General features: G+C 48.1%; 1 protein-coding gene across 1 annotated transcript; it reads left to right on the top strand.

The window, feature by feature from the left end:
* Positions 1-29,940: 29,940 nt before the first annotated feature.
* On the top strand, positions 29,941-42,170 carry LOC109778846 (SWI/SNF complex subunit SWI3C homolog). Its single transcript, XM_020337430.4, has 9 exons — positions 29,941-30,198; positions 30,301-30,837; positions 30,939-31,504; positions 33,923-34,277; positions 34,385-34,458; positions 36,126-36,214; positions 40,405-40,457; positions 40,544-40,686; positions 41,366-42,170. The coding sequence occupies exons 1-9, from the start codon at positions 30,171-30,173 to the stop codon at positions 41,882-41,884; spliced, it is 2,364 nt and encodes a 787-aa protein (XP_020193019.1). The 5' UTR covers positions 29,941-30,170; the 3' UTR covers positions 41,885-42,170.
* Positions 42,171-72,089: the final 29,919 nt, after the last annotated feature.

Below are 72,089 nucleotides of genomic sequence, written 5' to 3'. Positions count from 1 at the left end.
ATCGTTTCGTCCCCAAAGGTGGGACGTTCCCTACCGAAAACCATCATGCTTGTTGTGAGAAGCTCCGGTTTGTGAGAAGCATATATCCAAACCTGCCCCAAATGGGACAAAATTTGTACCACGGCAAGTTGATGCCGCTCCATGATAGCAAGCCAAGTTTCATGAATTTCAGACGAGTTTTGGATTTACTAGAATTTAAAAACCAGGCATCTCAATGTTTTGCCGGCAATCAACTGTGCCCTGGTGTTTGAAATTCATTCCCATTTCTTGCATGGGACCTAAGCATGCACCCAAGGACATGGATTTGATTTTTCGACCAATTTATATGCACTGGAGCATGTGCATGTAGTTCAAATTTGAATTATGCACATAAATGCATTGAAACCTCAGTTAATGCATAAAAATGTCCAAACGAAGCCCGAAAAATCACAAAAATTCACACAACACTCCTGTTGTTCTATGTTGACACGAGAAAATATTTGAAAGCAATAAGAGGCAATGTATATCGTTTCATCCCCAAAGGTGGGACGTTCCCTAACGAAAACCATCATGCTTGTTGTGAGAAGCTCCAGTTTGTGAGAAGCATATACCCAAACCTGCCCCATATGGGACAAAAATTTTACCATGGCATGTTGATGCCGCTCCATGATAGCATGCCAAGTTTCATGAATTTCAGACGAGTTTTGGACTTACTATAATTTAAAAACCAGGCATCTCAATGTTTTGCCGGCAATCAACGGTGCCCTTGTGTTTGAAATTCATTCCCATTTCTTGCATGGGACCTAAGCATGCACCCAAGGACACAGATTTGATTTTTCAACCATTTATATGCACTGGAGCATGTGCATGCAGTTAAAATTTGAATTATGCACATAAATGCATTGAAACTCAGTTAATGCATAAAAATGTCCAAACGAACCCCAAAAATCACAAAAATTCACACAACACTCCTGTTGTTCTATGTTGACACGAGAGAAAAAATTGAAAGCAATAAGAGGCAATGGATATCATTTCATCTCCAAAGGTGGGACGTTCCCTACCGAAAACCATCATGCTTGTTGTGAGAAGCTCCGGTTTGTGAGAAGCATATACCCAAACCTGCCCCAAATGGGACAAAAAAAATTACCACGGCATGTTGATGCCGCTCCATGATAGCATGCCAAGTTTCATGAATTTCAGACGAGTTTTTGATTTACTAGAATTTAAAAACCAGGCATCTCAATGTTTTGCCGGCAATCAACGGTGCCCTGGTGTTTGAAATTCATTCCCATTTCTTGCATGGGACCTAAGCATGCACCCAAGGACACAGATTTGATTTTTCAACCAATTTATATACACTGGAGCATGTGCATGTAGTTCAAATTTGAATTGTTTACCTGAAATGGCTAGAAAACCAATTTAATGTATAAAATGTTCAAACGAACCCTGAATAATTCCAATTCTTTTACGACACACATATAGTTGCATGTTCACTCCAGATAAAAGGTCTAGCAATCCAAACACCGTCCATTGCCGCTGTGACCCCATTATGTAATTCAAATCAAGATGAAAAATCAAGTAGATCGCACACAGTTTATTATCAGCAACCGTGTGAGATGCAACACAAAATATCCTGGAGCACCGTCGGTGTATAGTACGCCCATGGCTTACACGAGAAGGTGCATCGGCTACAGTTCACAGCCGGCGTCTAAAGCACACTAGCTTGCTCCCCAAATATCATTTCACTGTTCAATCGTCGCCGGTGAAAGATGGGCACGTGGACCCGCGTCATGAGGGCAACTTCGGTGGCCCACTCCGGCGAGAGCGCGGCCGCAGCCGCCATGCGCGTGCTAACAAGGTGCATGAGCGCGGCCGCAATCTGCTACCGGGTGGCAAAGGCAGCCCAAATGGCCGATGTTGCTTCTCAGGTGGCGGCAGCAACATCTGCCTCGGGGATAGCAACTGGCGAGAGCGGCACATCAGCTGTCCATTTCGCAGCGGCGGCCTTAGTCCTGATGGAGGCCAACCACGACCATGTCGAGGCCGCCCACGCCTAGCTCCTGGCGGTCACCGCACAAATCAAACGAAGCTTCTCCGACAATGGTCGGCAACCCACGGTCGAAGAGCTGGCAATCGCCGAGCGCGTTCGAGCAGCCGTTCGTTCCTCGGCCGCATACCTTGCAACGACGGAGCCCGTCCAAGCCCAGATCACGTCTGCCCACTCCCAGCTTGTGGCGTCCTTTTCCAAAGAGATGGCGGACGCGGATGGTGAGATGCTTGCTGAGTATGGTGCGATGGATGCCATGGAGCCCCTTGCCCAGGAGATCGTCGGGCACGAGCTGGACATGGAGGCGGCGGCGGAGATCGACAAGAACGAGCCGTAGTAGTACTCTTTGTTTTGTTTAATTAAGAGCGCCGGTCTTTAATTTGTTAGAGTAATGTTTAGGTCAGCTAGCTCTGTTTAATTGCTGAACTTGCTCGATTAAGAAGTGTGGGTGTGCAGTAGTCTCCTTTGTGTACCCAAATTATGCAATGACGTGGATGACCACTGTAACCATGGAAATTTGAACCAAAACTTTTGACGTTCAAACTCATCACACATGGGTTAAGCTATCTAAATCGTTTGTGATGTCCGCATATCGTACACAGTTCTGAATTAGGGACCGTGTCTGATGACACTTTGCGCGCCAGTTTTTTCGCTGAAGCGATTCCAAATTTTCAGCTTCCGCGGAAATATCTACCTCCCCGCCCCCTCCCCCTTACCAAAAGCCACATTTCCCCTCTTTCTGGCTTCCTTTCCAAGTTGAAACCTTCACTCCTTGCTTGCAGCGCCGCCTCCTCGTCGGCGACCCTCCTTCACGCTGCTCGGCCTCCTCTATCCAGGCAGGTAATCCACACCCGACCCCCATCCTCCACCTCCTTCCACATTCCACATGCCCCGACCGCCGGCGCGAACGCGACACCTTCCACCCAAATCACCGACCCCTCCACCAAATAAGCGTCGGCCTAAGCCATGGTGCACGCAGTATAGCCAGGACCTCATGGAGCATTTGGTGGCGGAGAAGAAAATCGAGGCCGCACGCGCGGATGAGGTCGCGATGGCTGACATTCATGCCGACCCCTAGATCTTGAAGGAGCACCTTGCCATTTGCTAGCTACACCGGTTAAGCATGCTTGGTTTACCCGTTGCGTGTGCTGCTCCTGCCTTTCCTTCACAAGTTCTAGTGAATTGTGCTATCTAATTTTACCATGCAATCTGTTGCTCTAGTGTATATGTTCTATATGTCGTGCAGTGTGGTGCTCACTTATTAACTGTTTTGTTAATTAGTTTTCGTCTTCAGTTAACTGTTTGGTTCAATTCTGCAAATGTGATGTTCAATTCTTCAGGCTGCAATTTTGTATTGTCTTCCATGTGATAAATAAATCGAATTTATCTTTACAAAATTGTGGGTGCATTCTATTATTGTATACCATGTGAGGAATAAATTGAATTTGGCTGTAGTAAATACATGAGAAACAAATACAATTGCTACAATTTGCTGTAGTTAACTGTTTGGTTAACTGTGTGATCTTCTATTAGGAGTATGTTATATTGTGCAATGTGGTGCTCAGTTAATGTTTGGTTCATTTGTTGTGGTGTTTAGTTAACTACTTGGTTCAATTCTGCAATGCAATGTCCAATTATCGTGGGTAGAATTTTGTATTGTTGTGCATGTGAGGAATAAATCGAATTTGGTTGCACTTAATACATGAGAAACATATACAAGTACTATATTTCCTAGTTCTTAATCATGCTTGGTTTGGGTAAATGGGTTTTCCGTGTGGCTTGAATTAATCTGATGAACCTGCAATGTGCTTATTTTTCATCAACATATTTTACTGATAGCATGCGAACCCTTACTTAACCTGATGACTAACTACCTTATATGTGTTGCACGGAAACAATGGGAAGCACTGAGGTTTACAATCGAGGTTAGCACGTGCATGGTTTGTTGTCTAATAGTACATTATTGTGCAATTGCAGGAACCATTCTAATATTTTGGTTTTTAACAATTTGGTCTTGCACATGTAGGTCCTTCTGTTAGAGGTTTTGACCCACTGTTCGACCCTTTTTGCATATGGGGAAATGAGTTGTCCATGAATATCAATCAAATCAAGAAACTCAGAAAGATTGTTAGGATAAAGAAATTAGCGACAAAAAACAACAAGATCTTTATCTGCACAATGAAGAAGACATCAGTTCACTACAAGATGGTACTAACTATTATACCTTGCCTTTTTTTATTCCTTTGCCCCATTTCCAATATATAGAAGATATTTATGCACATCCTTGTTTTCAGGCCTTTCCAAAGCAGTTCACTGATGATTACCTCTCAAACCACCTCTATGATCAAGAGGCGAGGAAGGTTTTCATACAACACCCACAGTTCAATATTGAAGTGTTCCTGAAGAGGACGAAGGACGGACAGTCAATCATCCACAGGCACTGGCCTAAAGTTGCAAAGACCTTCAACATGAATGAAGGCTCAATATTCACCTTCCACTTCAGCAGTTTTCCACATGAGATGCATATGTCTATATACCGTCTATGATGCTAATTTTGAAAGGTTCTACATGTTGCATGTGGAACTTGCTGCTGGTGCAGTTGTGTAATGGGGTAGCTGAGTGCTGAAGCTATATCATGTTGTACTCTGATGTATTTTAATTATGAAATTCTGCTTCCTTAATATGGAAATGAAATATATTGTGTACTTAATATGAAATGTCAATTAGATTAATAAATGGATTATGAATAATCGGATAATTAGCCTGCTAATGGCGAATTTGCCTGCTAATTGGGTTTTGCTATTACAAACGGTTGTTGAAAAAATACCGTGGGCGATGGCCTCAGGCAACGCACACAGTTTCTAGGAATAAACCGTGTTGGATCAATGAACAATCACACATGACTTTCTCTTGAAAACTGTTTGCGTTAGGCCACCTTGCGCAAACGTTTACCACATAAAATCTGTGTGTGATGGACTACCTTTGCCACACAGTTTCTTCTACGGACTATGTGTGATACATTCAATAACGCAAACGATTTAACGGGAAAAATTGTGTGTGATGTACCTATGAACGAAAACGTTTTCCTTGGAGCGACTATGTGGGATGTGCATACGAACGGAAACCTTTAGCGGGGACTGACTGTGTGGGATGTACTTGCGACCGGAAACAATTTCGCCGTATAATTGTATTTTTAGCTCTACTGTACGTATTTCCGTATTTGAGTGCTCGTCGGTCGCACACGACCTCATTTTGCCGAACGTGTGTGCCGGGAGGGAGGGCATATCCCCGACGGTTTCTGGGTCGTGTGGGAGGACCCCCCTATCGCCCACACTCACTTGGCGACGGTTCCAAATGCCGTCGCGGAAAGGGGTTAAAAACCATTTGTTTAGGACCGACCCGTACCAGTGTAGATTCGTGCCTTGTTGGTCAACCGCTCTTCTACCTCGTCGTCCTACTCAAGATGGAGCCACTCGAGTCGACACTCCGATGACACCATCTTCGGCTCAAGTACTCCGACATCTAACACTCTTCGACGAGCCGCACGCCAAGACTGGCAAGCAAACCGCAATCCTCTTCGCGGCATCGATCCTCAAGAGCAACGTCTAGCGCACGAACATCGACATCGCCAAAACCAAGCGACCTTTGCAGAAGCACAAGAAAGGCAATGCCAATGCCAACAAGAGGTAGAGCGGGGGTGCCAACACCAAGAGGAGCAATACGCCGAAGCACTTCGACAACTACAACTACGGCGTGAAGCTCAAGCTCAAGCGACTCAAGAAGCACTCCGAGAGTCCACTCGAGCCGTTGCCGAATGCAGTCGTCAAGTATGTGAACAAGAGGAAGCTCTTCGTCGGGAAATACAAGAAGAAGCTACTCATCGCGAAGAACAACAAGAAAGGCGAAACCATGAACACATGCCTCACCCTCCACTACGCCAAGAGCGCAACCACGTCAACGATCTTCCTCCTCGCCAAGAACAACACCAAGCGAAGCAAGTGCGTGAAGACCCTCCTCCTCGCCAAGAGCGACATCAACATCGTCCCTGTGATGAAGAACTCCTCTACGGCAAGCTCAAGTTCACCATTCCCAAGTTCACCGGAAGCAATGACCCCGAGGAGTACTTATCATGGGCATTGAAAGTCGACAAGATATTCCGTCTTCACAACTATGACGAGGAAAAGAAGATCGCCATGGCATCCCTCGAGTTCCAAGACTATGTCCTCATTTGGTGGGAACAAGTGATCGAGCAACGTTGTGAGAAGGACGAGCCACCCATCATGACTTGGACACACATGAAGGACGTCATGCGAGCACGCTTCGTGCCTACACACTACACACGAGATCTCTTCAAGAAGTTGCAACTCCTCAAGCAAGGCACGAAGACGGTGGAAGAATACTATCAAGAAATGGAGATTGCCATGATTCGAGCCAATGTCAAAGAAGATGATGAGCAAACAATGGCACGCTTCTTGAACGGCCTCAACCACCCAATATGGAAGATTGTCGATTTCCAACCTTACTCCAACCTTCTCGAGCTAGTTCATCAAGCGACCAAGGCGGAACGACAAGTACAAGAAGACTTCAAGTACACCAAGTACTCATCCAAGACCTACGACTCATACACTCAAGCTAATCCTACTTCGACTTCGACACCTCCTACCTCGACTAGAGCATCAACAAGTACCAGCGACAAGTCAAGTTTCAAGCAAGCGACACCTTCCTCGACTCGTCCTCCGGCAAGCAACTACAAGAACAAGACTTCTCCTTCGGCACCACCGGACGATCCCGTCAAAACAAGTTCTATCAAGTGTTTCACATGTGGTGGCCGTGGACACAAGTCTTTCCAATGCATCAACAAACGAACCATGATCGCCAATGATGATGGCACATACGACTCCATGAGTGAAGACAATATGGAAGCTCTCGAGCACGTTGATACGTCCATTTTGCATCATGTTTTATTACTGTTATTTATGATGTTTTTATCCATAATAATGCTTTTTGGAGTAATTCTAATGCCTTTTCTCTCATAATATGCAAGGTATACACAAAGAGGGAGAAATCAGGCAGCTGGAAATCTGGACCTAGAAAAGCTACGTTAAGCCACCTATTCTGCACAACTCCAAACAAGTTGAAACTTCACAGAGGGTTTTTATCAAATATTTGAGAAATACTAGAGCAAATAACTACCAGAGGGGGCCCACCAGGTGGGCACAACCCACCTGGGCCCGCCAGGGAGCCCAGGCGTGCCCTGGTGGGTTGTGCTCACCCAGGCCCACCTCTGGTGCCCATCTTCTGGTCTATAGGTCGTTTTGACCTAGAAAAAAATAAGGGGAGGACTTTCGGGACGGAGCGCCGCCGTCTCTAGGCAGAACTTGGGCAGGAGCACTTTTGCCCTCCGGCGGAGCGATTCCGCCGGGGGAACTTCCCTCCCGGAGGGGGAAATCATCGTCATCATCATCACCAACAACTCTCCCCTCTTGGGGAGGGCAATCTCCATCAACATCTTCAACAACACCATCTCATCTCAAACCCTAGTTCATCTCTTGTGTTCAATCTTGTTACCGGAACTATAGATTGGTGCTTGTAGGGGACTAGTAGTGTTGATTACATCTTGTAGTTGATTACTATATGATTTACTTGGTGGAAGATTACATGTTCAGATCCAATATGCTATTTAATACCCCTCTGATCTTGAGCATGATTATCATTTGTGAGTAGTTACTTTTGTTCCTGAGGTCACGGGAGAAATCATGTGAATTTGATATGTGTTCGATATTTTGATACTATGTATGTTGTCATTCCCTTAGTGGTGTCATGTGAATGTCGACTTAATGACACTTCACAATATTTTGGCCTAATGGGATGCATTGTGGAGTAGCAATTAGATGATGGGTTGCGAGAGTGACAGAAGCTTAACCCCCAGTTTATGCGCTATTACGTAAGGGATCGATTGGATCCAAAAGTTTAATGCTATGGTTAGAATTTATTCTTAATACTTTTCTCGTAGTTGCGGATGCTTGAGGGAGGGTTAATCATATGTAGGAGGTTTGTTTAAGTAAGAACAGCACCGGTCCACCCACATATCAAATAATCAAAGTACCGAACACGAATTAAACCAACATGATGAAAGTGACTAGATGAAAATCCCGTGCATCCTCAAGAACGCTTTGCTTATTATAAGAGACCGTTTTGGCTTGTCCTTTGCCTCAAAAGGATTGGGCTACCTTGCTGCACTTTTGTTACTACTATCGTTACTTGCTCGTTACATATTACCTTGCTATCAAACTACTCTGTTACTTATAGTTTCAGGTATGCTGAAAACCACTTGTCATTTCCTTCTGCTCCTCGTTGGGTTCGATACTCTTACTTATCGAAAAGAGCTACAATTGATCCCCTATACCTGTGGGTCATCAAGGCTATTTTCTGGCGCCGTTGCCGGGGAGTGAAGTGCCTTTGGTAAGTGGAATTTGGTAATGAAACATTTATATAGTGTGCTGAAATTTACTGTCACTTGTTACTATGGAAAACAATCCTTTGAGGGGTTTGTTCGGGGTATCTTCACCTCGACCGGAACCAAAATTAGCTACCCCTCAACCTACTGCACCTACTGAAAATATTGAATATGAAATTCCTTCGGGTATGATAGTACAAGTGCTAGCTAATCCTTATGCAGGAGACGAAACCGAACATCCTGATATGCACCTGATATATGTAGAACAAATTTGTGGATTGTTCAAGCTTGCAGGTTTACCCGGAGATGAAGTTATGAAAAAGGTTTTCCCTTTATCTTTGAAGGGAAAAGCATTGACATGGTATAGGATATGCGATGATATTGGATCTTGGAATTGGAATCGTTTGAAATTGGAGTTCCGCCAAAATAATTATCCTATGCATCTAGTTCATCGTGATCGGAATTACATTTATAATTTTTGGCCTCGCGAAGGAGAAAGTATCGCTCTAGCTTGGGGGACGCTTAAGTCAATGTTATATTCATGCCCTAATCATGATCTCTCAAGACAAATTATTATCCAGAACTTTTATGCTCGGCTTTCTCATAATGATCAAACCATGCTTGATACTACTTGTGCTGGTTATTTTATGAAGAAGACTATTGAAATCTGGTGGGATCTTTTGGAAAGAATTAAATGCAACTCTGAAGATTGGGAACTCGACAAAGGTAAAGAGTCAGGTATTAAACTTAAGTATGATTGTGTTAAATCTTTTATGGACCGATGCTTTTCAAAAGTTTAGCACTAAATATGGACTTCACTCTGAGATAGTAGCCTCCTTTTGTGAATCATTTGCTACTCATGTTGATCTCCCTAAATAGAAGTGGTTTAAATATCACCCACCTATTAAATAAGAAATTAAAGAACCGGTTCTGGTTAAAGAAGAGACCGTACTTTACAATGTTGATCCAGTTGCTCCTTCTGCTTATATTGCGAAACCACCTTTCCCTGTTAGGGTAAAGGAGCATGCTAAAGTTTCAACTGTGGTCAACAAAAGCTATATTATAACACCTAAACCTGATGAACAAATTAAAGTAGAACCTAGTATTTCTATGGTTAAAGATCTCCTGGAAGAAGATATGGATGGGCATGTTATTTACTTCTGTGAAGAAGCTGCTAGAATTGCCAAACCTGGTAAAAAAGATAAACATTGACCTGTTGTTGGCATGCCCGCCATCACAGTTAAAATAGGAGATCATTGTTATCATGGTTTATGTGACATAGGTGCTAGTGTGAGTGCTATTCCTTACACCTTATATCAAGAAATTATGAATGACATAGCAGCAGAGATAGAAGACATAGATGTTACTATTAAACTTGCTAATAGAGACACTATATCACCAATTGGGATTGTTAGAGATGTTGAAGTCTTATGTGGGAAAATAAAATACCCTACTGGTTTTCTTGTTCCTGGTTCCCCACAAGATGACTTTTGTCCCATTATATTTGGTAGACCTTTCTTGAACACCGTTAATGCTAAAATAGACTGTGAGAAACAAACTGTCGGTGTTAGTTTTGGTGATGAGTCTCATGAGTTTAATTTTTCCAAGTTTAGTAGAAAGCTTCATGAAAAAGAATTGCCTAGTAAGGATGAATTAATTGGTCTTGCTTCTATAGCTGCACCACCTACTGATCCTTTGGAACAATATTTGCTGGACCATGAAAATGATTTTCATATGCATGAAAGAAATGAAATAGATAAGATTTTCTTTGAACAACGTCCTCTGCTTAAACACAATATTCCTATTGAAACTCTAGGAGGTCCTCCTCCACCTAAAGGTGATCCTGTGTTTGAATTAAAACAATTGCCAGACACGTTGAAATATGCTTATCTTGATGAAAAGGAGATATATCCTGTTATTATTAGTGCTAACCTTTCGGAACATGAAGAAGAAAGATTATTGAAAGTTCTAAGGAAGCACCGAGCTGCTATTGGATATACTCTGGATGATTTAAAGGGCATTAGTCCCACTCTATGTCAGCACAAAATTAATATGGAACCTGATGCTAAACCCGTTGTTGATCACCAACGTTGGTTAAATCCGAAGATGAAAGAAGTGGTAAGAACGGAAATATTAGAACTTCTAGAAGTAGATATAATCTATCCTATAGCTGATAGTAGATGGGTGAGTCTGTTCATTGTGTCCCTAAGAAAGGAGGTATAACTGTTGTTCCTAATGATAAGAATGAACTTATTCCACAAAGAATTATTACAGGTTATAGAATGGTAATTGATTTTAGAAAATTAAACAAAGCAACTAGAAAAGATCATTACCCTCTGCCTTTTATTGATCAAATGCTTGAAAGATTATTTAAGCACACACATTTTTGCTTCCTTGATGGATATTCTATTTTTTCACAAATACCTGTTTCTCAACCTGATCAAGAAAAGACCACTTTTACTTGTCCCTTTGGAACCTATGCTTATAGATGTATGCCTTTCGGTTTATGTAATGCACCTACTACCTTTCAAAGATGTATGACTGCTATATTCTCTGACTTTTGTGAAAAGATTGTTGAGGTTTTCATGGATGACTTCTCTGTTTATGGGAAGTCTTTTGATGATTGTTTAAGCAATCTTGATCGAGTTTTGCAGAGATGTGAACAAACAAATCTTGTCTTGAATTGGAAGAAGTGCCACTTTATGGTTAATGAAGACATTGTCTTGGGTCATAAAATTTCTGAAAGAGGTATTGAAGTGGACAAAGCTAAGGTTGATGCAATTGAGAAAATGCCATGTCCTAAAGATATAAAAGGTATTCATAGTTTCTTAGGTCATGCTGGTTTCTATAGGAGATTTATCAAAGATTTTTCTAAAATTTCTAGGCCTCTTACGAGTCTTTTGCAAAAGGATATTCCTTTTGTTTTTGATGATGATTGTTTAGAAGCCTTTGAAACACTCAAGAAAAGACTTAATTTCTGCACCTATTGTTCAACCACCTGATTGGAACTTGCCTTTTGAAATTATGTGTGATGCTAGTGATTATGCTATTGGTGTTGTTCTAGGACAAAGAGTTGATAAGAAACTGAATGTTATTCATTATGCTAGTAAAACTCTAGACAATGCTCAACGAAACTATGCTACTACTGAAAAAGAATTCTTAGCAGTGGTGTTTGCTTGTGATAAATTTAGACCTTATATTGTTGATTCAAAAGTAACTGTTCACACCGATCATGCTGCTATTAAATATCTCATGGAAAAGAAAGATGCCAAACCTAGACTTATTCGATGGGTTCTCTTGTTACAAGAATTTGATTTACATATCATTGATAGAAAAGGAGTTGAGAACCCAATAGCTGATAATTTATCTAGGCTTGAAAATTTGCCTGATGACCCACTACCTATTGATGATAGTTTTCCTGATGAGCAGTTAGCTGCAATAAATGTTGCTCATAATACTCCTTAGTATGCTGACTATGCTAATTACATTGTTGCTAAATATTTACCACCTAGCTTTACATACCAACAAAAGAGAAAATTCTTCTATGATTTAAGACATTACTTTTGGGATGACCCACATCTTTATAAAGAAGGAGTAGATGGTATTATTAGATGTTGTGTACCTCAGCATGAACAGGGACAAATCCTACGGAAATGTCACTCCGAAGCTTATGGAGGGCATCATGCTGGAGATAGAACTGCTCACAAGGTATTGCAATCTGGATTTTATTAGCCTACTCTCTTCAAGGATGCCCGTAAGTTCGTCTTATCTTGTGATGAATGTCAAAGAATAGGTAATAACGATAAGCGTTAAGAAATGCCTATGAATTATTCACTTGATGTCGAACCATTTAATGTTTGGGGATTTGATTATATGGGACCTTTTCCTTCCTCTAATGGGTATACACATATTTTGGTTGTTGCTGATTATGTTACTAAGTGGGTAGAAGCTATTCCAACCAGTAGTGCTGATCACAACACCTCTATTAAACGCTTAAGGAAGTTATTTTCCCAAGGTTTGGAGTCCCTAGATATTTAATGACTGATGGTGGTTCACACTTTATTCATGGTGCTTTTTGTAAAATGCTTGACAAGTATGATGTTAACCATAGAATTGCATCACCTTATCATCCTCGGTCTAGTGGTCAAGTTGAACTTAGCAATAGAGAAATAAAATTAATTTTGCAAAAGACTGTCAATAGGTCCAGGAAGAATTGGTCTAAGAAATTAGATGATGCACTTTGGGCACATAGAACTGCATATTAAAATCCTATGGGTATGTCTCCTTATAAAATGGTTTATGGAAAAGCTTGTCATTTGCCTCTTGAGTTAGAACATAAAGCATATTGGGCAATAAAAGAACTCAATTATGATTTCAAACTTGCTGGGGAAAAGAGGTTATTTGATATTAGCTCATTAGATGAATGGAGAACCCAAGTTTATGAAAATGAAAATTATTCAAAGAAAAAGTTAAAAGATGGCATGACAAAAGAATCCAAAAGCATGAGTTTAAAGTCGGAGAATATGTTCTTTTGTACAACTCTCGTTTCGGATTCTTTGCAGGAAAAATCCTCTCAAAATGGGAAGGCCCCTATGTTATCGAGGAGGTTTATCGGTCTGGAGCCATCAAAATAAATAATTTCGAAGGTACTAACCCGAAGGTTGTCAATGGGCAATGAATAAAACATTATATCTCAGGTACGCCCGTTAATGTTGAAAGTAATGTTATCCAAACTTTGACACCAGAAGAACACATAAAAGAGTCCTTCTAGAACACTCTAGAATCGTGAAAATAAGGAGGTACATGATACGATAAGTAAACGGACTCCGAAAAATCCCCAAAACATTTTTTATCAGTTTTGGAATATTTAGAAAATTAGGAAAATAAGAAACTTTCAGGAAGCGTACCCTGGTGGGCACAAGACACCAGGGCGCGCCAGGCAAGGTTGTGCCCACCCGGGACACCTTCCGGACTTCGTTTTTCTACAACTTGCTTGTCCCCCAAGATAAAAAAATCTATATATACTTGATGTCGCTTGAAACTACGTCGGTATTTCCCCAAAGAGGAAGGGATGATGCAGCACAGCGGCAGTAGGTATTTCCCTCAGAAATGAAACCAAGGTTATCGAACTAGTAGGAGAACCAAGCAACACAACGTAAACAACCCTTGCACACAAATAGCAACACCTCGGAACCCGACGTGTTAAAGGGGTTGTCAATCCCTTTCGGGTAATGGCGCCAGAAATGGTGCGCAGACGGGAGTAAATTATAATAGATCGCAAATAAAATAAAGTGCAGCAAAGTATTTTTGGATTTTTGGTTTAATAGATCTGGAAATAAATGCAAGGAAAAAGTAGATCACAAAGGCAAATATATGAAAATAAGACCCGTGGCCGTAGGTTTCACTAGTGGCTTCTCTCGAGAAAAATAGGAAACGGTGGGTGAACAAATTACTGTTTGGCAATTGATAGAACTTCAAATAATTATGACGATATCCAGGCAATGATCATTATATAAGCATCACGTCCAAGATTAGTAGACCGACTCCTGCCTGCATCTACTACTATTACTCCACACATCGACCGCTATCCAGCATGCATCTAGTGTATTAAGTTCACGGAGAAACGGAGTAATGCAATAAGAACGATGACATGATGTAGACAAGATCTATCTATGTAGAGATAAACCCCATCGTTTTATCCTTAGTAGCAATGATACATACGTGTCGGTTCCCTTTCTATCACTGGGATCAAGCACCGTAAGATCGAACCCACTACCGGGCACCACTTCCCATTGCAAGATAAATAGATCAAGTTGGCCAAACAAAACCCAAATATCGGAGAAGAAATACGAGGCTACAAACAATCATGCATATAAGAGATCAAAGAAACTCAAATAACTTTCATGGATATAAAAAGATATGACTGATCATAAACTCAAAGTTCATCAGATCCCAACAAACACACCGCAAAAAGAGTTACATCATATGGATCTCCAAGAGACCATTGTATTGAGAATTCAGCGAAGAGAGAAAGCCATATAGCTACTAACTACGGACCCGAAGGTCTACAAAGAACTACTCACGCATCATCGGAGAGGCACCAATGGAGGTGGTGAACCCCATCCGAGATGGTGTCTAGATTGGATCTGGTGGTTCTGGACTCTGCGGTGGCTGGATGAATATTTCGTCGACTCCCCTAGGGTTTCTGGAATATTGGGGTATTTATAGATCAAAGAGGTGGTCCGGGGGGCACCCGAGGTGGGCACAACCCACCAGGGCGCGCCTGGGCCTCCTGGCGCGCCGTGGTGGGTTGTCCCCTCCTCGGGACTCCCCCAGGTGCAACCAGGGCCCAATATCTTCCTTCTGGTCCATAAAAAATCTCCGTGGAGTTTCGTGGCATTTGGACTTCGTCTGATATTGATTTCCTGTGATGTAAAAAACATGGGAAAAAACAGCAACTGGCACTTGGCACTATGTCAATAGGTTAGTATCAAAAATGATATAAAATGATTATAAAAGATCCAAGATTGATAATATAACAGCATGGAACAATCAAAAATTATAGATACGTTGGAGACATATCAATACTTCCCGAACCTGTTAACCACCATATCGCGGAGAAATCCTCTGTTCTCTTTTCTTGTTGTTTTCTGCGCAGTTCTGAAAATATGTCGTCCCAAGACTCCGACGGAGAGAGCTATGTCTCACATCTCATTGCTAACCCAAAGACCTATGGGGACCTATCCCCTTATGGTCAAACTACAGATGACGAGGAGGATGCTCACTTGATGAGGATTGATGATTCAAGCTCGGAGGAGGAGGATGTTCCTCTACCTCAACCTGGGGATATTCACGTGGAATTCAAGAAGTCAAGTCTCCCTAAGAGAGCTAACCGGTCTAAAAACCAATCTATTCCTTTTCATTTTAGGCAGAAAAGCAAAGGGGATTTATGTGACAAGATCTTGAAGCTGGAGTTGGAAGTCGATGATTTAAAGGAGGAAATTGCTCTCCTCAACTACAATATGAAAAAGTTGAAGGCACAATTGTCATCACCACCATCATCTTCTTCACCACCAAAAGTGAACTGAGTATCGGGTATGGGCACTCCCCTTGGCTTCCGCCAAGCTTGGGGGAGGTGCCCCGGTATCGTATCATCCCACTATCTTTTTGCCTTTATTTATTTTAGTTCGATCTTTTGCTTCAGATGAATAAAAGTTAGTTCGATCCTTTCTTATTTGAGAGTTTTCTTAGTGATCTATCCTTGTAATCATGTGCAAGTCTATACCAATATAAAAAGACCCAAAGGAGCAGATCCAATTAATCACGGCCATCAATCCACGCTAATCTAACAGCCCACGTCATTTCAATGGTGAGCACCTCAACACGTTTAGTGCTCTAATCATAGCCCTTAATCTCTAACTACTAATGAACAAGATTATTTCAATGACGTAGAAACGACCAGCGGTCGGCCCATGATCCCGCAGCCTCTCCAATTCTGCCCGTGAGACATCACGATCGCAAAATCATCGTCAAACTGCTACAGACACCAGCGCCGCCTCACCTCATCTCCGACATGGGCAGCGACGCACCTCGCCGGGAGCATCCAGGCCAGCGCCCTTCACGGCATCTGCCAATCCCCCCACTCCTACGCTGTGAGCCGCCTCGCCGGCCGGATCCATCGCCTGGACACGGCCACGGCCTTAACGCCATCGCCGTCCTGGTTGATCTAATCCTCATGTGGACGCCACGATCTCAATGTTGTCATGCTTCTCGACGCTCACCAGGGCCGGCACGAGCGGCAGCCGCCCGGGGACCCCCCTACCAGGTATATGAATGAACACTCCTTCCCTAAATCCAAGCCATTGGAGCCGCCATTAGAGCTCCAAAGGTTGTTCTGTGTCTCAAGGAAGAAGGTAGGCCATGCGTTATTTTTTTAGGGGCACACGATGCGTTATTTGCGTTTAGGTTTTAGCGGAATGGGCCTTGGGCCGATCTTTTTGTAGGATCAATCAATTCGAATGGTCAAGTGGTGGTGAACTGACTGGGCAAGGAAGCGCACCTTTTCAGCAGTAATTAGCGTCTTTCCCTTAAAAAATGTAATTACCGTCATCTTTTTGGAACAAATTGATGCAGTACATGCACTTGCCTCTCACACCCTGGTGATAGGACGCGACATGGTTGGTAGATTTCGTTTTCACTGCTTTGTGTCAGGTACTAATCCGTCTTTTTCATGATTAAGTAATGATAACTGACTATTTTATGACCATCACATATTTGGCATCCTATTTTAGTCTCAATATTTTCATATAAGCTTATTATAGTTGTTTGGCTTATTATAACCTAAATATATGACTGCTAACTGGAATAATAAAAAAACCAAGATTACACGTGCGTTGCACGTGCGTATTTACTAGTTATATAATAAAGTTTAGTTTGAGTTGCTTTCTTTACTTTCATGTTGCAAATAAAAGAAAAAATAAGAAAGAAAAAGAGAAAGGAAATAAATAAAAGAAAGGAAATAAATGAAGAAACGATAATATACTAATCTTATGGTAGGTGATGACACCACATAAGGAAAATTATAAGTAGAAAATTCTATTAGAGATTGACAAACATAGCATTAGTCGATGATGCAACTCATGAAAGAATTAATAAGGGAAGAGAAGATTCACATATAAATATACTATCCTAGAAATCTTTTGTGATTGTGAGCCCTCATCAAAATATTATATGCCAAAATTGTTGACGTTGGACAAGGAAGACAACTTAATGGTTTATGTTTGTTTATATTCACATAGAAGTCATGTTGTCATAGATCCTTTAACATGTGATGCTTGCCCCTATCTTTGCTAGCCAAAAATTCCGCACTAAGTAGAGATACTACTTGTGCATCCAAAACCCTTAAACCAAAATCTTATTTTCAAGAGTCCACCGTACCTACCTAGGGATTGAGCAAGATCCCTCAAGTAAGTTGTCATCGGTGCAAAAAGGCAATAAAAATTGCTTCTAAAAGTGTAAGATCATTTAGTGTAAGAGAAAATTGAGCGTTGCACGAACTTGTGATGGTGAAGAATAAAAGCGACAAACTACATAATAAAGGTCGCTATCACAAGGGCAATGCAACGTGACGTTCTTTTGCACTAAGGGGTTGAGCATACAAACAAATAAGCGCATGGAAACCTCTGCTTCCCTCTGCGAAGGCCCTATCTTTTACTTTTATGTATTTACTTTTATGCAAAGAGTCAAAGTTTTCCCTTTATTCCTTTTTATTTTTCTCCTTTGGCAAGCATCATGTGGTGAGGAAAGATCTTGGCACATATGTCCAGTTGAATATAGATAGCATGAATTATTATTGTTGACATCACCCTTGAGGTGAATATGTTGGGAGACGAAACTATAAGCCCCTATCTTTCTATGTGTCTGGTTGAAACGTTTTTCTCATGTGTACGCGGTGAGTGTCAACAATCATAGAAGACTATATGATGGTTGAGTATGTGGACTTACCTAAAGGCTCTGATACGTGACCCTTCCTGAAAAGATGATGAATTGTAGTTGCAAAGTCGACTGAGAACATAATTTGTTGGTTTTTAATAGAGTTTTTGTTTTATACTTCAATTGTGTGATGAATTGTTACTTATTCATGAGAAGTATATGATAAAAGTTCTATGATAAAAGTCTTATGTTTAAGTTTGTTGTTGTTATAATAATCTACATGATGCTTCTATGTCCGTATTTTGTTTTTATCGACACCTCTCTCTCTAAGCATGTGGACATGTTTTTCGATTTCGGTTTTCGCTTGAGGACAAGCGAGGTCTAAGCTTGGGGGAGTTGATACGTCCATTTTGCATCATGTTTTCTTACTATTATTTATGATATTTTATCCATAGTAATGCTTTTTGGAGTAATTCTAATGCCTTTTCTCTCATAATATGCAAGGTATACACAAAGAGGGAGAATTCCGGCAGCTGGAAATCTGGACCGGGAAAAGCTACGTCAAGCCACCTATTCTGCATAACTCCAAACAAGCTGAAACTTCACGGAGATTTTTTATCAAATATTTGAGTAATACTGGAGCAAATAACTACCAGAGGGGGCCCACCAGGTGGGCACAACCCACCTGGGCGCGCCAGGGAGCCCAGGCGCGCCCTGGTGGGTTGTGCTCACCCAAGCCCACCTCTATTGCCCATCTTCTAGTATATATGTCATTTTGACCTAGAAAAAATAAAGGGAGGACTTTCGGGACAGAGCACCGCCGTCTCGAGGTGGAACTTGGGCAGGAGCACTTTTGCCATCCCGCGGAGCGATTCCGCCGGGGGAACTTCCCTCCCGTAGGGGGAAATCATCGTCATCATCATCATCAACAACTCTCCCATCTTGGGGAGGGCAATCTCCATCAACATCTTCAACAGCTGTGACGCCCCCGATTCAATCGTACACTAATCATGCACGCAAACATGTACGATCAAGATCAGGGACTCACGGGAAGATATCACAACACAACTCTAAACATAAATAAGTCATACAAGCATCATAATACAAGCCAGGGGCCTCGAGGGATCGAACACAAGTGCTTGATCATAGACGAGTCAGCAGAAGCAACAATATCTGAGTACAGACATAAGTTAAACAAGTTTGCCTTAAGAAGGCTAGCACAAACTGGGATACAGATCGAAAGAGGCGCAGGCCTCCTGCCTGGGATCCTCCTAACTACTCCTGGTCGTCGTCAGCGGGCTGCACATAATAGTAGGCACCTCCGGTGTAGCAGGAGTCGTCATCGACGGTGGCGTCTGGCTCCTGGGCTCCAGCATCTGGTTGCGATAACCAGGTAGAAAGGAAAGGGGGAAAGAGGGAGAAAAGCAACCGTGAGTACTCATCCAAAGTACTCGCAAGCAAGGAGCTACACTACATATGCATGGGTATATGTGTAAAGGGCCATATCGGTGGACTGAACTGCAGAATGCCAGAATAAGAGGGGGATAGCTAATCCTGTCGAAGACTACGCTTCTGGCCACCTCCATCTTGCAGCATGTAGAAGAGAGTAGATGGTAAGTTCACCAAGTAGCATCGCATAGCATAATCCTACCCGGCGATCCCCTCCTCGTCGCCCTGTTAGAGAGCGATCACCGGGTTGTATCTGGCACTTGGAAGGGTGTGTTTTATTAAGTATCTGGTTCTAGTTGTCATAAGTTCAAGGTACAACTCCGGGTCGTCCTTTTACCGAGGCACACGGCTATTCGAATAGATAAACTTCCCTACAGGGGTGCACCACATAACCCAACACTCTTGATCGCATTTGGCCGGACACACTTTCCTGGGTCATGCCCGGCCTCGGAAGATCAAACATCGCAGCCCTACCTAGGCACAACAGAGAGGTCAGCACGCCGGTCTAAATCCTATGGCGCAGGGGTCTGGGCCCATCGCCCATTGCACACCTGCATGTTGTGAGGGCGGCCGGAAGCAGACCTAGCAACCTCCATTACAAAGGAAGTCACGTTACGTGGTCCAATCTGGCGCGCGCCGCCCAGTCGCTGACGTCACGAAGGCTTCGGCTGATACCACGACGTCGAGTGCCCATATCTTTCCCACGTAGTTGGTTAGTGCGTATAGACCAAATGGCCAGACTCAGATCAAATACCAAGAACTCGTTAAGCGTGTTATTATGAAGTAACCACGGACGCTGACCAGGGCCAGGCCCACCTCTCTCCTAGGTGGTCTCAACCTGCCCTATCACTCTGCCACAAAGTAACAGTCGAGGGCCGTCGGGAACCCAGGCCCACCTCTACCGGGATGGAGCCACCTGCCCCTTCAGCCCCCATCTCTGAACAGTATCATAAGTAATGTAACAGTATAAAGTATATAGCATATGCCCGTGATCACCTCCCGAAGTGATCACGGCCCAGTAGTATAGCATGGCAAACGGACAAGAGTGTAGAGCCACTGATGGAACACTAGCATCCTATACTAAGCATTAGGATAGCAGGTAAGGGTAACAACTGTAGCAACAATGACAGGCTATGCATCAGAATAGGATTAACCGAAAGTAGTAACATGCTACACTACTCTAATGCGAGCAGTATAGAGAAGAATAAGCGATATCTGGTGATCAAGGGGGGGCTTGCCTGGTTGCTCTGGCAAGAAGGGTTCGTTGTCGATGTAGTCGATCACAGGGGTACCGGCAGCGGTCTCAGGGCCTACCGGAAAGAATTAACGGAGGGGGAACACAATAAATAACAGAGCAATCAAAGCATCACAAAGCATAACATGGCAATACGCGGTGCTAGAGGTGACCTAACGCAGTACTAGGTGATACCGGCGAAGGGGGAAACATCCGGGAAAATATCCCCGGGGGTTTGCGTTTTCGGACAAGTGAACTGGAGGGGGAAAGTTGCGTGTTCGCTATGCTAGGGATGCGTGGCGGACGAACGGGCTATGTATCCATATTCGTCTCGTCGTTCTGAGCAACTTTCATGTAGAAAACATTTTCATCTGAGCTACCGTTTATTTTCTATTAATTTTCAAAGTTTTAAATCATTTTTAGGATTTATTTAAATTCGAAATTTTAATGTTAAATTGCTAGATGTACCCAACACAGTGTACACAAAATGTACACTGGCTGACATGTGGGACCAGGGGGACCCAGTTGACCGGTCAAACTTTGACTAGTCAACAGGGGGTGGGGCCCCCTGTCACTGACTGCCTAGTTAACTAACAAGATTAGTTAGACTAATTAAGTAGTTAATAGGTTAATTAACATGATTAATTAGGTTAATTAATTCACTTAATTAATTAATCTAATTATTATTTACTTTACTTTTTTTCGTTCTCAGGGGCTGGGGCCCACTCATCATTGGCAGGAGGGTCTTCAGCGAGCGCATGGGCGCGCGGGTTAACGGGCGTGGTTGCTGGGGCAGAGCCCCGTGAGCGTGCGGGCGCGTGGGCGCCGACGGGGCTAGTCCCGGGCAAGGCCAGCAGGCGCACGAGCGGCCGGTGGAGGCCGCGTGGCACGCGCGGCCAACGGCCAGTGGCGACGCCAGGAGAGGGGCGAGGCCATGGCCGAGGTGGCCGGAGCAAGGGACGGTGGTGCAAGGCGAAGCGGTTGCCGAAGTCAGGCACGGGTGGATGTGGCCGCAGACGGCAGTTGGCGAGCCGCGGCGAGCAGGCCGTGGCGGGGCATCGAACACATAGGCGGGGCGGCTAGGCAGTGAATAGGGGCGGGGCGTGCAGGTGCGAGTCCGGGCACGAAGATGCCCGGGCAAGCAGGGCGCAGCGTAGGGGAGGCGCTCGGGGCGCGGTGAGTTTGGCCTGGCGCGGTGGACGGCCAACGGGCGCGCACGCGTCGGGGTGACCGTGGGCGCGGGCGCGTGACAGCTACGGTGGGGCGGTGAGCATGCGTGCGCGGCGAAGAGAGGAGGGAGTGGAGGCCGAAGGTGGCCTCACCGGCGTTTGAAGAGAAGACGGCGGCGAGGCTCGGTGGAGCCTTTGGGGAGGGGTTGGGGATGCGAGATCCGGCGAAGGGGCGGTGGTCGGCGACGAGCGTCGGCGGAGCGGCTCCGGGCGGCGTCGGCGGCAGGGGCATGTGGCAGTGATGAAGCTGCAGCCAGCACGGGGCCGTTGGCGGCGGCGGCGCGGTGCGGCAGCCTGTTGGTGGTCGCCGGTGACGGCGGGAGTCGGGGCACCGATGTGGGCGAGGGGATCGGGCGCGGGGAGCTCCTCTCCCTAGCACAAGGTGTGCGTGTGTGTGTGTTGTGTGGTGGCGGCGGGTGAGGGAGTCGAGGGGGGGGGAAAGGGGATCGGGTTAGGGTTTGGGAGAGGGGGGGTGCGGGGTGGTCGCCCATATAGGCCAAGGAAGTGGGTGGGCCGGCCAGCTGAGGAAGTGGCCGACTGGGCCGACCTGTTGGGTCGGTTGGCCCAGCGCGGGGGGGGGGGGGTCTTTTCCTTTTCTTTATTTTTGTAATGTTTTTTTTCTTTTCTGTTTCAGCTTAGTTTCATTTTAAATCTAGTTTTATAAAAAACTACAACTAGCACCTAAATTAGTATTAATAGATATGCTACTGCCCCATTAATTTTTGGTAACTAAATAAAGTTGTTCAATATCTCATTAATTGTAAAAAGGCATTTAATTAAATGTTTTTACTATTATTTCATTTACCTTAGAGCATTTAGCATTTTATAAAAGAGTGGTTTCTCCACCATCATTACTTATGAATTATTTGACACATTTAGAACATTTTAGATTAGATATTTGAAAACTTTTATTGTTTGACCTTATTTTGAATTTGAATTCGAACGAGATTTGAATCATCGTGAAACTAACAATAGTAATCGTGGTGACATGGCTTCATTAGCAGAGGTTTACTGTAGCTTAACTATCCGGGCGTCACAACAGCACCATCTCATCTCAAACCCTAGTTCATCTCTTGTGTCCAATCTTGTTACCGGAACTATAGATTGGTGCTTGTGGGTGATTGGTAGTGTTGATTACATCTTGTAGTTGATTACTATATGGTTTACTTGGTGGAAGATTATATGTTCAGGTCCAATATGCTATTTAATACCCCTCTGATCTTGATCATGATTATCATTTGTGAGTAGTTACTTTTGTTCTTGAGGTCACGGGAGAAATCATGTTGCAAGTAATCATGTGAATTTGATATGTGTTCGATATTTTGATAGTATGTATGTTGTGATTCCCTTAGTGGTGTCATGTGAATGTCGACTACACGAAACTTCACCATATTTGGGCCTAAGGGGATGCATTGTGGAGTAGCAATTAGATGATGGGTTGCGAGAGTGACAGAAGCTTAAACCTAAGTTTATGCGCTATTCCGTAAGGGACAGATTGGATCTAAAAGTTTAATGCTATGGTTAGAATTTATTCTCAATACTTTTCTCGTAGTTGCGGATGCTTGCAGGATGGTTAATCATAAGTAGGAGGTTTGTTCAAGTAAGAACAGCACCGGTCCACCCACATATCAAATTATCAAAGTACCGAACACGAATTAAACCAACATGATGAAAGTGATTAGATGAAAATCCCGTGCATCCTCAAGAACGCTTTGCTTATTATAAGAGACCGTTTTGGCCTGTCCTTTGCCTCAAAAGGATTGGGATACCTTGTTGCACTTTTGTTACTACTATCGTTACTTGCTCGTTACAAATTACCTTGCTATCAAACTACTCTGTTACTTATAGTTCAACACTTGTAGACATTTCCTTGCTGAAAACCACTTGTCATTTCCTTCTGCTCCTTATTCGGTTCGACACTCTTACGTATCGAAAATAGCTACAATTGATCCCCTATACTTGTGGGTCATCACACGTTGCCATGCACCGCCAAGTGAATGAAGAAGAATATGCTCATGTCTATTGTGACAATGATTCAAGTCCTGCTCTCGTGGTCTCCAAGGTCTCGACGCTTCAACACCAACAAGACAAAGATCAAAGGTGTCACATCTTCCACACCAAGGCCGGCATCAATGGGCGCTCCGTGAAAGTCATCATCGATGGAGGAAGTTGCCATAACTTGGCAAGTGAACAACTATGTTGCAAGCTGCAATTGGTCAAGAAGAAGCACCCTCGCCCCTACAAGGTTTAATGGCTAAGCGACTCTGGCGGAATTCAAGTGGAGCACAACGTGCATGTTTCTTTCAAGATCGGCACCTACGAGGACACCATTGAGTGTGACGTGGTTCCTATGTCTATGTGCCATCTTCTTTTGGGAAGACCTTGGCAATTTGACCGCGGCGTCATCCACAACGGGAGAACAAACCACTATAGCTTCAAGTTGAAGGGAACGGAGTACGTGCTACGACCTATGTCTCGAAGCAAGTGATCGCCGACAAGCAAGCAACCACACATCGAGGAGAGCCTAGTGAGAGAGTGAATCACCAAAAAGAAAGTGAGCGCCACAAGCCAAAATTGAGCGACTCTTCGCCAACAGAGAAAAACTTAATCCTCCTAGCCACAAAAAGAGAGATGAGAGAAGTGTGTGAGAACCCATCGGGTGTCATCCACTATGTCCTATTATGCAAAGATGAGGTGAAAAAGACTAACCATCCTAATCCTCTTCCTATAGTGTTGTCTAATTTGTTGCAAGAATTCGCGGATGTCTTTCCTGATGAGCTACCTCCTGGTCTTCCTCCTCTACGTGGCATCGAACATCGGATCGACCTCATCCCTGGCGCACCCCTTCCTAACAAGGCACCATACCACGTCAACCCCGAAGAAACCAAAGAAGTACAAAGGCAAGTACACCATCTCATAGACCATGGACGTGTATGTGAAAGTTTGAGTCCTTGTGCCGTACCGGTCATCCTTGTGCCAAAAAGAGACGGTAGTTTTTGCATGTGTTCGGATTGTAGACCCATCAATGCTATCACCGTTAGATATAGGCATCCCATTCCACGCCTTGATGATATGCTAGATGAGCTTAGCGGTGCCACTATTTTCTCAAAAATTGATCTTAAAAGTGGTTACTATCAAATCCGCATACAAGAGGGTTGATGAATGGAAAACCGTTTTTAAAACAAAGTTTGGTTTGTATGAGTGGTTAGTTATGCCTATGGGTTTATCAGAAGCACCCGGTACTTTCATGCGTCTAATGCATTATGTGCTTCACCCTTACATTGGTGTGTTTGTTGTGGTCTACTTTGACGACACTCTTGTGTTTAGCAAATCCCTCAAAGAGCATGTGAATCATATTAGAGCCATTTTGCAAACTCTTCGAAAAGAGCGTCTCTATGCAAATATGGAGAAATGCACTTTTCGTGTTGACAAGATCGTTTTCTTGGGCTTTGTTGTGTCTTCCAAGGGAGTTCATGTAGATGAGTCTAAAATTGAAGCAATTAAAAATTGGCCCCAACCGACGAATTTGTAACAAGTCCGTAGTTTTCTTGGTCTAGCGGGTTTTTAGCGTCGCTTTATGAAAGACTTTAGCACTATTGCCGCACCGTTGCATGCTTTGAGTAAGAAAAATGCACCTTTTGTTTGGGGACGATCTCAATCTACCGCATTTGATGAGCTCAAATCTTTGCTTACTCATGCCTCAATTCTTGCATTACCCGATTTCACCAAAACTTTTGAGGTTCATTGTGATGCTAGCGGGAATGGGATTGGTGGAGTTTTGATGCAAGAAAAGCGAGTCGTTGCATATTTTAGTGAAAAACTTTCCGGTGCTCAACTTAACTATCCTACATATGACAAAGAATTGTATGCTTTAGGGCGAGTATTGCATGTTTGGGAACATTATCTTCGCCCACATGAATTTGTCATACATACCGATCATGGGACTCTAAAGTACCTTAAGGGTCAAACTAAGTTGAATAAACGACATGCTAAATGGAGTGAATTTGTTGAGTCTTTTCCTTATGTGATCAAGTACATTAAGGGCAAAGAAAATGTTGTGGCGGATGCTCTTTCCCGCATATGCATGCTTGTTACCCAACTAGAGTTGAATGTTATTGGTTTTCAGCATATTAAAGATCTTTATGCGAATGATCCTTCCTTTGCACTTCCTTATGCAAAATGTATTACTCATACTTGTTGGGAGAACTTTTATCTCAAAGATAGCTACCTTATGCGTGCTAACAAACTTTGTATACCCGACTCTTCTCTTCGTTTTTTACTTTTGCAAGAGGCTCACGGAGGTGGACTCATGGGACATTTTGGACGCGACAAGACCTTCGCCACACTCTCCTTCAAGTACTTTTGGCCAAAGATGTTCCGCGACATGGCACGCTTCACCAACAAATGCTCTACATGTCGCAAAGCTAAGTCCAAAGCCCAATCTCATGGTTTACATATGCCACTTCCAATTCCATATCAACCATGGGAAGATATTAGTATGGATTTCGTGCTTGGTTTGCCTAGAACTCGAAATGGAAAGGATTCCGTCTTTGTTGTTGTGGATCGATTCTAAAAAATGGCACATTTCGTACCATGCAACAAGATAAACGATGCTTCACATGTTGCTAATATTTTTGTAGGGAAATCTTGAGGTTGCATGGAGTGCCAAGGACCATTGTGCCGGACCGGGACGTCAAGTTCTTAAGCTACTTTTGGAAGACCATTTGCGCCAAGCTCGGCATCAAGCTTCTATTCTCAACGGCCTATCATCCTCGAACCGATGGCCAAACGAAAGTCACCAACCGGACGCTATCGACTCTCCTACGCGTGTTGATCAAGAAGAACATCAATTACCAACATGCAACATGCAATTATGATCCAACATGCAATTATTATGAGAGAGGAATATATGATTGTAGAAATTTTCATGCTACTAAATTACCTCTCGTTATGTTGAGATTGCTATTGTTTCTTTCTTCTTCCTTGCATATGCTAGTTTTTGCTTGCCTTAATAATTTGTTTGCTTATAAGATGCCTATGCCTATGCATAGGAAGTATGTTAGATTTAGATGTGTTTTTCACATGCTACATGATGCTTTCTTTGTGTTTCAATTGCTATCTTTCATGTGAGCATCATCGAAATTATCAATGCCTAGCTAAAAGGCTCTAAAGAAAAGCGCTTGTTGGGAGACAACCCAATACTTTGCTGTTTTTCAATAAATAATTCATCTAGCCTCTAGTTAGATGTGGTTTTGTGTTTTAATTAGTGTTTGTGCCAAGTAAGACCTTTGGGGTGGCTCATGGTGATAGTTGATTTGATCTTGCTGAAAAACAGAAACTTTTGCATCGAGTCCCAGAATTTTTAAAAATCACGTAAGCGTGATAAAATTCTGATTTTTTACACAAGATTGATATACAAATTTCCCATGTTGTCCAATTTTTTCAGATTTTTTGGAGTTACAGAAGTATTCGAACTATCCAGATTACTACAAACTATTCTGTTTTTGACGAATTCTGTTTTCTATGTGTTATTTGCTTATTTTGATGAATCTATGGGTAGTATCGGGGGGGGGGGGGTATGAACCATGAAAAAGTTGGAATACAATAGATATTACACCAATATAATAAAGAATGAGTTCACAACAATGCCAAAAGTGGTGATTTATTTTCTTATACCAACGGAGCTTATGAGATTTTTTGTTGAGTTTTGTGTTGTGAAGTTTTTAAGTTTTGGGTAAGGATTTGATGGACTATGGAATAAGGAGTGGAAAGAGCCTAAGCTTGGGGATGCACAAGGCACCCCAAGGTAATATTCAAGGACAACCAAGAGCCTAAGCTTAGGGATGCCACGAAAGGCATCCCCTCTTTCGTCTTCGTCTATCGGTAACTTTACTTGACACGGACGTGATGTCTATATTTCATAATCACTGCCTTAGATATCGTCATAACTTTGTGCTTTTCTATCAATTGCTCGACAGTAATTTGTTCACCCACCGTATTATTTGCTATCTTGAGAGAAGCCTCTAGTGAAACCTATGCCCCCCGGGTCTATTTTTCATCATATAAGTTTCTGATCTACTATTTTGCAATCTTTTACTTTCTGATCTATAAACCAAAAATACCAAAATTATTTACTTTATCGTTTGTTTAGTTTCATCTCTCTCTATCAGATCTCACTTTTGCAAGTAACCGTGAAAGGATTGACAACCCCTTTATCGCGTTGGGTGCAAGTTGTTTGATTGTTTGTGCAGATATTGGTGATTTGTGCGTTGTCTCCTACTGGATTGATACCTTGGTTTTCAAACTGAGGGAAATACTTATCTTTACTTTGCTCCGTCACCCTTTCCTCTTCAAAGGAAAACTAACGCAAGCTCAAGAAGTAGCAGGCTCCTACATATTATATGAAGATCTTTATCGGTCGAACCATTATAAAAACATATGTAATTCCCTTTGTCTATCGGTATGTCACTTGCCCGAGATTCGATCGTCGGTATCTTCATACCTAGTTCAATCTTGTTACTGGCAAGTCTCTTTACTCGTTCCGTAATACATCACCTCGTGACTAACTCCTTAGTCGTTTGCTTGCAAGCTTATGATGTGTATTACCGAGAGGGTCCAGAGATACCTCTCCGATACTCGGAGTGATAAATCCTAATCTCGATCTATGCCAACTCAACGAACACCTTCAGAGATGTCTGTAGAGCATCTTTATTATCACCCAATTACTTGTGACGTTTGATAGCACACAAGGTATTCCTCCGGTATCCGGGAGTTGCATAATCTCATAGTCGAAGGAATATGTATTTGACATGAAGAAAGCAATAGCAATAAAACTGAACGATCATTATGCTAAGCTAACGAATGGGTCTTATCCATCACATCATTCTCCTAATGATGTGATCCGTTATCAAATGACAACACATGTCCATGGTTAGGAAACTTTAACCATCTTTGATCAACGAGCTAGTCTAGTAGAGGCATACTAGGGACACGGTATTTGTTTATGTATCCACACATGTATTTAAGTTTCCGGTCAATACAATTCTAGCATGAATAATAAACCTTTATCATGATTAAGGAAATATAATAATAACCATTTTATTATTGCCTCTAGGGCATATTTCCATCAACTTCTTCTTCCATGGGCTCCGGATCTAGCAACAGACGTTTGGACTTCGTATGAATCTTGTCAAAATTCTATTGCATGGTAACCAAATTCATAATTACCGTTGCTTGAAACTCCTGGAACTCTTTTCCATCATCCTATCGATTTTTCTGCAAGATATTGACATCGAGCTCCAAGGACTCTAGTTCCAGATCTGTAATGTCGCCTATCTTGTAATGTTTGTCATTCTTACTCAGCCACAACACTGTGTTACCTTGCTATTGATGAGAATAAGGTTGAAAAGGGAGAGATGATTTTGCGTTCCTCTTCTACCACACTTACCCCGTCTACTGCAGCCAGTTACCTTCACTGCCCACCTCCAAATGGTGCATGGTCAAACAACATGGGCCGGGATTTTACCACTGAAGAGATGAGCTTCAGCAACAAGACTGCATTACTGACTGCACCCGGACTAGTGCCACTCCGGCCGCCACCAGAAGAACTTGCCGCTGCCAAAATGCAAGCTTGCCAAGGGATTTTAGGAGAGAACCCAACCTCAACATACTCGAGATCCATGGGTCTCTGAGGAAAAACAGACTCTAGATATCAATAGTGAGGATCTAACCAACTAATCACTAAATTTTAACAGCTATCAAGTAGCAGAGTAGCTTCACAATCTAAGATTTATAATGAAATGAAAAACAAGAGTACTGTAAAAGTCGATGACGGCTAGGGTTACAACCCAAATCTCATAAAGATTTCAAATGAAGAGAAAACATGACCTTATATCATTACAACCCATGAGCAAATAGAAAGATATCAGAAAGTGATAAAAAGGCATCTGACGGGAAAGAAGAACATAAAGGAGTCTGTGGGTCATCCGGTCCTTAGCAACGCCGAGGAAAAAGCTCATGATGCAAACCGGTATTTAACCAGAAGAGCCGTTAGAGTCTTATGAGCCATCCAATCCGGAAACAAAAGAAATAGACGACAATTAAATTTAGAGGCGAGCCTGACAAATTTCCTCAAGAGGACATTCTCTTCTTTCCAAGGTATTCGGATCTCAGAATTCAAAGGGAGAGCTGTAAGATGGAGTGAAAATTTCGGACAAGACAGAGCTCAAATCTCCTCCTCACTCCTCTCGCACGTGCCTACCCGCCCCGCCGTGGCCCCCCTCACTCGCGGGCACACAGTCCAAGCTTCCACCACCGTTTCCGCCTCCGCCGGCGCCGGCGACGATGCCTCGCAAGGCCTCGTCCTCCTCAGGTACGCGTCCCAACCCCTTCGCACCTCGCAATTCTCCGGAACGAGCCCCTTCTCCTGCACTGACGCCGCCCTTCCCTCCCCAAAACCCTAATCCCCTCCCAGATGCGAAGCTCAAGTGGCGGAAGCGGAAGCGCTCACAGGACACCTCCCCATCGAAGCAGTCCGGCGGGGCCGACCACTCCGACGACTCCGACTCCGCAGCGGCGAACGACGAAGACGACGCGCTCCACGGCTCCGCCAACGGGGGCGAAACCCTAGGCGCCCGTGGCGGTGATGACGACACCGTGCCCGACCTCCGGGAGGCGGAGGTGCTCTCCTCAGCGGAGCCCGTCTCTGGCTTCCCCTCGGCTACCCGCCGCACTATCAGCCGGCTCCATCCCTCTGTGCTCGCAGTTATAGCCGCCGATCGTGCCTTGGCGGCTGGTGCCAGCTGTGCTTCGGCTCCACCTGCTCCCGCGCTGGAGAACATTTCGCATGGGCAGCTTCAGGTGCTCGCAGCCATGCTCCCCGACCACCCATCCCTGTCCAACGACCCCGACAAGCCGTCCTCCTATGTCTGCACCGTGCCTCCACTCATGGAATGCCAAGGCGTGCCCAAGCAGTTCTACAGCAAGTTACTCGTCGTCCCCAGACACGCAGGTTTGTTCTTGACGCCAATGATGCTTTCTAGCAAGCTAAAGTTGTGGAGCAAATTGTTAATTCTCATTTGTTGGTCATGTGGGATGATTTGCAATTTGCAGATTGGTTCTCCCCGGCGACTGTACACAGGTTGGAGAGGCAGGTGGTGCCACATTTCTTCTCAGGGAAGTCCCCAGGGCATACACCAGAGAAGTACATAATGCTGAGGAATAAGGTGATTGTGAAGTATTTGGAGCGCCCGTCGAGGAGACTTGCATTTGCTGAGTGCCAGGGGCTTGTTACAAGCACGGCTGAATTGTATGACCTGAGTCGGATAGTCAGGTTCTTGGACACTTGGGGGATTATTAATTACCTCGCGGCTGGATCTGTGCACCGGGGCTTGAGGCTGGCATCATCTTTAATCAGGGAGGAGCAAACAGGGGAGCTGCAGCTGGCGTCTGCACCATTGAAGTCAATTGACGGTCTGATTTTGTTTGATCGGCCAAAATGCAGTGCCCGAGCAGAGGATATTGCTTCCGTGGCATCAACTTCGTCTGCTCTGGAGGTGCCAAATGGTGATACTGGCTTTGCAGACTTGGACGAAAAGATTTGGGAGAGGCTGTCTGAGAACTTTTGTAGTTATTGTTCACAACCTTTGCCCAGTTTGCACTATGAATCACAAAAGGAGGTGCGTACAATTATAACAGTACGGAGAGTTTTTCGTTCTCCATATATGGGATTATTTATCTACGTTTTTAGAGAAAATCTTTCTCCACATCGTCAGAACTGTTGTTTATGCAATTCTCTTCACATTTATACTTGATTGGGTTCTTTTGTAGAATGATTTCATATTATTAATTTTCTCACATTGAAAATTTAGTATCAGTTTACCGCATGAGTATGCTTGAAAGCTACATTTCAACTCTTAAGTTCATTTGCAATTTTAAGTACAAAAAGCTCGATAGAATGGTTTGATTAAAAGAGTATCAGTGAGTACCACTGTGTTGCAAATTATCAATGTATACTTGCTTTGTAAAGTGACAATTATCATGTTAGTCCTGTATACAGGGCCACACATAAGAGTTTGAGGTCCTGGTGCTAAACACAATGTGTGGCCCTACATTTTGAAAATGCCAATAATCAAACAATTATTCTATTTTATTATATAACTGCAGCATATGTTTTTCTTACAACACTAAGAATTACATTGGATATTCATGGTAAAAGAATTACATTGGATATTTATGGTGGTCCTCAAGCACTAAACTTACCTGAACTTGTATAAAGCATCATCCAGCTAGTATCTCTTGAAATGAAATTTTCATAGTTCATCTTTCTCAAAACATCATTTTGAAGTGCCTATAACTGCAATATCATTATCGTGATTAATTGGTCCTGAATCATTATCTGTACTTTGAGCCTCAACTGATAGGAGGGGAATTAGGAGTAGGGATGGAACCACTACCTCGGATGGTTCTATTGTTTTGCAGGAGAATCAATTAGTGTGTCTTTGATTTAATTGGTTTTCATGGAATTTTGGAGGATTAGAATGGTTAGAAAATGTTCCCACGTGGCCTGTTTGATCTGTGGGATCTCTTTCTAAGGATTCCTTTGCACTACATTACCTTTCATTGGAAATTCTCCATCCACCACCCAAAAGAATCCTTTGTTTTTCATGTGCTGCAATCAAGCAGACATTATTGCAAACAAAATCCTGTAGGATTCAAGTTGGCATGTCATTATAATCTGTGTTTTTGGAATCCTGTGAATCAGAAGGACCCTTATAGAGAGAGGTGGGGGGGTTGTTGCCCTAAGAAATGAAATAGAGGGGGGCGGGGTACTGCAGTTAGGAAGTTCCATGGCCAAAATGCTTTCCTTCCTAGGAAATGGAAGGCTTAAATGGTGTAGATTTCCTTTTAAATGACCGGCTGATGTGCAATTTATGAATCACCCTAGGATAAGAATTGATCAGCTAACATTTCAGTTCCTGTACATACATGGACTATTTTCTTTGTCCTTATTCCAGTATGCTGCTCATTATTAATATTTATCTATAATATGTTGTAATTCATTGGAAAATGCTATGGCACAATAACAAAATGTGATAGAAGAGCATGTTTAGAAATCAGTTTGAAGGATAAATAGAAAGAGTCCTTATTTGGCACATTTATGTGCATTCGTTTAGATCTTCCAACAGACAAATTATCTGTAAACAGTTGACTTCTCAAATGTCTGGATCTTATCCCCCAGCTTGTCTGGAACATCAGCTTTGAGTTGAAATTGTCACAATGAATCATTATGCTATTTGCTTCGATCTGAAGGTATAATCTTTTCTCGGGATAACATCATACCGATGTTTCTAACTTGCATAAAATACAAACAGTTTGTGAAGTGCAACCGCAGTGGCAAAAAAAAAAAAACCAATTTGGAAAAAATACAACACCACACAAAAATAATGAAATACAATACCACATGCAGAATGTGTCCTGAATCAGTAAAAAAACTGCAACTTGCCCATGGATGGTGTTATTGTTGCTAGTGGCACACAAGTCAGAGTGTGAACAGTTGCTCAACACTAGAGTTGGCTCTGTGGCTGGGGATGGGCTTAAGTGCAGCGTCTGAATCAGATCTCACTCCTATGATGACACATGCCAGTTCTGTAGAATGAATGTTATTAAATAGCATCTCTGTGTTAATCTATACGTAGATGCCCTGTAAACTATAGTTATCTAAGTTATGCATAATGTCCTTAAGGTTAAGCTCTTTATCCTTGCCCAGTGTGGTGGTAATGGAGGGAAAGTCAGTGGCAGTCAGAATGGCGCAGTGGCTGTTAGTGATGGGGTTGGTGCGGTTGATCTTCATTGTAGGGGGAGGGGGCGCAGGAGTTGTTTGGGACGAAGGGAGTAGTAGATATGCTTAGTTCCAGTACACACTGTTTTAAGGATAATAGCTTATCTTATTGCAGTATGATTTTTTCTCCAGGTAGATGATCATGGACATCTTTTTTCTGGTATCGTAGCAATTTTACTCTACTTATGTAAACTGCTCCTTTTGAGAGTAGCCTGTGAAGATGCAGCAAGCTGACTCATTTTTACTGATTGAATAGGCAGACATTGCTCTTTGCTCGGATTGCTTCCATGATGCAAGATTTGTTCCTGGGCACTCAAGCTTAGATTTTCAGAGAGTGGATGGAACGAAAGATGGATCAGACAATGATGGGGACAGCTGGACTCATGAGGAAACTTTACTGTTGCTGGAGGGCTTGGAGAAGTACAATGATAATTGGAATGCTATTGCTGAACATGTCGGAACAAAGTCTAAGGCGCAGTGTATTCACCATTTTATTCGTATTCCAGTGGAAGATGGTCTGTTAGAGAGCATTGAAGTACCAGAAGCATCCGTTTCATCTAGAGTACAAAGCAATGGATTTTCGTATTCAAATTCCAATGGCGGCATTTCAGGTTTACTCACTATTTGCTCTGTCGATAAACTTTGGTTACATTTCAGTTCTGATGGCAGTGAAATTTATCTGCCTCCATTTTGTAACTGTGACGATTATTTTTCTTAGGTAGCGTTCCTCAAAGTAGCCAACCTGGACAACAGCTTCCATTTGTTAATTCTGCTAATCCAGTCATGTCACTGGTAAGTGATTCACTATGGGTTGTATGTAAATTTTTCGAATTCCTCAATTCTCTTTTAGGCGTCGAAAAGTATTATACTTTTGATCAGTAACATTTATAGTTATTTCCATTTTTTTACACAGTTGATTTTTAGTGATGTACATGCATATAGACTGAAAATTCCAAAGTTGTTTAACCAGAATATTTGTGAATCAGAGCTCACACTGGGTTTAAGAAAAAACATTTTAGAAATTTTGGAAATTGAGTTGTGACTATTATTAGTTGCTGACCATGTGCTGGCACTGCTAATCGAGATGTCTATAGCACTGTTGAGCTTTACTGACTGCATGAGTAGATAGCTTATTGCAGTTTATTTTTCTGTTCAAACATCAAAAGCTGTTGAACAACATAGAATCTGGATAGAATTCCATAAAGGTGTAAATCACATTTTAAGTATTTGTCTGCATAAATAGCTTATTGCCAATTTTCCATTGATTGAATGCTAAAACACACCTGATTGAGGGCACTGGTGGTACATTATATATGCAATCCCGTTGATAGGGGATTATTTGGTTCCTATTATAGGGCTAACATGATACTCCCTCTGTAAACAAATATAAGACTGTTATTGAATGAAACTTGGAAGGGGAATATGCATAGCATATTATAGCGCTAACATGATAACCCTGAACGAGAGTCATTGGATGAAATTCAAGAGCATCCACTGATTACGAGTCGAGGGACTAGTCGAGACTAGTCGACAGACTAGTCTACGAGTCGCAACTTGAGTGTCGACTACAAATCTCGTGTAGACTACTTGGTCTAGTCGAACAGTCGACAGACTAGTCGAGCTATTTGAGTCGAGCGCCTCAAAATTTTGAGGGGATAAGTCACCCAGCCTGGCCGGAGCTCATGCTCGGGCGGCAGCCATGGCCGTGACATGTAGGTGCGCGCGGCCCTGAGACGAGAGAGAAGGAATAGAGATAGAGGAGAGGAGAGGAGGAGGCATGGAGGTGGTCGGCGGCAGCGGCCGGGGCCGGCGGAAGGCGGCTCGAGGCGCGGGTCGCGCACGCGTGCTCCTGTGTGTGATGGTGCTGGCGGCAGCAATGGGAACGATTGGGAGCTAGGGTTCCAGTGACGGGAGCTAAGTAGGCTGGCCACTTGGGCCCAAATGGGCCAGCTGGGGGTGTTGTGTGGTGCTGGGCTGGGCCTGGCGAGCGTTGCCTAACACTTCTGGTTTTATTGCATACTGTACTGTTTATATATACTACATACTTGATACTACTACTAGTTATTAACAATAATTGAGTACTACAGTACCATGTCGACTAGTCCAGCACTAGTCTAGACTAGTCACGATTAGTCTATGAGTCTCAACGTCGGAACGACTCGTCGACTCATCGACTCGTAAACCTTGAGAGCATCATATTTAGATGGATAGCATATTATAGCGCTAACATGATAACCCTGAACGAGAGTCATTGGATGAAATGCAAGAGCATCATATTTTGATGGACCTAAGGAGCGAGGAGCAGATAAGTCAACAATTTTGCTCAGAACCCCCCTCACAATTCAGAATCACAGAGCTTCTTGCTAGGACATATACAGTTTCTTGTTATTGCTATGCATCTGTTCAGGCTGTTCTTGATCTATTATATAGCTGGTCTAACCGTTCAGGAATGTTTGCAGGTTGCATTTTTGGCCTCTGCAGTAGGACCAAGAATAGCAGCATCCTGTGCAAATGCAGCATTATCTGTTTTGACAAGAGATGATTCCAGGTGAGCAACCTATATGGCATATCAGTATCATCACTCGTGCTTTGCTGCTGTTTTTTGAATGCTTATACTTTTGACTGATAACAATACTAATGGAAGTATTGATATACTACTATTTATAGTTCCTGAAGGGTGTCTTACAAATGTGTTTGTCCACAAAGAATGTCCAACAGTTTTACAGACTTCCATGCTGTCGACTAAAAACTTTCTAATCAAACGTCTCTTGAAGTATTTAAGATCTAGTGATATTTGAAATGAGTTTGATCTAGCGGGCTAATGTAACTTTAATGATTACATTTTGGTTATGTATTAAAGTCAATTTTAGATTAAAGGTGCTGGAAGAATCTACTACTGACCTAACCCTAATTACTGAGAAGTAGATAAAAGTAAATGACAATATTCTTCTCTGCTTTATTGAGAGGGGTCGGCCCCTTTATATAGCACACAAGACTTGACCAACAAGCCGGTAAATCTATTCAAACTCTAATACTATCTCTAAACTGACTGGACTCTTAATAGCAATGACGCTTAATCAACTAGGACTCTAATTAAGGGATAAGACTCCACGTTTGATGGGCTGGTTCACATAATATCTCTCCTTTCCTTGAAAAATAGCTTGTCCACAAGCTGTAGGTTGTCAATTGCCTCCCAGGGGACCTTGGGTACTGCCAGATGTGGAGCTATCTTGATCGTAGTCATTAGCCTCGATGAAGAAGAGCCGCGCGCACCGGTGACCCCGAACGTAAATCTTGTCGCAGTTGAAGCAAAGGCCCTGACGACGACGTTCTGCTAACTCAGCTGGAGTGAGGCGCCTAACCTGCCGCGGCGGGGTTAGCTCTGGAGTGGTTGATGGCAGAACAGGTGCTAGTGGCGCAGGCGGGGAAGGTATTGTAGCTGCGTTGACCGAAGGAAGATCGGAGGGGCACAAGGGCTCTGTAGGACGAGAAGGCTGGTGTGGTGATGTTGGAGGGAAATGCCGCTGCTCATAGGCCTTGGCGAAGGAGATGGTGGTGTGGAAGTCAGATGGCTGCTGAAGCTCGACGTCAGTGCGAAGACCATCGGGCAGCCCTGTTGTGTACAGAACCGTTGTTGGGATGGTGTTAATGGCTCATTGTTGTGGCACATGAGCACTAGAAACCTGCTGGTGTAGTCGGCAACTGAGGAATTGAGCGGCAGACGTGCCAACTCACCCAAGGGATTGGCGCGGAGTGACGGCCCAAACTGAATGTGGCAAGCTTCCTTGAACTGCTCCCATGTCGGCATGCTGAAATCGCGCTCAAGTTGTAAGTACCAGAACTGAGCGTCATTGGCGAGGTGGTAGGCTGCAGTCCAGACCTTGTCGCCCGTGCGCTGTCCACGAAAAAAACGCTTGCACCTATTGAGCCAACCAAGAGGATCGACCGAACCATCATACATCGGGAAGTCGAGCTTGTGGAAGCGATGCACGCCTGAACCAGAAGCTGATCCGAGGTGATTGTTAGGTAGGGGCGGAAGGGAGGTAATGGGTGGGGTGGATTCATAAATGGGTTGTGGAGGGTGTGTGTGGCCATAACGGCACATGAAATTGATTGGCAGGTGGAGGCGTGAAGGCGTAGATGCGGCAGCAAAAATCTGCGGCTGCTGATGGTGGGGCTGCTGCTGGTAGGTGGGCGGCAAAATTGGGGTGGGATTTGGGCTATAGGGTGAGGGTGCCAAGTGGTCCAGATTGATGTTAGGGGGTGGCTGTGCTGAGTAAGGAGATGGCTGGAGGTGGTAAAAGGGCGTTGGCGGCTGATGGTGGTTGGCAGTGGTCGGGGCACAGGGTTATGTTGCAAGGGGAAGTAGACGCTAAAGAGTGGAAGGCAGGAAAGTGAGGGGGTGGTGTGGGTGGGCAATCTGCCTGGCGGGTGGACCGGCGGCGGCGGAGACGATTCCCGCGCTGGATAAGGGGACACCGGAGGTGCTTTTGGCGAGGGGAATCACCAGGGGCGCGTCGTCGCTGGGGAGCAGGGCTTGGGAGGCGGAGGTGGCGTCATGGGCGGCTGCTGCAGCCGTGGAGTCGAGCGATGGGGGCAGGGCTGTCAGCCGTTGCTCGTTGGCGTGTGAAGCCCTCCAATTGCTTTGTGATGATCTTCATATGCCACACAGCCTCGATCTCAATGTCTTTTTCACTAAATGACCCTGTCTGAAACTTAATTTCCTCACTGACCCCCTCAAAAACTTATTTTGGGAGTTTACCCCTCGCATACACGCCTATTAATTTGGTGTTTCTAGTACTTCCTCCGTACCGGCGCATTAGGCATCTTAGGTTGTGCACTGCGACCAAGGCGGAGGAAAAAACGAGAGAACTTGATGTTTATTTGCTAATTAATACCATTGCATGCAGAGAACTGGCCACTGCATGTCGTGCTAGGTAATCTAAGTCATTGAAGGCATACGCGCCCCGCGTCCTCTATTGGCTGATTCCTTTTTTCGTGGCAAGAAACAGGAATGAGGTGTTAAGTTAATGCATCGCGCCTAAGCGTTTTGGGATTATCTGGTTTCGTAATGTGCCTAATGCACTGGTACGGAGGGAGTACGTGAAGTAATGCCAGATAATTTGGCACAATCTAACCCCAGCCGTCTGTCCGTCCTACGTGGAAAAAAGGTCAAAGATGCCAAATCAGTTGGCGCCTTTCTCTTAGCCATCGAATGATTCCCCTTGTACGCTCTGGCGACGAGACGCTTAAGGCCTAAGCCATTGCTGAGCTAGTCGTAGATGATCAGCTTCTCGTCCAGGGAGAAGTAGTATACGCGCGCGACATGGGAACCATCCCCTGGCCAGGCGCGTGAAGGGCAGCGTCCAGCCCCGCGCTTGAACCAGCAGCAGCACAGTAGCTCAGAGAGGTGCAGTGAGGGTGCACAGCTAGTAACACCAGAAGGTGAGAGATCTAAGGCCGGGGAAGGTGCCCGGGATGCCGCCGGTGAGGTTGTTGTAGCTGAGGTAGACTTCTGCAGCTACGCGAGCTGTACGAGTGTGCTTGGGATGTGGGCCTGAGAAGGAGTTGTAGCTGAGGTCGGTAGGTGGATGAAGCCGGTGAGCTCGCCGATGCAAGTTGTGGAGGCAGCGTGTGGGACAACGATGGCTGGGGAATCGCTAAGGAATAGAGGCCCCAACTGATTTGGCGTCTTCTGATTTTTTTCCATGTAGGATGGACTGACAGCTGGGATTAGATTGTGCCAAATTATCTGGCGTTACTACGTATACTAGAAACGCCAAATTAATAGGCGTCTATGCGAGGGGGTAGCTCCCGAAATAAGTTTTTGAGGGGGTCAGTGAGGAAAGTAAGTTTCAGAAAGGGTCATTTAGTGAAAAAGATTCGTAGATGGCTCCAATACCAAATTGGAAGAATCTACAACTGACTAACCCTAATTACTGAAAAGTAGATAAAAGTAAACAACAATATTCTTCTCTGCTTTATTGAGAGGGGTCGGCCCCTTTATATAGTAGACAAGACTTGACCAACAAGCTGGTAAATCTATTCAAACTCTAATACCATCTCTAAATTGACCAGACTCTTTCCTAACAAAGATGCTTAATCAACTAGGACTCTAATTAAGGGATAAGATTCTTATAACAGATGCTGCATTAGGGGTTCTTCAGTGATGCGATTAATGAACAGAAAATGCAAGTCTCAATTTTTTGATATTGTTTCATTGTTTTCAACTCGACAAGTTGAGTCTATTCGGAGATTTAATTAGGTAGGCTGTGGGTTTTCAAGTCATATAGTGCATGTTTAGGACTACTTTGAGTGGTCATTACACAGGTAAGCATATTTCAGCGGCACAAGTTTGAGTTAGCTGGCAGGAATTTCCAGGGCTAGGTTTTCCGCTGGTCATGCCCCCATCCTTGCTTGATTTGACACGCTACTTTTGGTATCCTGCACTATCTGGACGCATGATACTGACTTAACCTCCAAACGCTCCTGTCAGTGGGGCTATTGTCCATCAAGTAAAGCGACTTGAGGTTCCCAGTCGATTATTAGTCAGAGCTGAGCTAGCCAGTGACTAGCAGATGAGCCGCTTGACTTGCTCTACTACTGACGAGTTGACTGGAAAAACTGTCTAGTTGACTAATCGCGGACTAGTCGTTGACTTACAGTCGATGTTTTTTAAAAATATTTTGTGTTACTTTTTTTGATTATCGCTTACCATTTAATTTGTACTGTATTAAGGATGTGTTCAGAAGGCAATGATGTCATGGGTCAAGCTGCTCGTCCAAACTATGGTAACTGCTTTATTCCCAAAATTAATCTGTCATCTGTGTCTGATGTTTTACAAATTATTGTAAAGTGCGTTGTTATTCTGAAACAGATGCCTCATCATCTGTCTCTCCCGAAAACGTCAAATACGCTGCAATGTGTGGCTTGTCAGCAGCGGCAACAAAGTGCAAACTTTTTGCAGATCAGGAGGAGCGTGAAATTCAGAGATTAGCGGCCACCATCATAAATCACCAGGTTCGTAGGAACACAAAGTTTAGCGTGCTGCAATTTGCTATGAGGTTGATGATAATCTAGTTTGCTTCGTGTTGTTTTGCTGCATATGTTGCATTTACTGTGTGCTGCTGTTGTACCAGTTCTTGCACATTTATTTTATGGGTGGCGATGGAAGCCTTGAAATCTAATTCGGCACTGAAGTTACTGTAACATACCACATCTTTTGCTGTTCTTTGATAAAACCTCAAGTCCTCAACAAGAGTCTTTGACATTGTTTCCCGACCTCGCCCTTTGGCAATGGTAGTTCAGAAGTTATACCACATTTCAGACCAAAACACTGCTAAAAGCAAAGATGTTTCGGGAATGAAAGGACACTGGCTCAGGATCCCATTGGGAAGTATTGGTTTGTGCTCCAGATGAGTTTTTTTTGCCAAGTTTGGCTGATTCAGGGTATTTTCTGAATGTGGTAAAAGAAACAAATTGTTCTGTCATAATATTTTTAGAAGTTTGCATAAGTAGGTGATATCTTTGCAAAAAGAAAAAAGAAACCCTAGCTTTTACTGAAGTCCAGGACGATCAAGCAAGTATCATATGAGATTTGGTTTGAAACCTTAACCTGCCTGCTTCTGTTAACAAAACTTGGTAAAGGGGTGATATACGTTGCTTTCATTATTCTAATATAACTATGTCGGATTTACAGTTAAAGAGATTGGAGTTGAAGCTGAAGCAATTTGCAGAGGTGGAGACCTTGCTTTTGAAGGAAAGCGAGCAGGTTGAGAGGGCCAGGCAGAATCTTACAGCCCAGCGTGTCCGGTTTATGTCAGCTCGATTTGCTTCCTCCGGAGGTCCCATGCCTGGAGGCAGCAGCAGCACCATGGCATCAAATCCAATGAATCAAGCCAGCCCTCGACCACCAGCAATGCCAGGATCAATGCCTCCGGCCAGCATGCAAGCGTTTTACGGCAATAACATGCAGGGGCATCCAGCCCAGATGGCTTTCTTGCAGCAGCAACAGCGGCAACAACAGCAGCAGCAGCAGCAGCAGCAGATGCTCTCATTTGGGCCGCGCCTGCCGCTCTCAGCTATCCACCCCGGCTCATCGTCATCGGCAGCACCCAGCATCATGTTCAACACTGGCATGCCCAGTTCGGCTACCCCTAACCATCACTCCATGCTGAGACCACCACCCTCGGGGAGCAACAATTCAAGTTTTGGTTAAGGAGAGATTCTTTGCCTCATCCTAAGTTACCCGTGTTTGTAGCTCTGATGCCAACCATTGTAATTCAATTGCACAATCACAGGTAGATGCATTTAGTCTTTTAGGTTTTCCATCCTATTCCTAGTTCCTTTCTCCCGGAATCTCTCGGCTATCTCATAAGATGAATGTTTGATAGGTAAGATTGTGTTATAGAGAAGTGGGAGTTTCACCCTGGTGCAAGTAACTGCTCCCAGCTAGATGCTACAAAGTGACGGAAATTGAATTTGCCTGTATTCTTTACCTGCAACTGTGGTTTATACTCCAGTGTCTTGTCAAGTGAACTTTTCGTGTGAGAGCATCTTCAGCCGATCCTACAAAACACCCGGGCGACTATATTAACCGCCGTTTTGTGGGATCGGAGCCAAAAAAAGTACTGTGCAGGTCCTTGAAAATGGCCTGAATTTTTGGTATATTTTGGCCCGAGCACCACATATGTCTAGTTTGTGCTGCCTTTTTGCCGTTCCCTCAGGCGCGAGTTGGTGGGAGCGACATTTCAGCTTCTTGCTTGCCGTCCCTACCCCCTCGCCACCGTCGATCTCCCTGGCCTCGTGCATTCTCGCGTTGTGGCGCCACCCCATCGACTACATGGAGCATCCGTAGCCACTGCCCATCGGCTTTCATGTCTCACCGAACCCATCAGGGGCCACCCTTGCCCCCTCGCGGCCAACTTCCACATTGCCGCGCCAATTCCGACTGTTGCTAGGGTGAAACGGAAGCGACAGGGCAACCACGTCGCCACACCATTCTGACCACTCAATTGGCGACATGGAGCATCCGCAGCCACCGCCCATCGGCTTTCTTGTCTCGCTGAACCCATGAGTGCCGCCTCTACCTTCCTCGCCCCCCGCGGCCAGCTTTCACGTTGTTGTGCCAATTCCGACCGCTACTGGGGTGAAACAGAAGCGACAGAGCAACCACGTCGTTGCGCCAATTCTGGCTGCTGCTGGGGTGAAACAAAAGCAACAAGACAACCACGTCGTTGCGCCAATTCCGACCGCTGCTGGGGTTAAACGACTGTCGGTGCAAACGACACCTATGGGATCACAGGGAATCCCTTCTACGGTTGGCGGGCGCGGGGCTGTGGAAAGAGCGGGTTTAGAAGATCAACATGGGGAGTTTATCCAGGTTCGGGCCGCGAGTGATGCGTAATACCCTACTCCTGCTGGTTTGCGTTTATCTGGTGTTCTTGAACTAGCTACAAAGCGTCCCGGGTCCAGAAAGTCCGAATCCCCCTCCAGTATGCCTCGGGCCTCCTTTTATAGCTAAAGGGGTCGCCACAATGGCACACAGGATGTGAAAAGTTTGTACTGTACACAAGTCTATCGTCTGGCATCGTAGGACAAACACATTTAATGCGCTACTGACGTGCCCTCTCACTTTATCGGGGACGACAAGGAAACTCGTTCCGTTCGCCGCCGCTTCGCCTCGCTCCGACGCGCGTCCAGGCTGACTAGGCGTGCAGCGCCACGCTGGCTGGCTGGCTGCTGAGTTGGTGCGGTGGCAGAGTCTTCACGAAGATCTGCATGCCACCGCGCCGATGCTTGCTGAGTTGGCCTGGAAACTGCTCGTCGCCACGCAGGTGTCACGCCCAATATGCGATACTATCCTAAAGAGACTCGAAGGTCCCATCAAGGATAGAACCGCATATTGACACGCTTTTGCAAGGTGGATATCATTACATCAACTTTACATAATATATGAGGATACATACAAGGCATACAAATGCCGCAAGAATACATCAATACATCATACATAAGATCAACATCCGACTACGGATGAAACACAAACAAAAGCTCAAACGACATCCACCCTGCTAGCCCAGGCTGCCGACCTGGAACCTATCCCCTGATCGAAGAAGAAGCAGAAGAAGAAACTCCAAAACAAATAACATCGCTCTCGCGTCATGATCATCGCAAAACCTGTACCTGCAACTGGTGTTGTAGTAATCTGTGAGCCGCGAGGACTCAGCAATCCCATTACCATGGGTATCAAGACTAGCAAAGCTTTAATGGGTAAGGAAGGGGTAAACTGGTGAGGTTGCAGCAGCGACTAAGCATATATGGTGGCTAACATACGCAAATAAGAGCGAGAAGAGAATCAACGGAACAGTCGTCAACTAGTAATGATCAAGAAGTGATCCTGAACTCCTACTTACGTCAAACATAACCCAAAAACCATATTCACTTCCCGGACTCCGCCGAAAAGAGACCATCACGGCTACACACGCGGTTGATGCGTTTTAATTAAGTCAAGTGTCAAGTTCTCTACAACCGGACATTAACAAATTCCCATCTGCCACATAACCGCGGGCACGGCTCTCGAAAGTTTATACCCTGCAGGGGTGTCCCAACTTAGCCCATTATAAGCTCTCACGGTCAACGAAGGATATTCCTTCTCCCGGGAAGACCCGATCAGTCTCGGAATCCCGGTTTACAAGACATTTCGACAATGGTAAAACAAGACCAGCAAAGCCGCCCGATGTGCCGACAATCCCGATAGGAGCTGCACATATCTCGTTCTCAGGGCAACACCGGATGAGACTAGCTACGAGTAAAACCAGACCTCGAGTTTCCACGAGGTGGCCCCGCAGGCATCTCGGTTTGGACCAACACTTAGAGAAGCACTGGCCCGGGGGAGGGGGGTTAAAATAAAGATGACCCTCGGGATGCGCGACTCCCAAGGGAAAAAATAGGTGATAGGCAAATGGTAAAACCAAGGTTGGGCTTTGCTGGAGGAGTTTTATTCAAAGCGAACTGTCAAGGGGTCCCCATAACAACCCAACCGCGTTAGAAACGCAAAATCAAGGAACATAACACCGGTATGACGGAAACTAGGGCGGCAAGAGTGGAACAAAACGCCAGGCATAAGGCCGAGCCTTCCACCCTTTACCAAGTATATAGATGCATTAATTAAAATAAGAGATATTGTGATATCCCAACAAAGTTCATGATATCCATGTTCCAACACGGAACAAACTTCATCTTCACCTGCAACTAGCAACGCTATAAGAGGGGCTGAGCAAAGCGGTAACATAGCCAAACAACGGTTTGCTAGGAAGGGTGACAAGGGTTAGAGGTTCATGGCAATTTGGGAGGCTTGATAAACAGGTGATAGGTAGCGCAGCATAGCGATAGAACGAAGCAACTAGCATAGCAATGATAGTAATGAGATCCAAGGTGACGTTCATCTTGCCTGAAATCCCGCTAGGAAGAAGAACGAATCCATGAAGAAGATGAAGCCACGAGGACGAACGAATCCTCACGATCGCAACGAAACAGGAACTAACGAGAAGGAGCACAACCGAAAGAAGCAAACAACAAGGTAAACACACAACACATAAACATGACATGATGCACAATCAAGCATGATGCATGACAAGGCTACATGAAGCTACTCATGGCAAGAGATGATGCATACAAGAGCAACACATCAAAGCAAGTTTAAATGAGGCCGGAAATAACATATGACAACTCCGGTAAATCCCCATATGCAAATTTCGAAATTGGTCCAGATCTGAATAAACCATATATTCAAGTTATTAAACAGCAAGTTAAGATGCACCAAGATGATCTACACGAAATTCTAGTCAAGTTACATATGAAGTTCATTTAGTTCGGAGCTACAGCCTAAAAGATATGAGCAAAACAAGTTAAACATGACATTGATGCAAAATACATTCAAACATCAAGCAAACACTCTCAAAATAAGGATGCAACAAGGTAATATGAAACTACATGCAAAACTAAGCAAGTTTCATGTAGAGCACACTCACAGCGGAGCAACGATGCAACACATACACTCCAAACAAGATATAACAACAATCTGTCCAAAACGGCAACTAGGCATCTTGCAAGCATTAAAACAATATGCTACAACATCCTAACATGAGAGCAAAAGGTATGGACATGATGTACAGGTAAAGCATGATAAAACATGAACACTGAGCTATCTCCATAAATCACTAGAACATGCTCAAAAGGACATGGCAAGAATGCAAATAATAACAGTTTCACAGACTTAGCAGAATTCAGGACATGGCAGGAATAACATCAGGTTGCAATGTTTAGAGCTATCAAACAACATGCTACAGTAACAGATCATAGCAAACAAATACATGGCATGAATCTAATAATTGCATAGAACAAAAGTCCCTTACTGATCACGAGCCAAAAAGGTACAGAAGATATGGTGGCACCCATGTAAACATAGCAAGTTCCATAAACAGATTCAGACTTGGCAGAAAAACTGAGCATGGCATAAACAGAGTTATGAAGGCATCTTTGCGAGCTCAAATCACTCATCACAAAGCATTTCATGGCATGTGAAGGCATCCAACAGTAATATGGTATAATTCTGAAGCTAAGAATGGTAAGAGAAAGTTTATAGGGTGCATGGATCACTAGCAAAACACATGTCAAAACTGAACTTCATGTTAACAGGCTGACAGTAACACTATTTAGCAATTTAAGAGCAAGATTACAACAATCTACAGCAGGCTATAAATGCAAACAAAGGCATGGATGGATAGATCATAACATGTACAACAAAACATCCTTAGTGAACATCTCCAGATTATGCATGGAACTCATGGTGACAGCAGGTTTACATGGCATCACAATGTTACAGCTACAGACTTACCAGAAATGACAGTCACAGAAATCAACAACATCACGGAGGCTACTTGGCATGCTTGTGCTAGTCACCACATAGATCACAAAAATACAAGACAAGCACCCCTGTAATATGGCATGATTTAGTTCAAAACTCATGTAGACATCAAGCTCATATGATGCACACAAAATGCAATGAAAAAGACAAATCACCAGGTTATATCAAGTTTCAGCAGTTAACATCATATAGCACTCTTGCAACGATGATTAGGGCATCAAGATGGACTCAAACAAGCATGCCACAATGGAACAAAATGAAGAGCATCTCATGATGAACATTTTGATATATCATGCATGCAAATCGGAGCAACATGCATCAAGATATGGCATGATGAACATGGCATGAAAATGATAAGATCCAGGGACGGTGAAAATTAATAGACCTCGAGGGGGAAAAGTCAACGGCGGGATCTCGCCGGAGATGGCGAGGGAGGGCCCGGGGCGGCCGTATCGGAGGTGGGGCGACAGATCCGGGCGGCTCCTGCCCGGATCTGGCCGAAGGCGGGGTCCGGCGATGAGGGGAAGGCCGGAGGTGGCGGGGCCGGAGCTGGAGCTCGTCGGCGACGAGGGTCGAGGCTGCCGGGGACGGAGCTGGCGGCGCTCGGGGCATCGGGGCGCCGACGAGGAGATGGGGCGGCGCAGAGGCGACAACGGGGCGCGGGCGCACGGCGGCGGGGAAGCTGGGGCGACGGCGGCCGGCGGACGGGCTCCGCGGCGGAGGAGCGGCGGCGCAGGAGCTCGGGCTCGCGCAGACGTGCGCGGGCCGCGGCGGCGGCGGATCGGGCCTGCGCGGGCCGACGACGGGCTCCGCGGGCCGGCGGCTGTGGGGGAGGCCAGGGCGCGACGTGGCCGGCGGGGATTGGCGCGGGAGGCGGCGGAGATGACGTGGCGCCACAGGATTGGCCGGGCGACGTGGCCGGCGGACACGTCCGGCGCGGGTGGACAAGTCCGGCTGCGGGAGGAGGAAGAAGCTAGGGTTAGGGTAGGATTTGATCCGAAAATTTGGGGGAGGGGGTGTTTAAATAGGCAGAGGGAGATAGGAGAGTCCAAATGAGGTGCGGTTTTCGCCCACACGATCGTGATCGAACGGCGGAGAGCATGGAGGGGTTTTTGCTGGGTTAGTGGGCTGATTTGGAGGGGTGTTGGGCTGCACAAAAGAAGGGGGTTTCGGGCTACGCGGTTAACCGTTGGGGCATCAAACGACCTCCAAATGGAACGAAATTTGACGGGCGGTCTGTCGGTGATATACCAAGGCCACTCGGCAAATCTCGACCCATTCCGAGAACGTTTTTCTCCCGCTCACGAAACAAGGTTTGAGATGGACGACGGGCGCGTGCGAGTGTGGTTGGGCTCAGAACGGACAATGGAGAGAAACGGCGGAACCCGAACGGATGCAAGTTTTGAAAAACATGCAGATGAAATGCAGATGATGACATGGCAAAATGCAACACGCAAGCAAATGACATGGCAAAGACAACGAAAAATTGGAAGACACCGAGTGTGCTTGCTGAGTTGGCCTGGAAACTGCTCGTCGCCACACAGGTGCATGCCTTGTTGGCGGGTTGACTGCTGTATTGGAACGGCGGTGGAGCCTTGGCAGGTGGGGGCCTGGTTGTGGCCCCGCAGATGTCCCCGGCAAGGGTCTTGCCGGGGCTCCGGCAAGGGCCTTGCCGGGGTCTCGCAGGCATCCTCGGCAAGGGTCTTGCCGGGGGTCTTGTGAGTGTCCCCGGCAAGGAAACTTGCCGGGGTTTCCGTCTTCACATCTAGTATTGTATGTCCTTGGTCTTGACAAAGATGTGCATGCCACCATGCAGGCGCCTCCTGAGCCTTGGTTCCAATGTTGTCGACGGTGTCGGAACTCTTAGGCTCAAGGGTGGCGGCTCGGCTGGTGTTGGGCAAGTTGCCCCGGCAAGGCCCTTGCCGGGGCTACATAAGCTGCCCCGGCAAGGCTCCTGCCGGGGAGAGCCCACCTTGTCCCTTCGCTCCTCGCGCCTCTGTCTTGGAATTGCTGTGGTAGTCTTGTGTCTTCGCTCCCTCTGCCCCGCCAAGCACGGCCGCAGGCGCGTGGCTGTGACTGCCCGCACACAAGTAAAGGGTACAAAAAGGACCCCTACTTCTGTACACCGACAGGAGCCCCCGGGCCTGGGCCACATATAAGCGTGGAGCGTTATTGGGCCAGGCCCAGAACGGTGCGCGGGTACGCGTGGCAGAGTTTTACCGCAGTAACTCCCTCGCCAGCTGCGCTTCCCCATGACCCGCGTTAAATGCGTGACGTGGGGGTCGTGCGTGGGGCGGTTGCTGCACGCTCGCGCCACATCGTGGTAAATGGTAAAGAGGCGGCCCGCGCCTTCCCCATAAAAAGGAGAAACCGCAGGCGCGCTGCTCATTTACCCACTGTGCCTTCCCCAATCTCGGAACCGTCGCTCCCTTCTTCTCCCTCAAGCTCTTGTCTTTGCTCGCCGGCGCCGCGCCCTCACTGCCCTTAATCCTTCATCCCCTCTCAGTCTCCATGGCTCCCAAGACAGGCAAAGGCAAAGGGGTGGCCAAGGACGTCAAGGAGAAAGAGGCGCCGAAGAGCGAGTTGGCGGTGCTGCGGACGCAACATGCCTACTTCCCCTCGATGGTCGATGCGGTCCATCTCAGGGACTACTTCAGGCCCCTGTGGGGGAGGGAGACGACGGGGCATCCCGCCACGCGCATCGTCCCTGCCAATTTCGCCAAGGCCGGCCCAAATCGGTACCCTTCTTCGTTGACTACTTCTCTTACGGGCTCTGCCCCCTTTCTCTGATTTCTTCAACGACGTCATGCACACCTACGACTTCCGTATTCTGGATCTCATGCCGAATGCCATGGCATGCATGGCCCTCTTCGCCCATCTCTGCGAGGGCTTTGCTGTAGTGCGCCCCAGCACGACGCTCTTCCGCCACTACTTCTACCCTCGCATCCAGGTAGGGGGCGCCATCTCCGGCTGCATCACCTGGATCCCGAGGTCTTAGGAGAAGGGCACGTACCTGGAGGGCGCCCAGAAGGAGAGGTGGGATGAGTGGTGGAGCCGGTGGTGCTGGATCGAGGAGAAGGATCCACGGGAGTTCTGCCGGGTTCGCCGGAGTCCGCCGCTCCGCTGCAAGGACTGGTGCGACCTCGACACCAATGACGAGAAGCTCTCGGTCGCCACCACCAGGATCAACCGCCTCACCGTGGCCGGGCTCACCCTCGAAATGATTGGGGCTGATTTCATCCACCGCCGGATTGCCCCACTGCACAACAAGGGGAGGCTGGCCTGGGACTACAGGAACGCGGCCGACGTCATGAGGCTCCGCCCTGGCCTGAAGCACAACTTCACGGTGACAGGGCACGCTCACTTCTGCCAGAGGCTCTTCCAGCTCAAGGTGAGTGACGACGGCAGGGCTGAGAGGACCGGCAGAGCCGAGAAGGCCGGCAAGGCCGTCAAGGCGTCTCTGTTTGGGTTGCCGGTGGGCATGGTCCCGTTGAGCAAAAATTCTCACCAGACCGCCATCATTGCCATGATGCCGGACTTCAACACACACGGCCTCGATCCGCTCTGGGTCGAGCCGAAAGCGGAGGAGGTGTAGGCGTTCTTCGACAAGTTGTCAGAGAATTATGTCCGCGACAAGCCGCTGCTCATCCGCGACACCACCAAGGAGGAGTTGGACTACATCGCCGCCAGGGCGGCGGATGCGGCGCTCGCCAAGGAGGCTGGCAGTGCCGCCACCGTGGAGGATGAGGCCGACGCGGCCGCGGAGGAGAAAGAGCTCGCCGGATGGGCGGAGTCTGCCGGGGAGGCCAGCAGCGCCGGCGCCGGGGCTTCCCTCGTTGAAGACGTGGTCGAGGAGTCGACCGAAGAAGAGGCCGAGGCTGTCGACCCCTCGGCCATAGGGAAGAGGCGCGTCCTACGGCAGGCCAGCTCCGGCGAGCCGGTCCAGGCCGGCAGGACCGTGCGGCGGCAACAGGTTCAGGAGCAGTCTTTGCGCCAAACGAGAGCCGCGGCGACGAAGGCCACGACAGCGAAGAAGGTGGTGAAAACCAAGGTAGCGAAGAAAAAGGCAGCCGCCTCCTCCTCATCAAAACGGCGCCGGACCCCATCCCCTTCTCCTTCTCCTTCAGATGGCAACTCGGAGGTTAATTTTGATCTCGGGTCCTTCAGCCCGAAGAGGAAAAGGAGGCTAGTGGAAGAGGAGGCGGAGGACGAGTAAGCGCTTCGCCCTCCATCATCTCCTGACCCCACGCCTATGCTATCCTCTTTTAATTTGATATTATCCTCACAGGGACACGGAGACGTTGGCCCAGAGGGTGGCGAAGAGGGCCAGGGCCTCAACGGGCGACGAGCCCCCAGCGGGCACTCTGCGCACGCCGGAGTAGGTGGTGATCAGCCCGGACGACAGCCCCCGACGCAGCCCCCGCTTCAGCCCCCAGCGTGAGTCCACTACTCACTTCTAGTCGATGTGCGTTGGGGCACAATCCCTTGGTGCTGATCTTGCCGGGTTCGCGGGAGGAGAGCGGCAACAGGAGGAGCCACTGAGGGCCACCGCCAACACGCCGCCCCCGTCAACCTCGCCGCCCAGAGGGGCGTCCCCTACGAAGGCACTAAGCACCGAGCCCACACGCACAAAGTAGGAGGAGGTGAACTTGGGCGGCAGTGGCTCCATCCCGGCAACGGACGTTGGCGGGGAGGGAAACACTTTTTCCCAGCTTTGCGCGGGTACGTGGCCTGCCTTCCGTCCCTGTCTTTTCTTCTTCCTGGACCTTGATTTTGGCCCCTTCTCATTCTCCTTCTTGGTATCCAGACCCTCCCTCGGCGGACCAGGAGGACATTGATATCATCATCGGGGAGGTCGCCAAGGACACCGAGGCCGAGGCCGACAAGCTTGCTGCCGAGGAGGCCGCCAAGACCGCCGCCGAGGAGGCCGCCAAGGGGCCTACCACGGAGGCCGGCAAGGCCGCTGCCGAAGAGGCCGGCAAGGGGCCTGCCGGGGAGGGGGTGGCTGACGACCAACCTTCCCCCCCAGCCCCTGGCCCAAGCAAGTACTTGAAGGTGGGCGACGACCTGTTCGTCCATCTCCTGGGGACGGCGAGCACCAGGGCGCAAACCGAGGGGGAGGTGTTCGACGACGAGGCGCCCGCCACCGCCGGGCTTCAGGTTGTTGATGAACCGAGCGCCGGCGGTGGCGGTTCCCAAGAGGAGCAGCTTCTCCGGGCCATTAGCGCCAACTTCCAGAAGCTCCAGGCACTCCACCGTGCCTGGCTAGACAAGGCGAAGTAAAGGATGGCGGCAGCGGACAAGGCGGAGGCGGATCTTGAGGAGCGTGTCGCTCAGACGCAGGCCTGGTTCCGCGAGGCTCAGGAAGGACCGAAGGCTGCCTAGGACGAGCTGGCTGAGCGCAAACGGGAGCTCATCCTGAAGCAGGCTGACGTCGAGAAGGCCCAGGAGGCAGCGAAGGAACATGCTACCAAGGACGCATCCGCTCGGCAACAGCACCAGGCTCTGCTGAACTCCCATGAGGAGGAGCTTGCCGCCCGTGAGGAGGCGCTCACCGCCACACTCCGCGGCAAGGATGAGGAGGTCGAGAAGCTCGTCGCGCAGCGGACCCAGGAGCTGGAGCAGAGGCACAAGGAGGCACTCAATGCTCAGGCCCTGGTCCATGCTGGCAAGGTGAAGGAACTGGAGCTGGAGCGGGAGGAGCTGAAGAAGGTGGCCTCGAAGCTGACGAAGGAGAGGGACACGACCAACCGTTCTTTGGCGGATGCCCAGGCCGCAGTCTCCGACAAGGCCAAGCTGCTCTCCGAGGCCAACGACTCCATCAACGACCTTAAGCTGAAGGCGGACGGCTTGGAGGGGAAGCTCTCGGAGGCCGGGGCTCGTGAGGAGACCCTGAACAAGGCCCTGGAGGAGGAGAAGCGGCTGCGGAGGGATGGCGCCACCGAGTACGAGGAGTACACGAAGGGCGTAAACCTCTGGATCAGCCGCCTCGTCGACGTCGTGGGGAGGCTCACCGCGCAGCTAGCCGCCATGGGCCTGCCGGATGTCAGGTACTCCCAGGAGCCGAACGTGAGCCCCAATGCTAGGCTGACCCTGTTCTTCGAGGGCATCCTCGGAACCCTGGAGCGGCTCCGCTCCAACCGAGCAACCTCTCTGGCCAATGAGGCCCGGAAGCTTTGCCGGGGTGCCCTGACCAAGGTCCTCACCAAGGTGGCGTACTGGAACCCCAACGTTGACTTCACCGACGCGCTGGAGAGCCTGCCGGAGGACGTGGACCTCGCGGCGCTCGAGGAGCGTATCGAGTCCATCATCAGCCACGTCAACGGAGTCCAGAGGGTGGAGGGCCAGCGCCGGGATTAGGCACCCCGTTTCTCATCGCCGCTGCGGGTTCGTGACCAAGACAATTTTATCTTAAGTTAGAACCGTGGCAACAATCGATGTAATATAACTCTGCAGTACTTTAAGACGAAGCATGCTACCTTCCTATGTTGATCTTTCTTTGTATGTATACACCCTACGTGGCTACGCCCAGTGGGATAGGTTTGCCGGCGCGTAAACCCATGCTATGGCGCTTTGAGGACGGATCCTTAGCAGCCTGCCGGGGGGTGCTTGCTACCGGACAAACCACCTTGCCGCTCTCAGCGCGGCCGCTTGAACTGTTGAGCGGACTCGAAACAGAACAAGGACGTTGCTAATAGCGGGCAGGCCACCTTGCCGTTCTTAGCGCGGCCGCTCCAATTGTTGAGCGGACTCAAAACAGAACAAGGGCGTTGCCAATAGCGGAAGGGCCCCATTGCGTACAGGTTTTCCATACAAAGAGCGAGACCTTTCGAGGAGAATAACCTTATATTAAAAGGAATTGCTAAAAGTTTTGCGTGACTTAGCTTTTCGGTCGCCACGCAGATGGTTGTTGCGGTTGCGGACAGCACCGCTCCGCCTAGTCGATGGCACCAGAGCGTGGCTGATCGCCGTCGCCTTCCTATCTCGAGCCATCGCGATGAGGAAACCGATGAGCTGACTCCAAAACCGGATTTTCATAGCTTGCGCCCCCTACCTGGCGCGCCAAAGATGTCGGTGCAAACGACACCAATTGGATCATGGCACCGACCGTGGGGAGGGTGTTCGACGACGAGGCGCCCGCCACCGCCGGGCTTCAGGTTGTTGATGAACCGAGCACCGGCGGTGGCGGTTCTCAAGAGGAGCAGCTTCTCTAGGCCATGAGCGCCAACTTCCAGAAGCTCCAGGCGCTCCACCGTGCCTGGCTAGACAAGGCGAAGTCCCGGATGGCGGCAACAGACAAGGCGGAGGCGGATCTTGAGGAGCGCGTCGCTCAGATGCAGGCCTGGTTCCGCGAAGCTCAGGAAGGACTGAAGGCTGCCTAGGATGAGCTGGCTGAGCGCAAACGGGAGCTCATCCTGAAGCAGGCTGACGTTGAGAAGGCCCAGGAGGCGGCGAAGGAACAGGCTGCCAAGTACGCGTCCGCTCGGCAACAGCACCAGGCTCTGCTGAACTCCCAGAAGGAGGAGCTTGCCGCCCGTGAGGAGGCGCTCACCGCCACACTCCGCGACAAGGATGAGGAGGTCGAGAAGCTCGTCGCGCAGCGGACCCAGGAGCTGGAGCAGAGGCACAAGGAGGCACTCAATGCTCAGGCCCTGGTCCATGATGGCAAGGTGAAGGAACTGGAGCTGGAGCGGGAGGAGCTGAAGAAGGTGGCCTCGGAGCTGACGAAGGAGAGGGACACGGCCAACCATTCTTTGGCGGATGCCCAGGCCGCAGTCTCCGACAAGGCCAAGCTGCTCTCCAAGGCCAACGACTCCATCAACGACCTTAAGCTGAAGGCGGACGGCTTGGAGGGGAAGCTCTCGGAGGCAGGGGCTCGTGAGGAGACCCTGAACAAGGCCCTGGAGGAGGAGAAGCGGCTGCGGAGGGATGGCGCTGCCGAGCACGAGGAGTACGCGAAGGGCGTAAACCTCTGGATCAGCCGCCTCGTCGATGTCGCGGGGAGGCTCACCATGCAACTAGCCGTCATGGGCCTGCCGGATGTCAGGTACTCCCAGGAGCCGAACGTGAGCCCAATGCCAGGCTGATCCTGTTCTTCGAGGGCATCCTCGGAGCCCTGGAGCGGCTCCGCTCCAACCGAGCGACCTCTCTGGCCAATGAGGCCTGGAAGCTTTGCCGGGGTGCCCTGACCAAGGTCCTCACCAAGGTGGTGTATTGGAACCCCAACGTCGACTTCACCGACGCGCTGGAGAGCCTGCCGGAGGACGTGGACCTCGCGGCGCTCGAGGAGCGTATCGAGCCCATCATCAGCTGCGTCGACGGAGTCCAGAGGGTGGAGGGCCAGTGCCGGGATTAGGCACCCCGTTTCTCATCGCCGCTGCGGGTTCATGACCAAGACAATTTTATCTTAAGTTAGAACCGCGGCAACAATCGATGTAATATAACTCTGCAGTACTTTAAGACGAAGCATGCTATCTTCCTGTGTTGATCTTTCTTTGTATGTATACACCCTATGCCCAGTGGGATAGGTTTGCCGACATGTAAACCCATGTTATGGCGCTTTGAGGATGGATCCTTAGCAGTCTGCTGGGGGGCGCTTGCTGCCGGACAAACCACCTTGTCGCTCTCAGCGCGGCTGCTTGAACTGTTGAGCGGACTCGAAACAGAACAAGGATGTTGCTAATAGCGGGCATGCCACCTTGCCGTTCTCAGCGCGGTCACTCGAACTGTTGAGCGGACTCGAAACAGAACAAGGGCGTTGCCAATAGCGGAAGGTCCCCATTGCGTACAAGTTTTCCATACAAAGAGCGAGACCTTTCAAGGAGAATAACCTTATATTAAAAGGAATTGCTGCAAGTTTTGTGTGACTTAGCTTTTCGGTCGCCACGCAGATGGTTGTTGCGGTTGCGGAAAGCACCGCTCCGCCTAGCCGATGGCACCAGAGCGTGGCTGATCGCCGTCACCTTCCTCTCTTGAGCCATCGCGATGAGGAAACCGATGAGCTGACTCCAAAACCGGATTTTCACAGCTTGCCTGCAAACGACACCTATGGGATCATGGGGAATCCCTTCTACAGTTGGCGGGTGCGGGGCTGTGGAAAGAGCGGGTTTAGAAGATCAACACGGGGAGTTTATCCAGGTTCGGGCCACGAGTGATGCATAATATCCTACTCCTACTGGTTGTGTTTTCTGGTGTTCTTGGACTAGCTACAAAGCGTGCCAGGTCCAAAAAGTCCGAATCCCCCTCCAGTATGCCTTGGGCCTCCTTTTATAGCCAAAGGGGTCGCCAGAGTGGCACACAGGAGGTGGAAAGTTTGTACTGTACACAAGTCTATCGTCTGGCATCGTAGGACAAACACATTTAATGCGCTGCCGATGTGCCCTCTCACTTTATCGGGGACAACAAGGAAACTCATTTCGTTCGCCGCTGCTTCACCTCGCTCCGACGCGTGTCCAAGCTGAGGCGTGCAACGCCACGCTGGCTGGCTGCTGAGTTGGTGCGATGGCAGAGTCTTCACGAAGATCTGCATGCCACCACGCAGGTGCTTGCTGAGTTGGCCTGGAAACTGCTCATCGCCACGCAGGTGCCTGCCTTGTTGGCGGGTTGACTACTGTGTTGAAACGACAGTGGAGCCTTGGCAGGTGGGGGCCTGGTTGCGGCCCCGCAGATGTCCCCGGCAAGGGCCTTGCCGGGGTCTCGCAGGCATTCCCGGCAAGGGTCTTGCCGGGGGTTTTGTGAGCATCCACGGCAAGGACCTTGCTGGGGTTTCCGTCTTCTGGTTCTCATCTAGTATTGTATGTCCTTGGTCTTGACAAAGATCTGCATGCCACCATGCAGGCGCCTCCCGAGCCTTGGTTCCAATGTTGTCGATGGTGTCAGAACTCTTAGGCTCATGGGTGGCGTGTCACGACCGGATTTTCGGGATATTAATTTCCCAAAAAAAGGCCTTTGTGCTCACCAGCCCCAGGATTACTGTTAGCTGATGAGGTACCAACTTGATATAAGAATTCCAAGCAAAGTACAAAATATGTAGTACAAGACCATTGTGGCCTAGGCGTACAACACTTGGTTTCTAGTGGTTGATGGCGGAAGCGGTTTGTGGTTCATCTGCGTCTATGGGACTCCATTTCCCACAAGAACAGCTGACCAGGATAACTCCTATCTTCGCGAGGTGCTATTACCATTACATGGGTTCCGGGGCTGTCGTCGTAACGCTCTTCTCCACGCAAGGAATCTGGCCAAGACAATAGCCAGGGACAAGCCAGTGAGTACGTTTGAATGTACTCGCAAACATTAAGAACACGGGCATAGTATAACAAGGGTTAATCATACTAAGAAATATTTTATGATCATAACGTTTGTCACGAATTAAACGAAACTCTGAGATGTACGCATGCAGGAAAAATATGAACATGCGAAAAATAGAATGCACTGACCGAGTGTCTGAAATGACTCCTCGAAAAGTTGCAAATAAATTAACAATGCCGCAGTCGGGCGTCTGAGCGACACCACATAAAGGGCTTATAAAGGGTAAATAAGATAACAAACATGCCGCAGTCGGGCGTCTGAGCGACACCACATAAAGGGCTTATAAAGGATAAATAAATAACAGGCATGCCGCAGTCGGGCGTCTGAGCGACACCACATAAAGGGCTTATATAAGAATAATCACAGTGAATATCCAGGAGGTAGAACCATCCCAGGGATACTCAATAAAATACATAATGTAAATGGTTAGTCCATAATAATAATAATAAACATGATCCTCAGATGTCACAGGTCATAAACAATATCCTAGTATAGCCGTTTCTCCATCCGAAGACCGTCACTAGATTCTAATTAAGCCGTTCTCCATCCGAATACCGTTACTATGATCCAGTTTAACCGTTTCTCCATCCGAATACCGTTACTAGACCCATCTCAGACTGTGGTCCTTACCCATGAACATGGCTATCCGAATGGATATATCCTCTGCAGAGGGTGTACTCTTTAACCACGAGTAACGGTTTTATTTAGCCCATCGGGACTAATTCCGCCTACGGCCTTTTAATTGAAAACACGCCTGACCTGCACACACCAGCTTAACTTACCGGTGTCTGGAATCACCCACGACACCTGCCAAGTGAAACTCTAAGTGGGGAGGCTACAACCTCGACGTAGCATGGGATCAAATTTATATTCGCGCGCTCTAAGGGGTGCCCCCCTCTCGGTCCCAACCGGAAACACCCATGCCCCCGGACCAGGTGGCATGCCTACCGGAGGCCTCCGGTATCTTCCACCATGGCCTCTCTGTACGGTGTGTGCTTTGGTAAGGGGTTGACAACTTACTGTACCGTACCCTGCCTGCGACAGGGACAAGTGGTAGTACAAAACAAGTAGGGGAAGTAGCTGAATAAGACTCGACCTACGACCGACTCAGGCGGTCCAAGAATTTTCCAACAATATTACCATTAACAGATAAGCTCACCACTCATCAAGCCTCACCATACCATACCGGACATACTCGTCTCAACGAGGAACTAGGGACAAGCTCATGTCTACCCAAGACCACGACTTTCCCGGCTTCCTTCCGGTATGCATGAGAAGCTCACGAGGATGAACACTATCACCGGCATATCCAATACTAACAGCAAAACATCTCCAATATGCACTCATGCGAATGATTTTTATCGTCACATAAAAATAACGTATACTCCAAGTCCAAGTGGTGTTGTAACCGTATCAAAACACCACCCAAAAATGTTATGCCAGAGTTCAGAAATGCTTGCCTTCAAGAGTATGCAAAGGGTGCACTTTTTGAAAGCTTTCTTCTCTCTCCATTTCCTATTTTGGACAAATATTCAAATAACAAATATTTCAAACACAGTACAAAAAGTTGTCCCAAATATTTTTGAAATAAATCTTAAAATAAACTAGATGAAATTTGAGAGAGGTAGGAAAAAGAATCAACTCATTTGGAGTTTTATTTTAAAAGATATAGCCAGTCAAAGTCTGGTCAAATCTCTATTTTAAATAAAACCAGAAAAAGGAAAACGCTTCGAGGGGGAATACGCTTTCGGGGTAGGGGATACGTACTCGCGGAATTACGCTTCCACTTACGTTAGCGCGCGGGGGGGGGGGGGGGTCACTGACAGTGGGTCCAGAGGGCCCACTGGTCAGGTTTGACCATTCTTCCCTCTCCCTCCTCTTCTCTGCCCGCACGGGAGCGGGACTCCGGCGATCGCCGCCGGCGATTGGCGGCTCCTCGCGGGCTCCAGAGGGCAGGGATGGGTCCGAGGCTCCAGGGCGGTCCTCTCGGTGGTCGTTGGGTCGACGGTGGTAGGAGGAGTCGCCGGCGGCGAGCTCTGTGGCGGAGGGGGCTACGGGAGTGAAGTGGGTTTTGGGCTCCGGTGGTTTCCGATCGCGGCTGAGGCGCTGGGAAGCTCCGCAAGGACAAGAGGAAGCGAGTGGTGGCGCTAGATGTGTGGGGGAGTGGCTGGTTGCGATGAATGGCACCAGACGGCAGCGGCGGCCGAACCGGCCGGAGTTGGGGAACATGGCCTCGTCCGGTCAATCCACTGCTTGGGGAGCACTAGGAGGAAAATCTGGGGTCGCCTGAGGTCTTGAACGAGCTCGGGGATCCCTTAAATAGGCGCTCGAGGCTGGACCGCGGCGGCTGTGGATAAGGACGCCGGCGACAGCCGTGCTGTAGCTGCAGGGCGACGTGGCGACGACGAGCGCTTGCCGACGGGCTTTGGGATAAGCTCGGGCTGTTCACAGGGGCAGCTGGCGTGCGCGGGTGGCTTGGGCAGCGCCGTCCATGGCAGGGGCTCGCTGCCGATGCCGGCGTGCCGCCAAAAGCTCTGCCAGCGGCGCTGTAGGGCGCCAGGGGTGGCGTGGAGAGTGGGTGAGTGTAGTGCGCGGTTCAGCAGGCGAGCAGGGGCCAGGGACGGGACGCGACGAGGGCGGCAGTGCGACGCGGCGGCTCAGTGCGCGCGCGTGCAAAACGTGCGCTCTGGGCGCGCCCAGAGCACGCACGGGACATGCTCGACGAAATGCCAGGGCAGCCTAGAGCGCGAGGGTGCGGCTGGCAACTAACAGGACTAGGATAGGGATAGCTAGGAGCTTAGTGGACAAGGTTGCTGGGTCATTGGAGCAAGATCATAGTGCAGACTAGGAAACATGCCCAAAACTGACTGTGCACACCAAGTGTTCGACAGAATGCCAAGTGCATCTAGACAACTCTTGGAGTGGCCAAAATCTCCAGATCAGGGTCTCTTTAGATGTAGTCGATGATGGCAAGATCATTTGGGCAAAACCAGAAACTTGTTAATGCAAGTTTTGCAAAACTACAGTTTTGGACAGAAAGAAAAAGGGCTCATTGCATGCACTTAAAATCCTCCAATGAGTCCATTCTCCTGGACTTAAGGGTTTGGCAGGGAGGGCTTCAAGCAGGAAAAAGCTCAGGGTCACTAGAGCAAAATAAAATAGGGTTGCAGTACAAATCACCAAACTGGACCAGAATTGGAAAGAGGTTGATTCACTCAAATTTCTCAAAGAAAAACACTGGGTTTTTGCATGAAGTTGAATTATATGCATCTACTGACATCTCCAAACACTTGGAAGAATTTTTAAAGAAATATTTAAATAGGTTGTAGTGAAAAAGGGGCTCCAAATTTATGAATGATCACTTTAAAAGTATAAAGTTCAATAAAAATAATTATGCAAATAAAATCTACTGACAAAGAATTGTTTTTATAAAGAGGGCATACAAGTCCAATAAAACTTCTGGAAAGTTTCCACTTGGGGTAAAACCCACAATATTAAAGAGAAGAGGGGTTCTGAAATCAAAGGAGAAATCCAGAAAAATAAAAATTTAATTTCCTGGCAAAATTTTAATTAATAAAACAAGGTCAAATTTTTGGGGTGTTACATGGCGGCTCTGCTGGTGTTGGGCAAGTTGCCCCGGGAAAGGCCCTTGCCGGGGCTACGTAAGCTTCCCCGGCAAGGCTCCTGCCGGGGAGAGCCCACCTTGTCCCTTCGCTCCTCGTGCCTCTGTCTTGGCGTTGCTCTGGTAGTCTTGTGTCTTCGCTTCCTCTGCCCCGCCAAGCGTGGCCGCGGGCGTGTGGCTGCGACTGCCCGCGCACAAGTGAAGGGGTACAAAAAGGACCCCTACTTTTGTACACCGACAGGAACCCTGGGCCTGGGCCACATATAAGCGCGGAGCGTTATTGGGCCAGGCCCAGAATGGTGCGCGGGTATGCGTGGCAGAGTTTTACCGCAGTAACTCCCTCACCAGTTGCGCTTCCCCACGACCGCGTTGAATATGACGTGGGGGTCGTGCGTGGGGCGGTTGCAGCACGCTTGCGTCACATCATGGCGGATAGTAAAGAGGCGGCTCACGCCTTCCCCATAAAAAGAGGAAAACGCGGGGGTGCGGCTCATTTACTAGGTGGACTCGGGTCGCGGCCTTCAAGGCGCCCGCGCCCCACGATCACTGGGTGGAAAACAGTCGCTTCACTTGTCTTCTCGATCCTGGCCCGCTCACCACGTGTCCTCCATGCCCCAAGGATGGTAGGCGGTGGACGCGGAGGGCACGAGCCTTCATGGCGAGGTAGGAAACCGGGTCGTCGCTGATTGGAGCAGCGGGTCGGTCCCGATTCCCTGCGCCCGTGTCGGCCGGATTGGTTAAGTGGGGCGGCCGAGCCCCGGCCCCGCCCCTATATAGGAAGGGGAGGGGGATGGCACCCTTCAATCCTTCAACATCCATCTCCTTCCATCTTGACTCCTTCCTTCCCTTCGCTATGGCGAGAGGGCGCGCCGGCGCTCCGATGGCAGCGACGAGGGTCTCTGCTCGACAGCGTGCCCCTCCTTCCCAAGAGCTCGTGGCGGCGGAGCCGGCCGTGAGAGGAAGAGGGAGGGGGCGAGGCTGAGGCCGCCATGGCGCTCGGGGGAGGGGAGGACGGGGCGGTGCACCGGCCTCGCCTCCGCCAGCGGCTCCTCCCCCAATGGAGGGCCACGTCGGAGACCAGCCCCGCGAATTCTTCATCAGGCTGCACAAGCCGGTGCGCGGTCGCCTTTGTCTCCCCACTCCGTTCACTCAGGAGATGGAGCTCGACCCGCCGCAGGCTTTGAGGCTGCATATGAGGGGTTGCGGGAATGGCAACATGCGGGTCGACGTCGACTTCCCCGCCCCCCACGTTATGTATCTCCGCCGTGGATGGAAAACCTTCGCTCGTGCCCATAGCCTGTCGGAGGGGCTCGTCCTCCACTTCAAATTGATGGAGAACGGCCTGCTCTCCGTCAAGGTCTTTGGGCACTTGGGAACTCGCCTAAGGTGTTGCATGGAGAGCTCCTGTGATGATGAAACCTCCTCCTCGAGCGGGAGTGACGAGGAGGACAGCGACAGCGACGACGAGGGCGTTAAGCGGGAGGACGCCGACTCCGACTCCGACTGACCGTGCCGCCCTCCTCCCTAGGCCATGCACCCTGCCGAGGGTCTTCCCCGTCAAGCTCTCCATCGGCGCGTTCCCCGCCGCTTCCTTTTTGCCTTCACCTGCTGCACCTGGGAGGAAAGGGGCAAGAACGGAGATCACGGGGCACCCATCTTTCTTTTAAATTGTAGGCACTTGCCAAATCTTAATTTCTAGATAATGTAATCTCTCGAGCCCATGCTTGTGTCCTTTAACCTCTGTTCTTGCATCAACATGTTAATGAAAAAGTCTAGCCTTGCCGGGAACCCGTGCACGCGTACATTCGTGCAGAGGCGAAATGCCTCCTTAATGTAGATAAACGAGTCCTCCCGGCAAGCTGCCTTGCCGGCGCCCTCTGCGCCTGCCGGAGAATCATATCTGCTGGGTTACAGACAAAGGGTCCATCCCCCCGTCCACCTCCTTTTAGCAAGGGCTACTACGACCACCCGGACCGAAGCAGCGTTCGGGCCGGAAATGGGAGCATCCGAGTTTTTAAAGGAGAGTGGTGAGGTTTTCTAATGCACAAGTCATAGGTTACGAACATGAATGGGAAAGAGGTAAACTTTATCTGGTTGGGTTGCCGGGGATCGCCGTGCCGGGCGGTCTTCTCAATTTCTTGCCGGAGCCTGGTCCTTAGCGGGATCGCGCGTCCTCGCCGTGGCTGGAAAGTAGAGAGGGCAAGGGCATGGAACCTTGGCGGTCCACTAATACTTGTTGGAATCAAAAAGAAGTACAATATCCTGGACAAGCATGCATATACGTATATACATAAACATGGAAATCAACAGGAAACTATACATACTAAGGGATTTCTTTCCCTGACTGCGCACAGGGTCTGCGCCTGGCTCTGTACATAGGGTTACATGCCTTGCTAGCAAAGCTAGTACAAAATGGGGATTGCCGGGGCTCCCGGCAACCGCGCCTCAGGGGTAACACTTGCGAAGATGTTCGATATTCCAGGAATTGCTCACCGAAATGCCATCTTCGGTCTCCAGGCGAACTACGCCAGGCCTGGTGACTCGTATTACCTGATAAGGGCCCTCCCACTTCGGCATCAAGTTGTTTGAATTCTTGGCGGATTGGATCCGCCGAAGAACAAGGTCGTCTTCCTCAAGGCTTCGGGCGTGAACCTTGCGGCTATGGTAGCGGCGCAAGGCTTGCTGATAGCGAGCGGCAAGCACAACAGCTCGAAGACGATCTTCTTCAAGGAGCATCGCATCATCTTGGTGCAACTGCTCTTGCTCAAGCTCATCATAAGCGAGCACTCAAGGTGACCCATATATGAGTTCCGTGGGGAGAACTGCTTCTGCCCCGTATACCAGGGCAAAGGGTGTCTGGCCAGTGGCTCGATTTGGTGTCGTCCTGATTGACCAAAGAACCGTTGGCAATTCATCAATCCAGCACCTTCCGCACTTGTGCAGCTTGTCAAAAGTTCTGGTCTTGAGGCCTCACGACACTTCTGCATTCGCCCTCTCAGCCTGGCCGTTACTTCTGGGATGAGCAACAGAAGAAAAAACAGACCTTGCTGCCGAGGTCTTGAATGTACTGCATGAAGGTGCGGCTCGTGAACTGTGTGCCATTGTCGGTGATGACTCTGTTCGGCACACCAAAATGGCAGACTAGTCCCTTGAAGAACTTGACGGCTGACTGTGCTGTCACCTTTCTCACTGGTTCCACTTCCGTCCACTTTGTGAACTTGTCGATCGCGACGTACAAGTACTCAAAGCCCCCGACAGCGCGGGGAAAGGGGCCCAGTATGTCGAGCCCCCAGACCGAAAATGGCCAGGAAAGAGGGATTGTCTAAAGAGCTTGGGCTGGTTGATGAAGCTTCTTTGAATGGAACTGGCACGCTTCACACTTGATTACTAGGGCAGTTGCATCCTGGAGGGCGGTGGGCCAGAAGAAGCCTTGCCGGAATGCTTTGCCGGCAAGGGCTCTCGACCCTATGTGGGAGCCACACATGCCTCCATGTATCTCTACCAACAGCCTCAGTCCTTCTTCCCGAGGAATGCACTTGAACTTCACGCCATTCGGTCTCCTTCTGTATAGGGCATCATCCACACACTGGTACATGCTGGACCAACGGGCTACTTTCTCTACATCTTCTTGTTCCTCAGGAAGCTCCCCTGTTTGGAGGAAACGGACGGTGTGTTGTGCCCATGCCGGAGCCTGAGGCTCGACGACAAGGACTAAAGGCACATCTTCAGCCGCAAGGGCAGCTGCCTCTACGGTCAGAGCTCGAGGCTCTGCCGGGGGTTGCTGCTCTCCGGCAAGCTTGGGGCACCCGGCAACGTCCTTGCCGGCGGCTCCTGGGAGCTCAGCGGGAAAGTACTTGCCAGGGCCTACTTTCCTTCGCTTGTTCTGTCCTGCTGATGGCTCGACGGATGGTTGAGTTAATTGAAGCACAAAGGTACCTGGTTCTATCGGTGTCAAAACCGGCGGATCTCGGGTAGGGGGTCTCGAACTGTGCGTCTAAGGCGGATGGTAACAGGAGGCGGGGGACACGATGTTTACCCAGGTTCGGGCCCTCTCGATGGAGGTAATAACCTACTTCCTGCTTGATTGATCTTGATGATATGAGTATTACATGAGTTGATCTACCACGAGATCGTAGAGGCTAAAACCCTAGAAGCTAGCCTATGGTATGATTGTTGTTGTCTTACGGACTAAGCCTTCCGGTTTATATAGACACTGGAGGGGGCTAGGGTTACACAGAGTCAGTTACAAGGGAGGAGATCTACATATCCGTATTGCCAAGCTTGCCTTCCACGCCAAGGAGAGTCCCATCCGGACACGGGTCAAAGTCTTCAATCTTGTATCTTCATAGTCCAACAGTCCGGCCAAAGGATATAGTCCGGCTGTCCGAGGACCCCCTAATCCAGGACTCCCTCAGTAGCCCCTAAACTAGGCTTCAATGATGGCGTGCAGATTATCTTCGACATTGCAAGGCGGGTTCCTCCTCCGAATACTCCATAGAATATTTTGAACACAAGGATAGTGTCCGGCTCTGCAAAACAAATTCCACATACCACCGTAGAGAGAATAATATTTCAACAAATCCAATCTGCCGACAGCTTTTCATAATGTGACGTACTGCCATGGTCTGGTCATGACAAACCGTTTTTCCGAGCCTGCCACTGCACGTGTTGCGAGGCGGTTTTTATTGGCACGTCCTGTCAAAGCAGAGATCGTGTCCCTTTTTTCACGGGATTCTCATCAATACAGGTATGGGTAACCCAATCGTGCCTGTTGGTATGAGTCCTCGATTTTAGGCAAGTCCCAAGTGGCCACGCGGAGGACGCTTGATATTCATCCTCTTTATAAAGAGGCCTAGGTCTGTCCCCTTCTTCTCGCGCTCAATCGAATCCTTCCCCCACCTCGAGTTCCAACACCCAAGGCTCAGGCTAGGCGCTTCGGACCTACAATCATGTCTGGATCCAACCTTCAAGGTCGGTGGGTGCCCTCCTCCGTCACAAAGGAGGACATCAAGAAGCTAAGAGAAGCTAGGTATTTGACCGGCGAAATCTCGCACAGGCTGCCTGCTCGAGGGCAGGTCATTCCCACTCCCGAACCTGGCGAGAGTGTTGTATTCGTCTCCCACTTCCTCCAAGGGCTAGGTTACAGTCTAGATCCCTTTGTCAGAGGGCTCATGTTCTACTACGGGCTCGATTTCCATGATCTGGCTCCGGATTCCATCCTTCACATCTCGTCGTTCATCGTCGTGTGTGAAGCCTTCCTCCGCATTACCCCACACTTCGGCTTATGGCTCAAGACCTTCAATGTGAAGCCGAAGATGATTGAGGGGCGACACGCAGAGTGCAGAGGTGCCGTAATAAGCAAAGGCGCCGATGTTCCATGGCCAAAGGGTTCCTTCCCGGAGGTGTCCAGTTTATGGCAACGGGAGTGGTTTTATATCACAACTCCCCGGGGTACTAAGTGGGTAGCCGCCCTGCCTTCCGCTCGGCCCCCCCGCCACAACTGGCGTCATGGGTCCACAAGGGGCTGGACTGGGGGCCAGTAAATGATATGCTGACATTGCAGATTCGCATCCGAGATCTCCACGAGAGAGATGTCAGCCTTGTTAAGGTAATGCAAGTTATGCTAGTTCGTCGAGCCCTGCCTTGCAAACGTCGACCTCTCCGTATGTGGGAGTTCAACCCGGAAGGACCGCGAACTATTCAGCACTTCTTCGCGTGACGCTCGAAGAGATGTATAGATCGTTCTTCGGATCACAAATAGAGTGTCCGAACACCTCCGAGGATGCGGGTCTGAACTGCAATCACCCAGACACTCAAGTAAGTAATTTCGTGGCCGAACACGTTGTCTTTTAATTTATCACAACATCATTCTGAAAAGTCGCCTTTTGACCAGGACTGGATAAAAAAGGTGAAGATGATCAGGTGTCCGGCCCCCCTTCCCGAGGGCTCACCGGATCCTGTACTAGTCAGGATGCTTGAGCTTGCGCCTTATCAAGCGCCATCAGGGGAAGGTAAAGGGAGGAACAAAGAGGCCGAGAGCGGGCCTCACTCACTATTCATCCAAATCGGGGGAATTAGTGCCTCCGCGAAGGAGGATAACCGGGGGGAAGAATCTAAAATTCCCTCTCCCCAGGGAAGGAAGAGGACCGCCTCTGAAGACATGGAAGTAATGGTCTCCAAGCGAGGGAAGAATCCTTTGTCGGAGGGTCCTACCCCGGAGGGCATCCTTACCGCACAGTACCCGCTAGGGGACCAGCCCTCTACCAAGCTGTAAGTGAACAAAAGTACTTTATAGTAAATATATCCTGCTTCGTTTCCAAGAACGATTACCGAGGCGTGCGTCTTGTAGTTCGGATTGTAGCCCTTCTCGACAGAGTTCGTCTTCGGGGGATATTCTTCCGGAGATGATGGACAGCGAAACACCTCCCCGTGCCTCCCCGCCTCGTGAAGCGGGCGACCCTGAGGTGTCGTCACGGAGGATTTCTCCTGATCCGCCAAGGCCAGAAGGTAAACCTTTGGCCGACCGAAGTCCAGGGTATTCGGCTCCTAAGGAGAGCCATAGAAAGAGTCCGGAACCGTCCGGAATGCGATCGGATGCACTGATGAATCTTCTGGAGCAAGCGGCTGTCTCGGAAACGCATCGTGCTCTAATGGGCACGATCGCTGAGAGGATTTCATCCACCGAAAGCGGGTTGCATGAAGCTTTTATGAGTCTGCTGAAAGGCTTTGAGGTACGTGAAGTAATATATATTTTTTGGATGATACCGCACACGCTAGGTGTGGCCTATGCAGATAGTAGCCCCTGAGACTCTGGTTGCTGTCGAAAAAGACGACAAATAGAGGATCATAGTCCCAGGTAATAACCGTGCTGCTTTCATGTGCAGGTGGCTGCGGGTCCGGTGGCTGGCCGGACTGGTGAGTTTGCCGAATTGAAGCGGCAACTTGATGCGGCAGATGCCGACATCGTGCTTGTAAACAAGCGGCTTGACGAGGCACAGGGTATGTATTCTCCTAGGATCAATACATATTAAGAGGAGCATGATGCTAGTATCTGTAATATGCTGTGACTGCAGATGGAGCTGTCGCCGTGGAGACCCTTCGGGCCGAACTTGCCCGAGCCAAGGAACAAGCCAGGAAGAGTGATGCGGCCGCCCTAAAGGCGGTCGAAGAGCTAAGAGCCGAACAGGCTGCCCATTGCCAGAGCAAAGAGAAAATAGCCAAGATGGCTATTGAGCTGAAAGATGCCGTCGGCCGGTATGAGCTTCTTGCAAAGGAAAGCCAAGCGAAGGCGGCGGAACTGAAGGAGGCCATGGAAGCGGCCAAGGAAACCCGCTCGCAGATCAGAGCGGTGAAGGAGGAACTCCGTCAGGCCGGAGATATTGCGGCTGGGAAGCCCTTTTTGTTGCGGACGAGGTTTGGAGACCCGAAGTATGCCCCTATGGATAAACTATGGAGTTCTGCAGACGCGTACTTGGATTTAGCAGCGAGTGCCGCCGATGCGACCAAGTTTTTCAAAGATCAGAAGGATCATGTAGTGGAAGGGTTGTTCTGGTCACAGTTCTGCACTCCAACGCGTCCGCTGCTGTTAAATGAACAAATGGCCGAGTGGGCCGAGCTCCATAGGTTGTCCGGACTTGCTATGAGGTCCGTCGTGGATCACCTTTGGCCGGAGGGACCGAGGCCGAATAGTTATTTTGGCCTAGTGCAACAATTCCTTGGTGATGTGCCACATATTGACGCTGTGAAGAGGTCGGCGTGCATAGAGGGTGCGCGGATGGCTCTTGCCCGTGTCAAGACGTACTGGGCAGAGATGGAAGCCACCACTATTGCATCCCAGAGTTCGGCGGTAGGCCGGGTATCGGCCGAGCACTATTTTGAGGAAGTCTTAGAAGGCGCTCGTGTAATAGAGGCTCAGTGCTCAAAGCATATCATGTTCTAGTGACATGTATCTCGAATGTAAGAACAATGTTATTTGGATTATAAAGGTTGTGTTTATACTTTTGCCTGAAAGTATTATTATGCCTCCTGTGCGGTCGTTTATGTATATATATATATATATATATATATATATATATATATATATATATATATATATATATATATATCCTGAAAGTTTGCAGTCGTCGGCTTCAGCCCCCACGCATATAATGCGGGGGTGTTCGCAAAAGCGCGTCTTCACACTTGATCCAACGTCTTGGTCCATTAAGGAGGTTGTAGCGCGGCGAACGAGGCAATCGGACTATATTGCTTTAACACTTTCACTTAACCATAGGAGTTTGACAGTGGGGCTACTATATAGCCCCTGGTATTTCCGCGGCTATCCGAATACGGTGCGCGTATGTACATGGCCGGGAAAACCGGCCCTTCGTTAATGCGGAGGAACCCCGAAGATTCCGCTAGGTCATCGAGTGGTTGACCAGTCTCGCGCTTTATCATGACAGTCAGTTTTCGGCTTTCTCTACTGAGGTGCTCATCCGGATGAACCAGGGCACAATCACAGTAGTCCTCCCGGTGCCACCTTAGCCGATAGAGCGGAACGTAAGGTAGCAAAATGCGGGAGCCGGGCAAACCCAACATTTGACCAAAGACATGATTCGGAGCTGATGCATATAAGGCCAAACTCGCGACGCCGAACACTCCCTAAGGTATTCGGTCTTTACAACATGTACCGGGCTGGGCAACGCCCTTGATAATGAACCCCGAGTGTCCAGGTACGTGCATTTTTCTGACGTGGCGAAATGCCAATAACGTCAGCATCCTTCTCGGTTATACTGAGTATTCGGAGGATGTGAACAACAAGATATAGTAAAAAAGGTTTACATAGGGTCTTAATCTAAAAAGAATCCTTTGAGTGGGTCCCTGCTGCACGTCTGCGCCTGTGTCTCCGTTGTGCTGTATCCTGGAAGGGTGTAGCACGATTGTCATCTGTAAATGAGAGGAACTTAGGTGAAAGTTGTCGTGCGAAAAATTGGTTATTCTCAATAAACCATTAAAATTCAAGATAAGTAAAGTTGAGCCGAACTAGCCCTGTTTACACGCGGGAAGCCCCTGGTACCGCCAATGGGGGTATAATCATCAAACCAATCCTGGGTTTATCTAAGCTGTTATAGCTAGTATGCGCCGGACTCGCCTAGCCGTGTCCGCGGTCTTGACGACTGATCATTTATTCTGGCTGGAGAGGCCGTTTAGTGTTCGACTGTTAAAGCCGCCGCACATTCTTCCGCGCATAAGGAACGTTCAATATTTCCACTAATTGTGATGATGCCACGTGGACCGGGCATCTTGAGCTTGAGAGAAGCGTAATGCGGTACTGCATTAAAACGAGCAAAAGCTGCTCTTCCGAGTAGTGCTTGATAGCCACTTCGGAATGGAGCGATGTCCAAGGTTAACTTTTCGCTTCGGAAGTTGTCGGGAGAACCGAATACAACCTCTAGTACTAGAGAGCCCGTGCAGCGGGCCTCTGGGCCTGGTATTACTCCCTTGAAGGTAGTATTACTGTGGCTGATTTTTGTCGGGTCTATCCCCATTTTGCGGACTGTATCCTGATATATCAGATTAAGACTACTGCCGCCGTCTATAAGGACTCGTGTGAGATGGTATCCGTTTATTATTGGGTCTAACATAAGGCAGCCGCTCCTCCGTGCCGGGTACTTGTCAGGTGATCCCTGCGATCAAAAGTGATCGGGCGGGCCAACCAGGGGTTGAACTTAGGGGTGGCTCGTGTGTCTCGGAGTGCGTGTCTGCTTCTCCTCTTCGTCACGTGGATCATGTTCACTATTTTGACCTCTGGTGGGAATTTTTTCTGTCCCCCAGTGCTTTGCTGGCGAGGCTCGTCCTCGTCTTCACTTGGTGTCTCCCTCCCCTTGTGTTCGGCGTTTAGCTTACCGGCCTGCTTGAAGACCCAACATTCTCTGTGGGTGTGATTTGCAGGTTTATCGGGGGTGCCATGAATCTGACATAATTTGTCTAGAATCTTGTTTAGGCTGGACGGTCCATCTCAGCTGCCTTTGAAAGGCTTTTTCCGTTGACCCGGTCGAGAGCCCCTGAATCCGACGTTTACTGCCGTGTTATCTGGGCTGTCTTCTTTATTTCGACGCTTGCTTTTACTGAGTCGTGGTTTTCCATTGCCATCCCTGACTTCTGATGTGCCTGGGTCGCTGGTGCTACTACGGCCTAGCCAGCTATCTTCGCCCGCGCAAAAGCGGGCCATGAGGCTTGTCAGGGCTGCCATTGTTCTCGGTTTTTCTTGGCCGAGGTGTCTGGCGAGCCATTCGTCTCGGACGCTGTGTTTGAAAGCTGCTAAGGCTTCGGCGTCCGGGCAGTCGACGATTTGGTTCTTCTTAGTGAGAAATCTGTTCCAAAGCTTTCGGGCTGACTCTCCGGGCTGTTGAATTATATGACTTAAATCGTCTGCATCCGGAGGTCGGACATAGGTCCCTTGAAAATTAGCCCTAAAAGCATCCTCAAGCTCCTCCCAACTTCCAGTTGAGTTTTCGGGGAGGCTCTTCAGCCAGTGCCGAGCTGGTCCTTTCAGCTTGAGGGGCAAGTACTTGATGGCGTGGAGATCGTCTCCACAAGCCATATCGATATGGAGGATAAAGTCCTCAATCCTGACCCCAGGGTCTGTGGTTCCGTCGTACGCCTCTATGTTCACTGGTTTGAATCCTTTTGGAAATTCGTGGTCCAGCACCTCATCGGTGAAACATAGGGGGTGTGCGGCACCCCTGTATTTGGATGTGTCATGGCGTTCTGACGGTTGCAGTGTTCGGTTTTGGTTGTGCGCTGGAGCGCCTTTCCTTGATCCGTAGATGGATCTGGTCACGCCGGTCTTCTAATGCAAGTCCTCACGTGAATCGTGTGCTGACTTATGTGCGGCCTTGTTAGCCGCTCTATCGCGACCACGAGGTGGTTGATCCGACCGGTCGGCCATTTTGTTTTTCGGCTGTGTGGGCTCTAAGGCCTCATCATCAAATTCAGGCAATAGCTTCCGCTTTGGATAGCTCTTTGTGTGGTAACTACCACCATACTTTTCTTCATTGTCGAGCACTTTGTTCCATCTACTATTGAGCGTATTCTACGCGGCCTTAAGCCTTTGCTTCTACTTCTTCAGACTCCTCACGGTGGCAATAAGCCTTCTGCGGAGGTTCTCTTGTTCCAAGTGCCTTTCCGGGATGATGTGTGCATCCTCGTCTAGACTGTTTTCCTCTCCGGAGGGAGGTTGATGAGCTTTATCCTCGGCATCGCCATGTTCGGACAGCGGTTCCGTACTATGTTTGCCGTTTGCTGGTTCATCCTGCTCTATCGCTGGGTCAATGTGGTCGTCGTTTCCTCTAGAGTCGACCGGGGTGTTATTTTCTCTTGCGCCGTTATCGCTGTTTTTGCCGAGGCGGGATTTGGAGCGGCGCCTACGCCGACGCTTTGGTTGCTTCTCGAGGGAGCTATCCTTCGCTGCATCCTTCCGTTCCTCGTCATTGTTTTCTTTGGGTGTATCCACCATGTATATGTCATTTGATGAAGTGGCTGTCCAGTGCCCTGTGGGCGATGGTTCCTATTCCTCTCCTGCATCGT

This window comes from Aegilops tauschii, chromosome 5 (assembly GCF_002575655.3).
Source record: "Aegilops tauschii subsp. strangulata cultivar AL8/78 chromosome 5, Aet v6.0, whole genome shotgun sequence".
Classification (NCBI taxonomy): Eukaryota; Viridiplantae; Streptophyta; class Magnoliopsida; order Poales; family Poaceae; genus Aegilops; species Aegilops tauschii.
Note: the sequence above shows the minus strand (reverse complement) of the source record. Positions and strands in the feature narration are given on the sequence as shown.

What these genes read in the sequence shown, in the direction of transcription:
- LOC109778846 (XM_020337430.4), top strand. Translation starts at nt 30,171, where the DNA reads ATGCCTCGCAAGGCCTCGTCCTCCTCAG. An exon ending in CTAATCCAGTCATGTCACTG is followed by an intron (nt 34,459 to 36,125) that starts GTAAGTGATTCA and finishes GAATGTTTGCAG; the next exon opens with GTTGCATTTTTGGCCTCTGC. An exon ending in TTGACAAGAGATGATTCCAG is followed by an intron (nt 36,215 to 40,404) that starts GTGAGCAACCTA and finishes TACTGTATTAAG; the next exon opens with GATGTGTTCAGAAGGCAATG.